The sequence below is a fragment of the Crotalus tigris genome, unplaced genomic scaffold (assembly GCF_016545835.1).
Source record: "Crotalus tigris isolate CLP2741 ecotype Arizona unplaced genomic scaffold, ASM1654583v1 scf7180000018308.1980950, whole genome shotgun sequence".
Taxonomy (NCBI): Eukaryota; Metazoa; Chordata; class Lepidosauria; order Squamata; family Viperidae; genus Crotalus; species Crotalus tigris.
The window spans coordinates 859348-912800 of record NW_024096936.1 but is presented as its reverse complement, the minus strand read 5'-3'; the positions used below and the strand labels follow the sequence as shown (position 1 = coordinate 912800).

The 53453-nt window shown below is 37.8% G+C and overlaps 4 protein-coding genes across 12 annotated transcripts; 3 read left to right on the top strand and 1 right to left on the bottom strand.

The window, feature by feature from the left end:
- Nucleotides 1–1987: 1987 nt before the first annotated feature.
- TMEM9B (TMEM9 domain family member B) lies at nt 1988–18410 on the top strand. The gene is made up of 5 exons (XM_039350220.1): nt 1988–2221; nt 4564–4655; nt 7489–7600; nt 8831–8965; nt 17585–18410. Exons 1-5 carry the CDS (start codon nt 2135–2137, stop codon nt 17738–17740), a joined length of 582 nt encoding a protein of 193 aa, XP_039206154.1. The 5' UTR covers nt 1988–2134; the 3' UTR covers nt 17741–18410.
- A 6566-nt stretch (nt 18411–24976) lies between these two features.
- On the top strand, nt 24977–25462 carry ASCL3 (achaete-scute family bHLH transcription factor 3). Its single transcript, XM_039350191.1, has one exon. It carries the CDS (start codon nt 24977–24979, stop codon nt 25460–25462), a length of 486 nt encoding a protein of 161 aa, XP_039206125.1.
- Nucleotides 25463–26279: 817 nt separating this feature from the next.
- Nucleotides 26280–43243, top strand: CUNH11orf16 (chromosome unknown C11orf16 homolog). 3 transcript variants are annotated; one of them, XM_039350212.1, is made up of 7 exons: nt 26280–26805; nt 27103–27140; nt 31759–31941; nt 32564–32717; nt 35529–35745; nt 39467–40132; nt 42787–43243. In XM_039350212.1, the coding sequence occupies exons 3-7, from the start codon at nt 31775–31777 to the stop codon at nt 42978–42980; spliced, it is 1398 nt and encodes a 465-aa protein (XP_039206146.1). In that variant the 5' UTR covers nt 26280–26805; nt 27103–27140; nt 31759–31774; the 3' UTR covers nt 42981–43243. The 3 variants fall into 3 exon arrangements, with proteins under 3 accessions (XP_039206146.1, XP_039206145.1, XP_039206144.1); XM_039350211.1 differs by lacking the exon at nt 27103–27140 and having other exon boundaries at nt 26283–26805; XM_039350210.1 differs by lacking the exons at nt 26280–26805; nt 27103–27140 and adding an exon at nt 27972–28633.
- Nucleotides 43244–43385: 142 nt separating this feature from the next.
- Nucleotides 43386–52329, bottom strand: LOC120311078. 7 transcript variants are annotated; one of them, XM_039350214.1, is made up of 8 exons: nt 52216–52329; nt 50140–50440; nt 48074–48162; nt 47774–47923; nt 46279–46356; nt 45029–45142; nt 44525–44680; nt 43386–43731 (listed from the first exon to the last, which is right to left on the bottom strand). In XM_039350214.1, the coding sequence occupies exons 4-8, from the start codon at nt 47906–47908 to the stop codon at nt 43582–43584; spliced, it is 633 nt and encodes a 210-aa protein (XP_039206148.1). In that variant the 5' UTR covers nt 47909–47923; nt 48074–48162; nt 50140–50440; nt 52216–52329; the 3' UTR covers nt 43386–43581. The 7 variants fall into 7 exon arrangements, with proteins under 7 accessions (XP_039206148.1, XP_039206147.1, XP_039206150.1 ...); XM_039350213.1 differs by lacking the exon at nt 48074–48162; XM_039350216.1 differs by lacking the exon at nt 48074–48162 and having other exon boundaries at nt 52272–52308.
- Nucleotides 52330–53453: the final 1124 nt, after the last annotated feature.

The window sequence follows — 53453 nt, the reverse complement described above, 5'->3', positions numbered from 1 at the left end:
AACCAGCACTTTGAATTGCTTTTATTCAGTGCTTTTTTTGTTTAAAAAAAAAAAAGGTGCCGGAACTCACACACATCATACAACCCGCCTTGCCTACCCTACAAGGTTCCATCCAAAAAAGGTGCCAGGCGTTCTATGACAAAAAAAGCCCTGCTTTTATTGATGTATTTACTACTTATATTGATACATCTATTGATAAAAACTAAGATTGTGTAAGATGTACAATTGGACAAAGGAGAAATCACATTGTCTAGTGATGGAAAGGTATGTTCCTCACGGAATACAGCCCCTGCAAGCTGGCATGAAAACCATTACAGGCTGGTGGATGGGCCATTTGACTGTTAATGGCAATTCAATTATTTTTCAAATGATGTATGATAATAAAATTAAACAGGAAATATCATTTTCAGAAGAAAACACATCCAAAATGAAATTTACGGTTTTACTATTTTAGGATAGCTAAAAGTTGGAATGTGATATGCAAAGCAGCAAATGCTACTTTTCTTTTTACATGAGATAAATAATACTGGGTTTTTATTTTGTTGGTAATATGCCCCACTATATCCCATTGGCAAATAATGTTTTGGGATCTATGGGTGACTTCAATCAAGAAAGTGATTTCGGGCACTTGATTATGCTGTTTTCATTCATTCCAGGAAGGTGACACTGTGCTTGGTGGATATCCTTGAATCAAACATGTAAGCTATTTTCAGATTTTTATCAAGTTGTCCATGAAGGAAAATACAAAATAAAATCTTCCTGAATAAGTCATCATGAGGTCAGCTGTGATCTATAAAAGCACACACACAGATTGTATGGGGTTAGATAAATCATGGCTTAGATAGCATTGAGTTAGGACTGTTGTACAAACAAAACCATTATTTCTGTAAACAAGTTAATCTTATTTCGACGGACCTTTAGGGCTACCTGAGCTGAAAAATCTGTACTAGTTAAAGAATTATATCCCCCTGCTACTATGCAGGTAATCCTCACTTATCAGAAGTAATTTAAAGTGGTAATTCTATCATTAAGCAATATTAAGCAATACTATGGCAGTTTCACGTGACAGCAGCAGCTTACAATGACAGTTCCAACAGCCTCAGTTACTGTCCTTAAGTGACTCCCACATCATCACAGCGTCCTGTGATTGCCATTTGCGATCTGCTGGCTTTGCTGCGTTGATTTCGCTTAACACAGTGTTTCTCAACCTTGACAATTTTAAGGCATGTGGACTTCAACTCCCAGAATTCCACAGCCAGCAATGCTGGCTGTGGAATTCTGGGAGTTGAAGTCCACATGCCTTAAAATTGTCAAGGTTGAGAAACACTGGAACAGAAGTGGGCAGCAAAGGTTTCAAATACTGATAACGTGACTGTGGGACACTTCGACGTTGTAACTGTGAGCCAACACCCATATCATGATTACTTGACCATGGGGATGAACTCTGAAGACAAAACATACCCCTGTTCAGAGTCGTCATAATTTTGAAGGGTCACTGTATACATTAAGCAGGAATTATGTATACTGTGACTGTCTGGATACGTTCAGCCTTAAGCTAATATCCAAATAAGTAAGCAAGCTTCCCTACAGCCACCTGCATATCGATTTTCAACTTAAGACTTGCAGGCAGATTTTCATTTCTAAGTAAAAGGGAGGCTTTCTCCCAGAAGGAAAGGAGAACAAACTCCGCCCATCTCCCTCTCGGTTGGACGCGCGACAGACAACAGCAGCTTCAACGACCAATTAATTACCGTATCTCGACTGCAGAAACGCACGTGACCGTTAGAGGCCTCCCACCAGCCACCTCTAAGTCTAGGCTCCCATCTAGCGGCGGCGTGGACTATTGCAGGCGCCACGCGGCGGCGCTCCTTCCGCTCCCACGCGGGGGCGGGGGGAACGCGTCCATGCATCCTTTTGCCGAAAGGGGCAGGGCCAGGCAAGTGGGTCTCCGGTTGGGGCAGCTCGAGGCCCCGCCCCCTCCCCGAAACGGAAGGCCCAATGAACCACGTGACGAAAAGACCGGTCCGAGGCGGGCTTTGGAGGCGGAAGTTTCGATGATCGGAGAGCCGAGGCTGCGGGCTCCGGGCCCGCCTGGGCGGCGCTGAGGAAGCCGGAGCTTCGCGCAGAGTCTGCCATGGCGGTCTCGAGAGGCGCCTGGCCGCTGCTGTGGGCGCTGCTAGCTCTGGCGTGGGCGGCGAATCAGGAAACAGACGAAGAAAATGTGAGCGTCCCCACCCCCACCCCGCCGTCCGCCCATCCCCGTCGGCCCCCTTAGTTCAAGGCTGCTTTCCCTGTCGCCCGCCTGCCTTCCTGCTTCCCGGCAGCCAAGAAAAACCTCTCAAGGGCCGGGGGAGGCAGGGCGTCCCACCCCCTGGATAATTTGAGCCAAAGTGGGGTCCACGTCATTTAAGCTGCCATCCCCGTCTCGCTTCCCTCTTTCCTCCCCTCTTCTCCCTTCCTCGTTGGTCTCTTACTTTTAAGAGTATTTCCATATATTTCTAAAGCAAGGCATAGCCTAGCCAGCGAACTGTGAGCAAGATCAGAAATAATAATTCTTCGAAGAGGCCGATGTTTTTATGATTTCAAGTTGCTTTGATTCTCCTCCCTCCCCAAGTGTTTGTCAACTTCTTTTTCTTGTAATAAGATGCTTAAACCTATAATGCTTCTTGCTCAAACATATAATTCAAACACGGTTTGAAAAAGCATCTCATTCCAGCTAATATTTTTTAATTTTGTATTGAGACTGGATATGGCTGTCTAGTCTACATTTGGCTACAATTTCTTGTCACTTTCCACAAATGAGATTTAATGCTTTCGTCAATCTGCAATGGTTTTAAATTGGGATCTCTGGGAAAAATGAAAAAAAAAACATCTGAGAGAAATTTTAAAATAGGAAATATAAATATATATAAATAAATTACTGTTTTTGTTCCTCTTTGTTCAATATATACTCCCAGAGAGCCAAAATAAGGACAAAGCACAATGGGTAACTTTTGCATGTTAATATTTTATCTATGTATCTGTCTTACTGTGTAAGAGTTGATTCAAATGAATTTATTTTTGGCTGAAATAACATCTGAACAGTGCAAGTAGAAATTATATATACATATATTTTATTAATTTATTTTTATTCCATTTATAAGCAGTCATAAAGCAACTAAAAAGACAGACATTTTAAGTATATACTTAAATGTTATACAGTTTGAATTATATGTTTATAATTATATATTTATATTCTAGATGGTTTTTAATATCTCTATAATTCAGTTTCAAATTCAATACAATTATAATGATTAAAACCAGCAGTATGAAATATCTCTAAAATAAAGGAGTGGTTAAAGGGAGATGTTTTCAGTACCTTAATAAATTATATCAAAAATGAAGCCAGATCCACTTCAGTAACAAGTTGTTCTATAACATACCTATTACGGAAACAATATAGTCCATGTTTCAGTTCACTGAGGCATGTCCACACTGGGATATGCAAAAAGTACTGGACATTTAATGCATCAGATGGGCTGTGCAAAGTACATGATCATGTAGATAATTCGGGCCTATGCCACGTATGGCTGTATATACCATAAGCATATCCTGAATTGGGCATAGAAGGTAATGTGGCACTCTGTAAAACACTGTTTACACTGTGCTTTCCGGGCAAGTTGAAATGTCTGGATCGTTTTTCAGGGCTATCCTATGAAGTGTTTTATATTGAAGATGGATTGAGATGTTTCTTCAAACATATAGAACTTTCAGAGTTGCAAGATTCTGTTAAAGTACCTTATACAATAAAGAAGAATTACTTCATTTGGACATGCTTCCTACTTCATTTGGGATACCTCATAAGGCTGACATTGTGCCTCCTACTGCAAAATCGCTTTTGTTAACTCTTTGCTATTTTCCTTGGTTGCCAGGACACAGAGATGTTCCCTCATGTTCTGACCCTTTTCTCTGAAGTTCCAGATTCCTATCATCTTCCTTCTGCTTTTTAATTCTGTGAAATTGCTGTTTGCAAATATGTATCAGCTGGATTTGTATGCCACAACCTATGTTTAAAATAATCATAATTTAGTGTAATGACTAGTCAGGTTATGTGAACTTTTCCTTAGTTAATACTGTCTACTTAGCCATAACTAAAGCTCAATAATGTTAATAGGTAGCATTTTAATCCTGTTTAATATAATTATTAATGGGATAGTAGCACTTAAAACCTTGAATATCTTACTCCTAAATAAGATTTAATTGCCATATTTTCCTCTGAATAAAACAAACTTATGAATAAACTTGAATTGCAGATGACTCTTGCAAATGCATTTCTGAGCTTTTGTCTTTCAAAAGCTTAAAAGATTTTTGAATTATGCTGAAAGCCAATACACATTTATCTGGAAAATAAAATTTTAGTTTAACAGGCATTTTTTTTGAGTAGGTTTCTTGGCTCCATCTAGTCTGCTTTTGTTCCAACACACTGGAAAACCGCCCTTAAGAATTTCTGTTTCCCTGCATTTATAATTTTTATAATTTTTATTATTCTGACAAAATCATTCTTAATTCACTTTACCTTTACAGAACTTTCTGGATATCCGATGTAAATGCATATGTCCACCATACAAAGACCATGGTGGTAAATATTTAAGTAAAAATATTTCACAGAAGGATTGGTAAGTATATGATACTTTATATTTAAGACAATAGAATGTTTTAAATAGTTCATTTATTATTTGTGTTTGAAAAGTATTTTGGATAAAGGAAACTGTTAAATCTGGATGCTTAAATTGAGGTTGTTTGTGGTCATTGCTCGTAAATAAGGTTATATTTGAAATAACATTCAGAATAATTTTTTTACATTTTGGTTTTAAAATCATTTATTTTAAAGTTTTTTTTATATAAGACAATGTAATGATTTTTGATATAACTTGAGATCTTAAAATAAATCGGATACATGTCTGTAGGCTGATTTTTCATGGTTTTAGATCATTGGCTTCCATAATGTCCCTTATACAGTAGGTGTAGATTAATAATAATCAAACAGCATCTGCCTATCACAAGCACTTCGCAAGGACTCAATAGGTGGATAAAAATGCCAAATCTAGCCTAAACTTGGCTAACTATGTGACCAAGATAGTAATAATATACACTACCCAATTTCCAGCATCTTTGGACAGCTTACAAAATGTTAAAAACATTAGAACGAAACAAAAAGAACAAAGATGGCAGAGATAAGCCCAAATGAGAACAAAGAAAAAGTAGAAAAGGGGGCTTCAACCATGCTTGCCAAAGGCCTTGGTGAAAAGCCAGGTCTTTCGGAGCCCTTCAAAACACCAGTAGTGTGAGCCCATTGAAATCCCTCTGGGGGGGGAGAACCTCATTCCTGAGGGTTGGCACTGCTACAGAGAATAGATGACATTGTTTAATCCAAGGAACCCAAAGCATACCAACCCTGCTAGATCAGATTGGCTAGGCCAGTGGTGGCGAACCTATGGCACGCGTGCCAGAGGCAGCATTCAGAGCCCTCTCTGTTGGCACGCGCAGGAGCCCCACCCAGCACAAAAGAGGTGAAGTGGCCGACTAGCAAGCTTGAGTAGAGGTGATAGAGCAGAGGTCACCAACCATTGTTGATTGGTGGACTGGAAGAAAAGAGAGGGGGAAGCATTTTACATGTGTGCATGGGGCCGCGAGCACACACGTGCTGCAAATGGGGTGAGGCCAGTGTCTGCGTGATACCACTAGCCCTGCCCCGTTCTTGCATGGTGCAGCGCCTTGTATCTGCACCCCACGGCACGGCCGTTTTTGCGCCTTGCAGCACAGTGGCCCATTTTTGCGCCCCCGGGTTTTGCGTGCTAGAGGCGGCACTCAGAACTCCCTGCCCCCCATGAGGGCACCACAATGCTGATGCGGCCCTGGCACTTTGCAATAAATAAGTGGGTTTTGGGTTGCGGTTTGGGCACTCGGTCTCTAAAAGGTTCGCCATCACTGGGCTAGGCAGATACAATGAGAGACAAGTTATCCTTCAAGTAACCAGGCCTTATGCTTCAAGTCCCAAAGCACCTTGTTATTGTCTACTTGTTATTGTCTATTGTCTACTTCTGGAGAAGAGCAAATTTCCTGAGGAATGGGAGGCAGATTCTCTCAGTAGATATTAAGAGAGAATGCTAAAGCATTCTTGTCCTTATTGCAATGTTCATATCACGAAGACTGCGTAGCAAAAGACGCCTTTTCTGTGGTGTTATTTATCATGAGGATCCCTTTTGGTGATAGTGTTAGATCATATAATTTATTTTTTTTCCAGTAGGGGATTAAATTAATCCAGGTTATCAAAGGTAGTTGTAATTACAAGCTGGTTCAGTTAAAATTATTTTATTTGTCTGGTAGCATAATGAATAGCTTTAATTTATTCAAAATTGTTATGCAGTTATGAATGGAATGTGCTACTTTGTCTTCTCATCTTGGTACAAAAATAATTATACGCTTATCAGAAGGATTACAAAATAGCTAAAATGAAGAAAATGTGTCCAAGAAGACTTATAAAAACAAACATACTTGGAGGATTCTGAGTATACATGTTCCCTTATTAGTTCTATATCATTGAAAATCCCTTATGAAAATATAATATGACATTTCACAGATCTACTACATCCTCAATCCGTAAGCCTCATATTATGATTCAGTCCAGAAATACTGAATTTTCTGCATAGGATTAAAAGTTCCTGAAATATGGATGAGGAAGAAGGAATTACTATTCTGTAAAACAGGTCTGGAGCATATTATATTTATGATAATTTTTATAAAATAGAAGGAAAAACAGATCATGGCTGAAACAATCAGTCCTATTGTTCTACAATCATTTGTCTAATGAAAATTATTTTCTTTTGAAACCTGTTTCAGTTGTTCCCTAATTTTTGCCACACAAAAAGGATTTTTTTCATAAAGTCCATTTGTCTTAAATTATTGCATGTCCTATGATTTTATGCCAAATGAAACTCCTTGTAATATGCTCTTACTATATTTTAGAATATGGCTTAAGTGGAAAAGTTAGGAGCATGATAGATTTGCAGGGAAGGGTATCGAAGTCTCGTCTTTGAGTGATTAGTAGTCCTTATTGATGCTACCAGTTCCAAATAACAAAAGTGCTGTCTCTCCATTTAGGAGGCATGATAGTTGATGAAAGATGTAAGATTCTGAGGTTAGAAGAAGATGATATTTTGGAGCTTACTTATCTAAAAGTTCTAATGTTGACATTTAAACAGATTTGTTTGCTTCCTGGAAATCACTAATTTTCTAATAGGTTAAATACTAATGAGACAAATTAAAAATTTAAGCTGATACTATGTAGATTAAATGTCAAGTATTTCTAACGTTCATACAAGTTAATAATAGATCGGTTAACTCTTCATTTAGGGTTATATTCAGCATGTGTTCTTATTGGTGAATATTTCTCTCTGATAGCATAAATTTATCTAAATGTCTGTCAAATATTTTTTCCTTTCCATGCAGTGATTGTCTTCATATGGTGGAGCCTACTATGTCAGTTCTAGGACAGGACATTGAAGCCTATTGCTTGCGTTGTGAATGCAAGTATGAGGAAAGAAGTTCAGAAATAATAAAAGTAAATTATAACTAATGTTCAAATGTCTTTTCCCCAAATCCACATGTATTATAACAGTATCTTAGATTATAAAATAGTGAAAGCAGGGCATTTTTGTAAAATTTAATTTCCTTTTTGTGAAAACTGTAAATTACTGATTTACAGATTAATCTGATCATAGCACTTAGGTCCTAAGATATATTACTTTGTTATGTTATCTAAGTCTAAAGATCATATTTCCTAAGATGATATTTCCTGAGATGCTAAGACTTCTAAATTTTTATCCATTTATTTATTTTTATGGTCATGAATTGCTTTTTTTGTTTTCAGTTTTGGAAACATGTTGGATTACATTACATTACATATTATTCTGTCCTTATCTGTCTTAATTCTTACCATTTCAACTGTAGTCCATATGATTCAGTTTCTTAGCATTAATTTTATGGAATTTTGTAAGCTAGTGGATATACATCATTCTAACTAACTTTTTCTTGCCAGTTCAAAGTATGCTTGAAAAATACTATGTATGCTGTTCAGTATGCAGAAAAATTACCTTTGTTTTACAAGTGTACAAGCAGCTTGGGACTGATTGCACTTGTTGAGTATACCCAGGGCTTTTTTTCTCATAGAACGCCCAGAACGGAGTTCCCGCACCTTTTTTGGATGGAACCTTGTAGGGTAGGCAAGGCGGGTTGTATGATGTTTGTGAGTTCCAGCACCTTTTTTTTTTTTAAGAAAAAAAAGCACTGAGTATACCTGATATCAAACACATTTGCCTGTAAGCATGCATATGATGCATCTAAGAAGATTGCCTTTTAATTTGTACAAGAAACTGCTTATACTGTTGGATATTTTCTTTTGCTTATGTTTCCTACCTTATTCGGTTGTTTCTAGAAGAATATCTGAAATTTAATTTAGTGCTCACTTTTATTAGCTGGTATCCAGTAATTTTTAAAGCCACATTAATCTTTAGAATGGAACTGGATGCAATTATAATAATATTACTTGAAAATGTGAGTTTCATCTTCTATGTCTTCTCCTTAGGAAAAAATGTGGTCTTTTGTTATTTTTTCAGTCCATTCTAAATTCATAATTATATTTCTTTGATTGATTTGTATTTTGGGGATAAATGGATGAAAATAAGATGTGTTGTAGTTTGCTAGACATTTCAGTTTTCTTTAACAGCCTATATCATCCAAATAAGTATGATCTTAAGTGGCATAAATTGAAATATTGTTTTGTATTATATAGATTACCATCATAATATATTTGTGCATCTTGGGTCTTCTGCTACTATACATGGTGTATCTCACTATGGTAGAACCAATTCTGAAGAGACGTCTCTTTGGACATTCACAGCTAATACAGAATGATGAAGATGTTGGGGTAAGTTCTGTGTTTAGTCTATTTAAATATATGTAATGAGTTGTCTTATTACAGTACAGGTTTAATTTTGATAGTTTAAATAGGATTTAAAATCTGACAAAGATACTTTCATTAAGACTTTAGAATTGACTGCTGAAGTGAAAACAGTACTGTTATTTTCCAGCAGTACTGTGTTGGAAAACCATCTTTCTAACAATAGATGGTTACTATTGATTGTCATTGTTTCCAAAATAATGTATTTCTCTTTAAATATTGTTAATTTTTAACAAAGCAATATTTAATCTTAAAAAGAAAATTTAAAAAACTAAAAATGCAAAGAAGGAAAAGGAAAACCAGAAAAAAATTTTTTGTATTTATATTTATCAATAATTACCTGTTTGCTAGTGAATTCTCTACTCTAATATGAACAGTACAAGATATTTATGGGGTCTCACAGAATCTCTGTCATAGTAACACATGTTGCTGCATCTTTTGATTGGTAGAAAATAAGTAGATAATTCTTTTAGCCACCTCTTGTTTGATAGAACCCTAACTACTGATAAATAGTCAAATTCCAAAACTTTGGTATATACTGTAGTTTAACATTATATTAACATCTTTAACATTTGATGATCTATTGAATAGGGATGACTTGGTAGTCTTTATGCCGGTCATTTGATATTTCCTATACAAGGTTAGTTACAAACATTTGTAGAAATGTGCCACACTCCATTCACAATCCTTTCTTGGGTACAGATGATGTTTAGATTCATAAATAAAGGTAGTCTTTGGGTTACAACACTAGTTGGGACCAGAATTTCTATTGCTAAGCAAAGTGGTAGTTAAGCAAAACATCACATGACTATATTGCTTAATGACAGCAGCCATGGTTGTGGTCATAGGATGACAGCTATGTGGTTGTTAGATGAGGCCTCATGCTTCTGCCTTATGCATACAGATTCAGCTTGAACTTCCCCTGCCTATCTCCCCCATCTCTGCCCTTAGCAAGGCTGGGATGAAGAGACTACTACAAATCCTGTGGGGCAGCAGATCTATCCACCTTGCTATAGAAGGCTTTTAAGCTGCACATTTAACTGGCAGCACAAGAAAGTGTTTTTCACAAATTTCCCCTTCACTTATAGCAGTGATGGCGAACCTATGGCACGCGTGCCAGAGGTAGCACTCAGAGCCCTCTCTGTGGGCACGCCCGCTGCTGCTGCCAGTATCTCAGTTATTTATTTATGATACTTATATGCCGCTTTAAGTGCAAGCACTCTCTAAGCGGTGTACACCACAGCCCTGCCCAGCACAAAGGAGGAGAAGCGTCCAGCTAGCAAGCTCGAGTAGAGGTGGTAGAGCACGCCCCCATGCGCTCACTGACCTGCGTGCGGGGGCCAATGGTGTCAGGCAGCAGCCGTCCCTGCCTCGCCTCGCCTTGTCCTGCAGCAATGGCACCCCCATCCTACCCCCCTGCCTCACCCTGCAGGAAAAGCTTCCTGCCCACCACTCCACCCATCAGAGATCCCCTGGTTCTCCCCCAATCCTGTCCAACCCCACAGGTGTCCCCCCCATGAGCAAAATCGAGGTAGCCACACCTACCCCAGCCATGCCCACCCAGTCTGCCATGACTACCGTAGCCACACCCACCCAGTGAGCCATGCCCCCCTCCCCAAGGGCACCATAATGCTGATGCGGCCCTGGCACTTTGCAATAAATAAATGGGATTTGGATTGCAGTTTGGGCACTCAGTCTCTAAAAAGTTCGCCATCACTGACTTATAGTCTCTTGTACTCTCATAAAATCTGCCTCAGATGGTTAGAAAAGGGAACCATATGAAGAAGAAGAAAATGTTTCACCTCCCCATGGATACCCTTCTTCCCACCTAGTTCACTGTGAGGAAAATTCCACTCAGCATGCGCTTTTGCTATAAAGTGTAAATGCTGACTAAAACGTATAGTATTGGGGTGTTTTCAGTATTTAGAGTATAATAATTTTGTCACATACTTTAGGGTTCTCTGTCAGCAGAGTGTAAGCATAGGGCCTAATGCAGTGGTGGGATTCAAATATGTGAACAACCGGTTCTCTGTGTGGATGCCGCTTCCGGAAATCCATTCTGGGCCTGGGCAACAAAAAATTAGCTACCGGTTCTGCTGAAGTGGTGCGAACTGGCTAAATTCCACCAGTGACCTAATGTCATGCATGCTTGCTTGTTGTTGTTGTTAATTGCGAAATCGTGTCCGACCCATCGCGACCCCATGGACAATGTTCCTCCAGGTCTTCCTGTCCTCTACCATCTTCTGGAGTCCATTTAAGTTCACACCTACTGCTTCAGTGACTCCATCCAGCCATTTCATTCTCTGTCGTCCCATTTTTCTATTGCCCTCAATCTTTCCCAGCATTAGGCCCTTCTCCAGTGAGTCCTTCCTTCTCATTAGATGGCCAAAGTATTTGAGTTTCAACTTCAGGATCTGTCCTTCTAAAGAGCAGTCGGGGTTGATTTCTTTTAGGACTGACCGGTTTGAACGCCTTGCAGTCCAAGGGACTCGCAGGAGTCTTCTCCAGCACCATAGTTCAAAGGCCTCAATTCTTTTGCGCTCAGCCTTTCTTATGGTCCAACTTTCACAGCCATAAATTGCAACTGGGAAAACCATGGCCTGGACTATATGCACTTTTGTTGGCAGGGTGATGTCTCTGCTTTTTAGAATGCTGTCTAGATTTGCCATAGCTTTCCTCCCCAGGAGCAAGCGTCTTTTAATTTCTTGGCTGCAGTCCCCATCTGAGGTGATCTTTGAGCCCAGAAAAATAAAATCTGTCACTTCCTCCATTTCTTCCCCATCTATTTGCCAGGAATTGAGAGGGCCGGATGCCATGATTTTGGTTTTCTTAATGTTGAGTTTCAAGCCAACTTTTGCACTCTCCTTCTTCACCCGCATCAAGAGGCTCTTTAGTTCCTCTTCACTTTCTCCCTTTAGAGTGGTATCATCTGCATATCTTAGGTTGTTGATATTTCTCCCGGCAATCTTAATTCCAACTAGCCCTGCCTTTCTCATGATGTGCTCTGCATATAAGTTAAATAGGCAGGGCGACAGTATGCAGCCTTGCCGGACTCCTTTTCCAATTTTGAACCAATCAGTGGTTCCGTGTCCAGTTCTCACTGTTGCTTCTTGACCGCATATAGGTTTCTCAAAAGAGACAAGAACTTGCCACAATTTGTTGTGATCCACACAATCAAAGGCTTTTGCATAGTCAATGAAGGAGAAGTACATGTTTTTCTGGAACTCCCTAGCTTTCTCCATGATCCAGTGTATGTTGGCAATTTGATCTCTAGTTCCTCTGCCTCTTCGAAATCCTGCCTGTACTTCTGGTAGTTCTCAATCCACATACTGCTGGAGTCTAGCCTGTAGGATTTTAAGCATAACTTTACTAGCATGTGAAATGAGTGCAATGGTGCGATAGTTTGAACATTCTTTGGCATTGCCTTTCTTTGGAAGTGGACTGTAAACTGACCTTTTCCAATCCTGTGGCCACTGTTGAGTTTTCCAAATTTGCTGGCAAATTGAGTGTAGCACTTTTACTGCATCGTCTTTTAAGATTTTGAATAGCTCAGCTGGAATACTGTCACCTCCACTAGCTTTGTTGTTGCTCAGATTTTCTAAGGCCCATTTCACTTCACATTCTAGGATGTCTGGTTCGAGGTCAGTGACCATCTCATTGTGGTTATCTGGGATGTTAAGCTCATTCTTGTATAGTTCTTCTGTGTAGTTTTGCCATCTCTTCTTAATCTCTTCTGCCTCTGTTAGGTCCCTGCCATTTTGGTCCTTTATCATGCCCATCTTTGCATGAAACGTTCCCTTCATATCTCCAATTTTCTTGAAGAGATCTCTGGTCCTCCCTATTCTGTTGTTTTCTTCTATTTCTTTGCACTGTTCATTTAAGAAGGCATTCTTATCTCTTCTAGCTAGCTCTCTGGAATTCTGCATTCAATTGGGTGTATCTTTCTCTTTCTCCTTTGCCTTTTGCTTCCCTTCTTTCCTCAGCTATTTGCAAAGCTTCCTCAGACAGCCATTTTGCTTTCTTGCATTTCTTTTTCTTTGGGATGGTTTTAGTTGCTACCTCTTGTACAATGTTGCGAACTTCCATCCATAGTTCTTCAGGCACTCTGTCTATCAGATCTAATTCCTTAAATCTATTTGTCACCTCTACTGTATATTCATCAGGAATATGATTTAGTTCATACCTGAGTGGCCTAGTGCTTTTCCCTACTTTTTTCAATTTAAGCCTAAATTTTGCAACGAGAAGCTCATGACCTGAGCCACAGTCAGCTCCTGGTCTTGTTTTTACTGACTGTATAGAGCTTCTCCATCTTTGGCTGCAGAGCACATAGTCAATCTGATTTCTATGTTGACCGTCTGGTGATGTCCATGTGTAGAGCCGTCTCTTGGGTTGTTGGAAAAGAGTGTTTGTTATGACCATCGTATTCTCTTGACAAAATTCTATCAGCCTGTGCCCTGCTTCATTTTGTACTCCAAGGCCAAACTTGCCTGTTATTCCGGTTATCTTTTGGCTTCCTACCTTAGCATTCCAATCCCCCATGATGATAAGGACATCATTTTTTGGTGTTAATTCTATAAGGTGCTGTAGGGCTTCATAGAACCGGTCAATTTCATCCTCTTCAGCACCAGTGGTTGGGGCATAGATTTGGACTACTGTGATATTGAATGGTTTGCCTTGGATTCGAATTGAGATCATTCTGTCATTTTGGGGATTGTATCCCAGTATTGCTTTTCCTATTCTTTTATTGACTATGAAGGCTACTCCATTTCTTCTGAGGGATTCTTGCCCACAGTAGTATACCTGATGGTCATCTGAGTTAAATTCACCCATTCCTGTCCATTTTAGTTCGCTGATTCCTAAGATGTCGATGTTCAGTCTTGTCATCTCTTTTTTTGACTACATCTAGCTTGCCTTGATTCATGGATCTTACATTCCAGGTTCCTATGGAGAAAAAATCTTTACAGCATCGGACTTTCCTTTCACCACCAGATATATCCACAGCTGGGGGTCCTTTCGGCTTTGGCCCAGTCGCTTCATTCTTTCTGGCGCTACTAGTACTAGCCTTCTGCTCTTCCCCAGTAGCATATTGGACACCTTCTGACCTGAGGGGCTCATCTTCCAGCGTCATATCTTTTTACCTTTTAGTACTGTCCATGGGATTTTCATGGCAAAGATACTGGAGTGGTTTGCCATTTCCTTCTCCAGTGGATCACATTTTGTCAGAACTCTCTGCTATGTCCTGTCCGTCTTGGGTGGCCCTGCACCGCATAGCTTATAGCTTCATTGAGTTACGCAAGCCCCTTCGCCACGACAAGAAAGTAACTTAATGTATTACCAGAGGTTCATTATGAAGACAAATATCCAGAAGATTTAACAATGTCTAGCAGAATGTATGGAGATCATTAATACCAGTTTGTCTAAAATTTACAAATATCAGTTAATAAATGTCATCAGCACCCCATATTATGTCGTTGCTATATTTTAATATGAACATTAGTATTATGTATTTGCTTGAATAGTTTTAGGCCAGCATTTTCAAACAGCTGAAGAAAATAAAACATCATAAATTCTGTCAAGTATAAACATCAAAATACATGGCAGACAAAATCAAGTTTGAAAAGCATGTACAGAATCAAATGACTGTATCTTAATAGGGCATTAAGTAATAATTGCAAATCATATACATCTTCATTTGAAAAATAATTAGATATATCATGATCTGAACTAAAAACTTTTATTATAACAATTTCGAAGTCAGTTTTTTTTATTGAAAAGTTAATTTGGAGATATAAATTTAAATGCTTCAGTTCTGAGTTACTCATACTAATAAAGAAGAAGAAATACACAAAAAGAGATTAAATATTTGGTTTTTGACACAAAATAATGCAGAAAATATATAAATATTTTGCATTCTGGAAGTTGTGCTAGTTGATCATTCTCATCATCAAACTACATTTGGAAACAACTAGACATATTTATAATACCTAATCTCTCTGAATTTGAATAATTAGATTTTTGGCATAGCCAAGAGGAAAAGTGTTCCTATTGCCTTTTCCCTGAGTTTATATGATGCAATAATTCCTAGAAAATATATTACTAACCATAGTATTCAACCTTTTTGAATGCCTAACAAAAGTTAGAATTTAATCAAATGTAGTTTAACTATTACAGAATATTGATTGCCTCACATTTTATTATGAAATTCATAAACTTTGAACACAACGCTTAGGTACAGTAAGATCATTTAGTACTATTTCATGACAATTGAACAGCAGAATATTTTGTTTGTATATTCTTAAGAGTATAGATCATAGAATGTTTTTATCAAGGGAATAAATTCTAGCAAAGACAAATTGAAGTATGAAATAAATAAACTGACAAAGAATTATGCTACTTGGTATATAGCTTGGTCATTTGACTTCCTCAAGTTTTTTTAAATATTCGAATTGGTATTGTGGCCTTGTCAAGTTTAGCTATAATAACTTTTATTTTTATATTCACTAGTTTGAACTAACAGATAGTTAAGTAACTGTTAACTAACAGTTAACAGAACTGAAACGTGTGATCTTTGATTTCTTAAATTTTTGCAAGTTATATCACATTCATCAATTACGATCTTTGAATTATAGAATATAGTCCTTTTATATGCAATATTTATTTATATATCTAAATTATATAGCTGTCCATCTTATAAACAAGTGACTCTGAATGGTGTGTTTTTCTCTCATATACAAAAAATTCAATGAAGCCCATGAGAAAAAAATAAAAATCCCTGTTCTAAGTATTCTGTTAATATTGTTGGTGAGCTTTATCCATGAATCATCATGTACTCTTGCCTAGGAGACTGCCATTATTAGCCCACCATGACTCCCCCTACGTCTTTTCCAGAGGGCCCCCAAATTATACAAAAGAGAAAGAGTTATGGGAAAAATCTTCCAGCTATCAGATCCTGTTCTTCTTGCCTAATAATATTGTGACTGGGTGCTGTTGGTATCCTCTGTCCTTACTTTGCTGTGACTTCATTATAAAGCCATGTGATTCCTGGAACTATTTTACCTTAACATTCAAGAAAAAATAAGGAACAAAATTGTTCAATTACTTATTCTATATCTAGCTAATTTTTTTGTGAATTTCAGTAGAAACATAACTGAATCCCTGCCATCCATATGGGGTTTACACAAGAACCATGATTTGAAAATTTTTCAAATATGTTAGATTCATAGTTTGGTGGATTTCTATTTCATTACAGTAATGTGAAGTCTTGAATAATCTGATAAATTAAAACATTAAGCAGTATGAAGTATAAAATTGTTATGTAAATAATTAGCATGACCTTCTCTAAATCATACCTTTAAACATAGTGTTCAAAACATTTTAAAGTCTATTAGCATTTGATAGTAAATGTCCATGTTTATGGATTGCATTTATTCTTTCATATGCTTAACATTTGAATGTTTAATATAAACACATAATTGTCTTGGTATTTTGTCAACTAAGCAGCTGTATTTTTGCTTTTTATTAAGATATTGAATGTAAACTTATGTGTGTTGGTATTCTTTGACATCATGGAGTGAATATTCAAAACAGCTTCACAATAGGTATTGCTGGTAAATAATACAGAAACTTTGTGAAGTCACATAGTACTGGCTATTTAAATTTGAATGCCATCTTACAGAAAGATGAATATAATTCTAAGTGTTATAACAGTACCCAAAGACACATAAATCCATGTCCATAGGTTCATTTTGTAGTGGAATTAGTCCAAAAAAAAAAGAAAGGAAAAAAATAGGGCTCTTCTTCCCTATTGATGGATTTAGATTGTCACCCTTTCTAATAGTTATTCCTTGTTGAGGGGGGGGGGAGTAATCATACATTGTGCAGTTGCTTCCTCCATTCTGATGTATAAGGCTAAATAGTTCTCCCAGTGTCCATTATTTTATATTTGCAGGCAGGTTGCGTAACATCCCTCTAGTGCTTAATCTTAAGATCTAATAACATACCCTCAACGTTATTGTTATATGAATATTTACAATTCTTTTATTGCTTTTTTTGTTCTTTGTCTTGGAAAGTCACATATAGTGCTATTAGTAGTTGACATTATGCAAGAACTGGGTGTTTTCACATACAGGTAGTCCTCAACTAATGAACACAAGTGGGCCTGGAATTCAGTTGATATTGAAACTTTCTATATATTTGTTACTCATGATGTTAAGAAAAGAGAGTCAGTCTCTCTCTCTCTCTCTCTCTCTCTCTCTCTCTCTCTCTCTCTCTCTCTCTCTCTCTGTGTGTATGTATGTTTGTACATATCTATCTGTATCTCTATCTATCTATTTATCTCGGCTTCCTTTGGAGAGGAATTGATTTATATTTTATAAGTAAGAATATAGTTAATTTATATACATCCTTCTATAGAAAGTAATACATTTTAATTTTGTCATCTGTCTCTCTCTCTCTCTCTCTCTCTCTCTCTCTCTGTGTGTGTGTGTGTGTGTGTGTGTAATTAGGATATATCTGTCAATGCATATTTAGTTTGGAAAAGAGGCATACTAAGCAATAATATTTAAAAAAAAAATTTGTTTATTTCAGGATCACCAGCCTTTTGCAAATGCTCATGATGTGTTGGCACGTTCCCGAAGCCGGGCCAACATGTTGAACAAAGTTGAATATGCCCAGCAGCGATGGAAACTCCAAGTCCAAGAACAGCGTAAATCTGTATTTGATCGCCATGTTGTGCTCAGTTAATATGGCCAGTGACATCTCCAAGATATTGGTTGAAATGCGCTAAAATAAATCACTGACCTCTCCCTGAAATGCCACACCAGGAAGTTTGTTTTTGCATCTTACCAACAAAGATAGCACAAAACACAAATGGAAGATCTGAAAATCTTTTAATAAGCCAAAATCTCTGTACATACTCAATTGCTTTTACTAATAAAACATAAGCAATTATTTGCGTGAGCCTTATAAAATGAAGAGAAAATTGCCTATGGTTCTTAAATAAGATTTACATGAATTTGGAGAAGAATGTGCAGCATGTATGTTACAATGATCTACATATGAAATCTTTTGTAAATACATTGTTTTCTTATCACCTGCTATGTATTGTACATATAACTATCACTTCTAAAACTTTGAACTGTTAAATTATATTTCTATCAGCTTGTTAGCTTCTATAAATATAAGGCAGGCCCTACATGTACAGAGATAATTGGTAAGCTAGAGGCTTGACATATTAACTAACTAAAGATGCAGACTTAGTGCAGTGTGCAATTGGAATTGGGACCTTCTACGTTGCTTGCTAAAAATTCCGTGTGATATCTGCAATTCATGTAAATTTCAATAGTTGGTGAATAATTATTTTTAAAAATTAGCTTGATAATGGAATGCAAATAAAGTCTTCAGAATATTGGTATCAGAAGTATTTATTTTTTTGAAAAAAACCCACACCCTTTATAGTATTATTTCATATCTGATCTGAAACCCTATCTGCAATCCATTTTGGCTATTAGGCCACATAGTTGATACCCACAAGAAGTGAAAGGATGAAACTGTTAAACTAGAAGGACTCCACAATATTATTTTTTTTAGTTGTTTGAAATAGATGCTGTAGCATTTTTGTTCTAGTGCTTGGAGGCGGTGAAGATTGGAGTGGAGCAAACAAGAGTTTGATTAAATCCATTTAAAATAGAGCTGTTGTTCATCAATATACAATAGAGCACCCAAATAACATCAATCCCCCTGGTTTCTCTAGACAGGTTCATATTGTCCCTGAAAGAGTTCGTTAGTTCTCTTGCATTTATAGCTCCTGCTTAAATAGCAGGTGAAAGCTTTGATCAGGAGAGCTTTATCCAGCTTCCACTACTGTACCAGTAACAGGTCTTCTTGGACCACAATGCCCTGATGACAATCTCACCTTAATGACCACTTACCTAGATTTTTGCCAAATACTCTGTCAGGATGGCTTTGGAGATAATCTTGAAGTTAACAGCTGGTATAAAAAACTGGCGGGAACATTAGGAGGTCAATCCCACCAATACAGAATAACATCTATTTTAAAGTCACTTCAAATAACATCTATTTTAAAGTTCCAACCAGGTTTCCAAATCTAGTTTGGTTGTTATCTTTTAAATGCAACATTGATTACATCATGCAGCCAAAACTGAATCTACCTCTTTGGTTTGGTTATTGCCTGCGAGAGTATAGATTCCTTGCCTTTTCCCCCCAATAATTTTATTAAGTATTATATTAAACAAATCTAACACAAGGACCTAATTCAAAAATACAAAAAAGTGTGGAAGAAAAAAAAGTGCCCCAAAAAAGCTAGTAAGAAGCTAGTAAGAAGAAACTTTCCCCTTCATCCCCAGAAAGTATATTCAACATTAACAACTTATCACTGTCTTTTAAAATACAACCACATAATCTTCATTTCATCACTCAACCCTTTTTCTATGAACTCATCTCTAAATCTTCAGCTCTTTATTAAGGTCTAATAAAAATTATCCGAAATACCGAACAACAAAAGTATATAATCCCTCTTTCCATTTAGTCTAAAAACCTCTCATCCCTTTCTTTAACAATGAAAATGTAATCCCAATTAACAAATGTTGCAAAAAAATTAAGTAGTAAATATTATCAGAAATAATGGATGAAGTGAATGTCACAAATTAATCCATTATATCAAGTTAAACATTTTGTCAGGCTAAGCCCAAGAATGGCATGGAACAATTCAGCCAGAATTCAGTTCTTTATTTGCTTACACATAACATACAATATCTTGCCATATTAATTCCTTATGGACATACCTAGGAGATTCTAGGGAGTGGCAATGCCAACTTTTTTTCACTATCTCCATCTTGGGTGTGCTGCCTCCTTTCTCATCCCCCTCCTTTCTGGAATGTGCTCCTGTCTTCCTGGGAAACTGCCATCTCACTGTAGTCCTTCACACCAGCTCCCCCTCTGTGGGCATTCTTTCACACATCTCTCTGAGCAAAAGGCCTATCTAATCAAAATAACCATTAAACATAATCAGAGATAGTAAATAAAATTAGCTAATTTTGTACTCCCCCCCCCTTCCCAGCTACTCTTAATACCGGTAGATACAATTCTGACTTCTGTTTTCTTCCACTATCTTTGCCTTTTCCCTCAAAATTCTTATCATTTTTATCCAAGATCTTTCTAATTAACTTCAAAAAAATTTCTTTAAATCAATTTCATCCAAAACCTTACCACTTAAAAACAGCTGTATAACCACCCTTTTGCTGTGTATTGCAAAAACTAATTACAAAATTGGAAAAACATTTTTCTTTTTAAAATAAATGGATTGAAGAGAAAGTCACCTGTGATTGTTAAATTTGCAGATCTGAGGTTTTTCAATTTTAAAAACAATGAAAAAACATTAAGCTCCGAAGTGAAGTTTGGTCAAACCTTATGTCCTCTGCACTTACTACTCAGAGGATGAACCCATAACTCTCAGCTGATCACAAATGGATGCAAAAAAAAAAAAGGTTTTTGCCATCTATTCACCAAAATTGTACACATGAGCAATCTCCAGATCTTTTAGACATTTTCAGCCGTACAGATCTAATATCCAGCTGCCTTTTTTTTTACTATAATACCCTCATGATCCAGGGAGTGGAAAAAATGTGGATGATAGTTTGCCTTGCCTTACCAGAGGTCCCCACCACTTGTTTTTCTGAAATTCATGGCAGATTTCTGTTGCTTCCATTGTATGGAATAATCTCCCAGCAGAGGTCAGGGGATTCCCAACTTCCTAGCTTTTTGCAAGCAGATTATAAATTTATCCCATCAGACTATGCCCCAAGCTGAATGGGGAAGCCACTAAGGTTTTTAGTAGGGGTTGTATTATATGACTTGTAGTTTTGTCCTATTTTTCACTGCCTAGAGTCTGATGACAATGAGAAGTTGAGAAATACCAATAAATAAACCCTAGTTTCCATCCATTCCATTCTGCATACGATTCCATGGATGAAAACCAAATGGGATGCTCCAGCACCTTACCTTGAAACAATGTCATCTGATGGGACCTAGGAGGTGGGGCTTTTGGGTTGTGGCACCTGATCTGTGGAAGAACCTTTCCTTTGAGATTTGATTGGGGCTCACACTGTTAGCCTTCAGGAAGGCTTTGAAGATGTGGCTATCTCATTGAGCACTGGGTAAGGAAGTTAGATGAGTTCGTCCTGTAAGATATAGCATTTGCTCCTTGTGCCCCAACTCTGAGTTTTGTTGTTGATTCCTGGTTGGTTTTAGTATTTAATACATTTTAACTTTGCTTTATTGCTATACACTAGCATGAGTTGGGCGGCTGTATTAATCTCTTACATAAATAGGCAGAGAAAATGAGCATTTGGTATATTAAGCTTAACCAAACCACACGGACACCCACAAAAATTCATATAATTGGGAGGAAAGTATCGAGCCCATCTCTCTGCATAAGAATTTGAATTAAAGCATCCAGGATCTTGAAGTAATCCATCAAAAAGGAACTCCCTATTACCTGTTCCTGCTAGTACAAAATTTCTCTGTAAATCAGCTGCATGTGTGTTAACAGTCTTGCAGGTTCAGAGGCCCATCTTAACATGTTGTTTTTCACTGGCCAACCAGATATCTGTAGCGTGCGTGCAAGCAGGAGATAGAGATGTAATCCTTTCCTGCCATGCTTCCTTGACAGGTACTTCCTGGTACTTGGAGGGATGCATCCTTCGCAAAATCCAATTAGTGCATCTATGGTACTGTGACCTCTCCTTTAATGCATTAAAAAGTCTGCATTTCTTGAGGAACTACAAAATGGAGACAGCTTACGCAGTCACTGAGTGAAACTAAATCCACAAAGGAAGAAGATTATAGTTTTTCTTGTACTCTCCTTGCCAAGCTGCAAGAAAACCTTCGTGTCTGAATGTCCAAAATGATTTTTTTGCACATAAGATTTGAAATTGGTTCAAGGATTGTAGGTATCTATATTCTCATTGCAGTATGAGTTTTCAGAATGAGTTTACTTAAATATTTTTTTCTAGTGCAGCTTTGCTTCAAATATCGGGGGTCTTTGGTGTTCTCTGAGTTTGCTTGTTTTCTGGCAGACGTTTCATTACTCAAACTAGGTAACATCATCAGTGCTGAAGATGTTACTTAGTTTGAGTAATGAAACGTCTGCCAGAAAACAAGCAAGCTCAGAGAGCACCAAGGTCATATCAACCCTGAGCTACAAATACCCTTAGCTTCAAATATCAGTTTCTGCTAGCCATTCATCGTTTTAAGGGATCAGTTAGTTTATTTGTCCTCAAATCATCAGACTGAGGTTTTTCTTCTGTAGTTTGAAACTGTTCAACTGTACTTGGTCCTTTCTTATTTTAAAGTTGGTTTACTGTATATTGTATCTTGGTTTCTAGAAGCATAACCTCCTGAATTTATTATCTCTCTACAAAAGTTTATCTCATTCCACTATCCCATTTGTAAAAGATTTTTGTATAACCTTTCCATTTAACTTCATCTGGGACTATAAGAACGATTTCCTTATTAGTTTTAAGTACAAGACCTTTCCTAGCTGTAAAAAAATTCTGATTTTTCTAAAAAATTTTTTGTTTTGTTTTTGTGGTTATTTTGGCTATTGAAATTTTGACTGAGATGTTATGCCTTGTATTTTCTTGCTTGGAATTAGTATTGCTGTTATCATATATGCTCTAGATCAGCGGTCCCCAACCTTTCCAGTTCCACGAACTGGCAGGGGCAGTAGCACTGCAGGAGGGGGGGGGAGAGGGGATGATTTCGCATGCACACACGCCACTTGCACAAATGGAGCTTTGCCCACTCATCCACCACTTGTGCAGTCTGGTTTCCAATGGACCGTGGACCGATACCAAGCCGCAGACGGGACTGGGGACCCCTAGTCTAGATTGTACTCATATTTTAATTTTCCTATCCTCAGCTCTCTAGCTATTGCCTCTGCTTTTGTCTATTATGTCCATTATAGGAAAACAATGGAGCTAACTGGGATCTACTAAATGGAAAACTAACTGGGATTAGATTAGTATTTAAGATTGACAACATGTGGGATTAATGATGTTTAATGTTTCATTGCTTGCTGTTTTCTGCCCATATGGAATTCCCACAATTCCCATAGAGTTTAAATTATATATTTGGAATTATAAACACAACCAAAACCCCATCACTGGGAAGGCAGCCAGGTTGGGATGGGGGGTGGGGGAATTGCTAAAAGCCTACTCTTCCATTAATTTCTTACATTGTTCACTTCTTTTCAGTTTAAAAGTTGAGTTTATTCCTTTAATGAATTGTAATCAAAGACTTAAAGTCGGTTCTTTACATTACCAGCTCTGTTGATAATTGGATAGCCTTCTGGCATTGAGTCTTACTAATAAGCTGTCAACTTTTTATGACATTTTCAATTAATTTTTTTCAGACAGTAAACATTCAGTGTTAAGCTATTATTTTGATGATAAAAATGATATAAACTTAAGAAACCTACATAAACATAGCAGATCTAGTAAATGCATCTATAATTAGAATGTTGCAACATATCTTGGAAGGATATAAATATGCTACACATTAGATATTAACAGTCGTATAATATGTTATGCATTCAAATCCATCAATATTTGTTGCCTTTATAGCTACAGTGTGGGTGGAAGAAGTTAAACCAGAAATGAGCAGATCTAACTGTAAACTACTTTGCATATTGTCATTTGAGTATAAATTTATAGCTGACTTTGAGTCAATCCACCAAACATAAGACTGTGGAAGTCAGGTAAGGCACCCAGGCTAAAAGCAAATTTGCATGGCTTTTATTAATGTTAACCTCGGATTTTTACATATCTAAATTATATATGTAGTTAAATATTTCAGGGGCTTTTTATCTTCTGTAATGCAAAATATGATTTATTCTAGTGTGATGCTCTAGAGCTCAGCAGTTGTACAATATTTTAGAATTTGCTAAGAGATTTTAGAAGTTCTCCATTTCACCTTATAGGAATTAAGAATTTAGGCTTGTTTTCCAACTCCTAGTACTTGCCTGATATTGAAGCAGTTAATCTGAACCTTCATCTAACATGAAGTATTTTTCTCAAATGTTCTGAAGCAATTAGTGTATCTAAACTCATTAGGTAGATTTCTTGTGTACCACAGAAATTCTAACAATATAGATTGGCTAAGCTGATATGATTTGATTACTTTTACATACTTAAAGTGAAATGTTTGATGGTATGTTGTTATGAAGAAATCTTCCTTGCAAGAAAAGTTTTGATTGCTTATATGATTTCTTATAAATAAACAAATCCATGCTTAAGAAAGGATAAATGTTATTTCTGTACTGTTGATATAGAATGTTGCAGCATAGTAGAATAAGACATACACAAAATACAATGTCCTTTATTATTGGAAGATTGATAAACATTTCATCACATATTATCCAAACAGGATGTATGTGCTAAAAGATAAGACCCAATCCAACCGAAATGAAGCATATTTATGTCTGTTTGATTTTATAGAACAGTTACTAATACTGTAAACTCTGTAGAATATGTCCCCTTTCCCTGGGACTAATTATGATATAAGATGAGCAAAGTTAGGTATAGACTCAAATCATGAGGACTATGTGAAAGAAAGGATAATGGAAATTCTTACATTTCTTGTAAAGCTTAAAATTTGTGAAGCTTGGTCAATCTTAACATTTGTGAATCAAGGTAAAGAGCAAAGATTTACTGGGGTGTAAACACTGATCATGTATATTGGCAATGTAATCACATCCCTTTTTTATAAGAATTTTACAGCTAAGTAGGTCAGGGCTGCATCTGTACATTCTCCCACATATATTCATTACATTTGAAGTGCACTAGAAATACTGTTAATCACACCTAGTCTTGGGCAACCTGTGACTCACTGTGCTGATATGCATTTATACATTTCAGCTTTACCTAAGACACCATAGCCAGGAACATCTCCTGGGATGCCATGGACAAATTGCCAACCATCAGTGACTCGTACATGGGACAGATGTCCAGATTTTGCTATCGAGACCTTTTTGCCACTTTTCATTTGTGCCCAGAGGACCTCGGTCAATTCAGTGGCCCCGAAGAGTTGGCTCTACTTCCATTAACAGCAGATCCTCCAACTCCTGATAATTTCTATAGCAATCCTTGTAGGTTCCCATTTCAAGTCCCATGTGGAAATTTTGGCAGGTGTGACTACTCTTGCAGCCCAGCATTCATCCAAAAAAGAAATGAAAGGGAAAGGCAGAGAGTTAAATGTGTCAACGAAGGCTATGCCAAACTTAGGCACCATTTACCACCAGAATACTTAGACAAACGGCTCAGCAAAGTTGAAACACTTAGAGCTGCAATTAAATACATCAAGTTTCTTCAGTCTCTACTTTGTGATGATTCAGAGGAAGATTGCAGAGGAGTTCACCATTCCCCCCTCAAGAAGTACTCAAAATGATCCATCATCAAGGACTTCATAATTTCTTCTGCATAGGGCAAATGCAATCAGATCTGAAAACTCCCAAAATATCTTGCTTGTATAGATCAAAACTAGAAAATATCAAAATAAGAAATATCTTTTCCGTAGAGATCGAAACTAATTGCAAGATTACCACTGCTAGACAGTATCACATATGCCTGTGTGCAGATTTGTGCAGATTTCAAATAATTACATCATTTAAATTTTGAAATTATTCTTAAAAATGAACAATAATGTGGGAACAATTTTTATTACCAAGGGGCAAGGAAATAATCCCATTGTGTCATTTCAAGCAGTGCATTTTAAGTAAATATATATTTTAATAAAAAGGATTGAAAGATTCTGGTATTTTGTGAAAATCATTAATTTTATTTACAGTTTTCATAAAGATTTTTTTAAATCCACTCAATAATTAAAATTCCCTTGAGGGTGACAAATAAATTACTAAATAAGTTTATAAAGTTGCTGGATATTTGCCTAAAAGGCAAAAACTGTTATTGTAATTACATCTCTCAAAGCAAGCTGATTTGTATAGAAAATATAGTACTTTAAGACATATACTAAGAGGAGAGGCCTATGAGTCTTGGGATACTGTCATTAGATTTTCTATTTTTGAAGTCACCATTTTGATTTTTTTTTTAACCACACCTTATGGACACTTTAGAGGTCTTTTTCAGATTTGACCTTGCTGACGGATGAAGAAACAGACAAACGTACTAGGTTTCAATTTTCTGAGATTCTGCCTCCAGTTGGATCAAACTCATTCATAGCTGAGATATTTTTGAAGCAATTTCTACTGAATATGAATAAGAAAACTATCTTAGCAACTAGGTAATAGGCACAAACTGAAAGTAGTCCGCAAAAAATGCTGGAAGAAGCTGATTCTGCCAGTTTTATTTCTTCCTCATCTTTCCCTCTTGAAAAAAGAGTGCAAAGGATGGATGGATTGAGTAGGATTAATTGTGGATCAAATGCTCTTTCTGCAGTAGCACCATGAAGGAAGGAAGGCTTCATTGCACACACAGATATAGGATGCTGAAGAACATTTTCTGTCAGCTATCAGTGTTCCTTCTCTGATCTTGCTTAGTTTTTGGCTGTCAGTAATCTGAGAAGGAAGATTGAGACCACTTTTTGCTGACAAACTGTGTGTGTGTGTGTGTACATTAGCTTTGCTCTTTTACATTATATTCCTGGTAGCAATGAGTCCATGGCAACCTCCTTAGTAACAGGAAACATTAGCGACCAACTCTGCCCAGCAGCAAAGCAGTTTAATATTGCCAAGAGCAGTCCAGCTCAGTAATTCTTTAGCACAGCAGACTCTGGTGAGTTGTTTTTTAAAATTGCTTTTACATTGATAACCTCTCCAATTTTCCAAATCATTTTACAAAAAGCTAACTGACATACCCAATACTATTTCTGCCAGTACTGTACTTGTTAGCTATTATCACTTAATTTCATTCAATCAAGTGAATTCTGCTGTAAGCTTCTAGGATCTTCCAACATACGAGACTTCTTGAAAGATGCTGGAGTAGCAAAGTATACCTATACTATTCTATAGTTCTTTATTATTTAAGAGTTATGTTTTTTTAAAAAGACTAATGCTATAATATTTTTCTTAGATAATTACCTAAGGGTTAGTCGATGAAATGTAAATAAAGTAAGTGATATTTTTTGTTACTCAACAAAATTAAAAAAAATAATATTATAAATGCAAATTGATTCCCAGATATATTCTTGAGAATTTAAATTTGCCTACAAGGAACATATCAGAGTTTTAAAAACACAGAATGCTGCTCTGCATTGATACAGCGGTGCTATTTGGGCATTGATGGACAAAGAAAACAAGAATACTGAAGATGGCTTTTTAAAGAAAGACTAATTGATAAATAATTGAAAAAGCAACCCTGCTTTATATTATCATTTCATCCTAATATGCAGAGAAGTACAGACATCAGGAAGTGGTCATTCAGAACATGTAATTGATTACCCAACTACAAGGCAGGCAAACAAGTAAATGTTCAGAGAATTAACAAGGGTAGTTAGAAGACCATATTAGAGAGAGGCTGGTAAAAGAGGGCTCCAGACTGCTTGAATAAGCTAGTTAGTCCTAAAAACAGATCCTGTGCTCAGCAACTTGGACGTAAGTTCTAATGACTTTACAGTGACAGCTAAGGATACTTACCTACTGATACTTAGACATACAATTATCCTGTTACATGACAACTCTCTAAATTATCTAAAGCATGTTACATGATGTAATGTACTCTTTGCTGGCTGAACTCCAGATTCTTTTAATCAGAGTATCTCTTGTGGGAGAATATCATCTAAACTCTTTTTTTACATTTGGAAATTGCTTCAAAACTATTTCTGGGAGTTGAATAAAGCCATAAGCCAACCAGCACAGTTATTGGTAAAGCTATCTGCTTTCTTTAATCCTGACAAACTATACTAAGTCAAATTGTATATCTCTTTGAAGTGATGTCAAATATTTTTAGCAGAATATCTGCTAAAGTTTGAGATGCCTGGAGCTGCTATCACTTTGTAAATATTAATTTGACAGTCACAAAAATAATCTCTCACTGGCTGTCACTATGAAGTCTCTTTATTTTGAAAAGTCAGTCAGGATAAATGCGGAGAACACTGAACAAATCAAAACATTTCTTTAAGCACTTACATGAGGTGCTTTCTGTATCATTAGCTATCTGGTGAAGACAGTCCTTGTAGGAGATGTCCATACAGTATTTCTGATAAGAAAGTAATTATAGGAACCTGGGAATCAGCAGTGAAATATTGCAATGACAGAGATGTATTTGCCATGTGATTTTCCTTGTGCTTTTTCTTCTCAAGAGTGCATAAAACATGTTGTCCTGAGTCCTGTCAGCAATAACATTCAATGCCTGCCTGTTTCTGAACTTCATTTAAAATGCTTTGATTTTTATATTTAAATATTCAAGCAACTTGAGACCAGGCTATCTGACAAATGGTTTTCTCCCATGTATATATCTGAGATTCAAAGGTGGTACTCCAAGTATCCCTGCCAAATGAATTCGTGTGACTGGCTACATAGGAAATGCTTTTTTTTTAAAAAATGATAACACACTCATTTGGAAAAGCTTCTTCAGAAAGACTGTCTGGGATTTCCAATGTTAGGTAAAGACTTATTTTGCCCAAGTATCTCAAATTGTGTGTGTTTGTGTGTGTGAATAATGTCTCATCAGTGTGATACAGGCTCAGTCTTGATAACTATGGGTAGGGCTAAAAGCAGATATGTTTGAGTTTCACTTTTCATTATCTTGAACCAGACCATGCACCAATGAGAATTTGGAGAGGTCCCGTCCCATTAAATTTGGAGTGGTGCTAGGCTGAGGATGATGAAAAGACACTGAGGGGAACACTACTGAGCTAGATCAATATTTTGACTTAAAGTAAGGTAATCTTCTATGTCCATTTCTTGAATATATGGTCAACTTGAAAGATAGGGAGCAACATTTTGATCTTCATCTCAGGCCGCGCATGTCCCATATGCTACAAATGAGGACAGAAGTTTGGGGCTACTATTTCATAAACATGGCCAGGAAAAGAATACATGTAAAAAAAAAAGTACATAACATTGTGATACCGTAACTCATCTACAGTATTTATTCATCTTCTTATTGTCATTAATATTATATCCCACTTCTAGAAACTTTGCATTAAGGTGAAGCTCAAAATAAACGTTCAAAGGATGAGATCTGATGCAGTGATTAAAATAAAAATAAAAACATAAAATGCAGTCCCCCCAAAAGAACATTATATGAGAATCTTGATTCTTTTACAACTTTCTGCTTGATTTACACACATGCATAATCTTATTTGAAAATAGAAATTTACTAATTTAAGAGGAACTGAATGAAACTAAAGGATCAGATTGATCCCAATCCAGATGGGCCAACACTAGAAGATTTGAAGGGGCAAGGCTCCTGCTATCATCTAGTCAACCCCTCTTTAGCTTAGAGAGAAACTTTCAACTTACCTTTAATTGGAAGAAAGCTACATTGGTAGCTGTGCTTGCAAGTGAAGGGAAGAGGAACAGGAACTTCCAAGCGTTTGACAGTTTGCAAACTAATGAGAAGATTGGGTATCAGGCACTTGTGAGATACTTGCATTACTATAATAGTCTGACTGAAGAGAACTCACATGCCTGCACTCCACTGCGTCCTAACGAGTTTAGTGGCATATTCCTCTAAGAGAACAGGTGTAACTTGCAGCCTTACTTGCACTAAGAAAAGAATTTTCATATGTTTCATGAATACATTTAATTTACCAGTAAAGCCCCCTCCCCTAGCCATTTTGGAGCTATTTTCAGACATTAGACATAATGCCCAATTATGCAAAATACTTGACCTGCCAACATTTCTGCATCAGAAATAGGGAAATGATTACCCATTTGTGACTCACCATGACCAACATCTCTTTGTTAGTCTCCCAGCATGCTGTGTCTGTCAAACCCCAAAGGGATCATCTTTGGGGTTTGATCCAAATAAAACATCCAAATTGTTTATGTGCATTTCATCATATTAAAGCAGGGAGGAAAAAAGGCACTCCTAAATTAAGTAAAGTCACCAGTTGGGATTCCCTGCAGAGCAGTTGCATCTCTCTCTCTCTCTCTCTCTCTCTCTCTCTCTCTCTCTCTCTCTCTCTCTCTCCCTCCTCCCTCCCTCCCTCCCTCCCTCCCTCCCTCCCTCTCTCTCTCTCTCTCTCTCTCTTTCTCTTTCTCTTCCCCCCTCCCTCAACGTGAACAAGATAACCTGTTAATATATGCTGTATGGCTAATTCCCTTCGCTGTATAAACATCACAAAGAATTTGGCCTTCTTTAAAAAAAAGGAATAAACTCAAACATCAGATCTTCCCAGTCTCTCCCCCTCTTTTCCTTTCTGACTAGTATAGAACCTATTACAGAAGTGCTTCATTTATAAAGAAAGTTTGGTTACGTTGCTATTTGTAGAGCACAATCCTATCATACCAGTTCAGAGGTGAGTCCAACTGATTTCAGCAAGGAAAGGAGGATTATAATTTTAGTAAGCATAAACAAATAAGCAAAACCAGATGGCCCCAAGGGCAACTGGAGTAGCTTCTTAAGAAACAAGAAACACATTATTTTACTTCTCTCCTGACCACTGATTATTATATAGAAACCAACTATTAATAGAAGAAAACCTGCATAAATTTGCCTTATGTCATATTCACCAAAGCTCTAAAATATGATGGTAGCACATTCTTTAATCACTTAGCTATGCTCAGCAAATCCTAAGGCCCTGGATACAAAATGAATAGCCAGCCCAAAGTCCACTTAGGTAGCAACGGCTAAGGTTGGTTTCTCAAACTTTGCAGCCCTCTAAAATAAATGGATGTGTGCAAGTCTTCTCCAATCTTAGGAAATAATACATAAATAAAACTGCAGTGGTAAGTGGTTGATTTTCATAGAGACCCATAAGTTTATCTCCAAACGTGCCCTGGGTTTTGCTCTCTACCGTGCCTGAGCAAGCCCCATCATTTTAAAAACTTTTGTGACTTTCCCATTGAAATACTTAGGGGGTCATGGCCTATAGTTTGAGAATCCCAATATGTTCCTAACATATTATTACAGGTAAATGTCTATGGGGATTCTCTATGATCCAGGTCATAGTTGTCCCAAAGGTGCTTTTTTCAAAAGGCAACTGGACTTTTTTGGGTTTTTCACTTCGCATCCAAGAAGCTTCTTTAGTTCTAGCTCTATTTGAACTGAAGAAGCTTCTTGGATGAGAAACAAAACACTTTCAAAGGAAAAAACAAACAAACAAGAAAGTCCAGTTGCCTTTTGGAAAAAGCACTTCTGGGATTATTATGGGTAATTTTTATCTTAATTGGCTGCAAAAAGATCGTGCTTCCAGCAACAGGAGAAAAAGATTGAAGACAATGAATAAGCTAATTCAAAAGACAGTTTGGAGATTTAGCAAGAAGAACAGACTGATCTGGGAGGGATGATGTGAAGCAATTCAAAATTAAGTTCATTGATTTGAAGTATTTGGCTCTCACGGTCTTTCTATGACATTTGCAGCAGTCTCCAGAACTTTGTTAACAGTTAGGTTAAGTATGGATTAGCTTGCAATTGCACCAAATATTGCCTATATTTCTGAAAAACAAGTGGCTCATCTAGATCAGTTATTTGTGGAGAAGAGCCTGATTTAAATATATTTTCAAGCAAAGGATGCACATCTCTCCATTTGTATAATAGGCTATGCTCTTTTTATTGTAGAGAGAGTCCTGAAAGAATGAGTGAATGTACATTGTCCTCTTGGCCATGCCACAGATGCTGCTGCACAGTGCCCCTGCAAGCTGAATCTAGTCACAGAAATGTCATAGTTAATCCCAGTTCCATCTGCAGTGGCTGCTTGCTAGTGCATCCTTCATATGGTATTAGCTCACTTCTAACCACAAGGTAATAAAATATTTATTTGTTTAAAATAAGAAGAGATGAGGACACTAATCTCTGTCTTTCTATATCACAGAATTCCACAAATATAGTCTTCTACGTTCTTGCTTGGTTATTTTTTCTCCCAAGCAATTGGGAACAACACTTAGAAGAATTTGCTGGACAGAAATATGAAGTGTGACCTTTCCCTCCTGGGATCAGGGATGTCCATTTTTGTTGTTAATTGCGAAGTCGTGTCCGACCCATTGCGACCCCATGGACAACGTTCCTCCAGGTCTTCCTGTCCTCTACCATCTTCTGGAGTCCATTTAAGTTCACGCCTACTGCTTCAGTGACTCCATCCAGCCTCCTCATTCTCTGTCATCCCCTTCTATTGCCCTCAATGTATGGTTAAAAGAAAATCAAGATGGCAGCCATGATACCCATATGACACATGTATAAAAATAGAACATTTATTGCCCTGGCATGGCGAGCAAGTTGATATTTTTTAACCATATTTGCAGACAAACTGGGATTCAAACTGGACTTTAAAAATGTGTAGCTTAAAAATATAGATAACATTTATTGTTATATGTGATTAGATTTTGCTGTGTGGTTCTCAGCTAACATTGTTTCATTTTATTCCAAGGTGTTTGTGTCACAGCTACTGTCCCTTTCTCCTTGATGCAAAACATAGGGCAGGACAGAATTTGGAGAGGTCACTTGTTGCTGGTAGTCCTGTGTTGGCAAAAAAAGGAACTGACTGTTATTATTACCAAGGAACAATCATAAAAGATTTAGAGGCAAGTTGCAAAATTATTTTCTACATGGTTATAAAGGTTATTAAATGTACACCAGGTAATATAAAGAAACTACGGAAATGGAACTGAACATATTTACTCACAATAACCATTTCCCTCAATTTAGTGCAATGAGGGATTAGTTCATAGGGTTACATTTAATGCACTTAATTCATACTGAATCAATTCAAGGACAGAGATAAGAGGGCAAAAGAATCACACCAAGACAAATGTAATCTAAAAATGTAAGTGGTTGAGGACAATAAGCTGCTCAGAATTGCCTAATAGTGAGATGGGTAGCATATACAATTAATAAGTAAATAAGTAAGTAAAATAAAATAAAATTCAGGTGATGTCATTGTGGAATGAATGCCTTTGCTATCCGTATAGTAAATAACACCATTGCTTTTCTTGTAAAAAATTGAAGAATGAACTAAAAAATAATGAATACTGTTAAAATCATCAGATGTTATGCTACAAAAATAAGAACAATAAACATCAATTGTATTCATTTCCCAGATATCACAAACTCTTTCTTCTACCCACCACCCTCCACCTTCCACCCCAATCTTTCTTATGTTATTTTAGGGCAGATGCTGTCAAGGTTTAGAGCCTGTTAATCAGTGACATCCAGCCCCTCTTCCTTATCTAACAATCTAGGAAATGCCTTCTAGCCAGTTACAATGTAACCCTAACAACATTAGAAGACTTCATGACAGTTGCCTTATAATTTCTCCAATATACACCTTTCTCCACATTTCTAGGTTTCATTTATTTGCTTGGTCCCACCTTGCACTATCTTACGAACATGCAATTTATGCCAAGAGTACGCAAGCCTAAACCCTCCAAATATTTTGTACATCAACATCCAACAGTCCCAACAGCAGTGGGGGCAATGGAAAGAGAAACTGGCAATTATCCAATTATTCCAAAATGCCAATTTCCTTATCCATGGCTTATATTAATAACTAACTTCGTAGTATAAATTATCCTACTCCAACTCTCCTCAACCTAGTATCCTTAGATACACTCAACTCCTTTATTCCCAGCCAAACAGAAATATGCCAACTGGGAATACTGTAGCAAGAACAGCAATCTGAAGGGCACATGATTGACAGAGATAGTTGTAATTAGAGGTATAAGATTACCCTATTAGACCTTTTCATCTAGCTAAAACTGGTTCTTTTATTTCTTCAGTAGCACCAGAATTCTAGAAGGGTTTGTGCTATTCTGAGGATCTCAGCACCTAGAGATATTTGATAAAGAGCATTATAGCTGGCATGTTGATATATAAACTTGACAGTGGAAAAGAAAGCCTGCCTTCAATTCATTAGTTGTTAGCACCTGAAACAAATATGGTATGTTCCTTCTGAAAAGCAAGGGGCAAGTTTGTTTGCTCACCACAATCACTCAACATCCGATAATTCTGAAGAACCAGCTATTCAGAAGGCAGTGACTTTGGAGTGAATCCAGCATTTGTGTGATCAACTCAGTGCTCGATTCTCATTCTACATACAAAGACAGAGTGTAATTAGGAAAATAAACATTCTCATTTTTAAACAGCCCTAGAGCAGACAGAAAAACCCAAGGGGATGATGGGGTGAGAGGAAGAGAATCTTTTGATTTTATACTAAGTTAGCTCAATTTGCTTTTACTGCAGAATCAGCTATTTAAATAGTATGGATATGCTGAGTTACTTTTCATAATATAATTCTAACTGGGAAGGTTTTGTTGAATAGCATTCAATTCAATAGCAAAGATTTTCAGGGATTGTGATCTCTGGTTATGTTGAACTTATCAATTCTTCCTTTAGATCAAACAGCAATGAACTTTGGGGCCAAATTCTGGAAATTTTTATCTCAGAGGGTACTCCAGATAGCCACCTGGAGTAGAACAGACTATAACAAACACATCTGGTGTTATTTCTTTTGGCTAAGATTGGTCCACAGAGGGAGGCTAATCATTTCAAAACAGTTTGTCTTATTTTTTTTAAAAGAATCAGTTTATAGTTAGAGGATGGTTGATTGGTAATAGATTCTCCATTTAACATTTTCAGCTTAAAATATATTATTGCTTGTGTTATGCACAAAATGCCAGCCCTTCCAGATAGGCCAGATAGGAAACATGACCAGATAAGCCAATTCAACTTTATTGTAAGGCAAATTAAAAGAATCATACAAGTCTGAAAATACAAATCTCCCACAGTCACTTTTAACACCCTGATCAATTAGGGATAGTCTTTCCTAAGTTTCTTTCTCTAACCATTAAACTACTGGGGGTTCTTCCCTCTCTTGTCTGATCACTCCTTAGTTAGCATCTCTGCCCCTTGCCCCTCAATGTCATTCCCACATATCGTTACACAAAATGACACTTAGACTCAAATACATTATTTAATACCAAAGTGACAGGAACAAACTCATTTGTTCATATTGGATCCCTCTAGCTATGTCATCTTTTAACTTTGTTCAAAATGTGTCTTTTATCTATTTTTGGTATTTATTTTTTGAAATCATTTGAAAAGACTACCTCTGTTTGCTTTTTCCTCCAAATAACTCAGGAAAGTAAAAGCAGTTGTAAAAAATGGAAGAAAACTGCATGCCAAAGAAACTATGAATGAGTTTCACATATGAAGTAAAATTTAATGGTTACTAAAAGGAAAACAGAGACCTATATTAGCTTTGCCTGATATATAGGTCAAACACTCAAAGAGAAATCCAACTAAGAATGAAGTTGGGGTGGTTCTAAGTAATGAATAGGAACAATTTCCAATTATTTGTGCTATTTTAAAAAAAATATTTTTTTTCTTTCTGATAGGAAGCTGAGCAAAGATCATTTCTGGTACAGTTTGCAGTGGGGCAAGACACACCTTCTTTGCAAAAAGCAGCCAGCAGTGATATCCTTGAATGTGTGAATGGAATGAGACATTCTATTCTGCCTGGTGATAAAGTGATGGCCCCCTGGGAACCAGAGCAGAAGAGGTATGGGCCAGGAACTGTCCTCCAGGGCATGGAGACCAGAGATCCTCTGCGAGGTAAAATTGAAATTATCTTGCCATATACTTGGGGAGTAGCTTTCTGAGTGGCATGGTGGCCTAGAGGTGGAGCTCTTGCCTCACAATCAGAAGGCTGTGAGTTCAATCCTAGGTAGTTCCCTTTCTGGGTGCAAAGAGACAATATTTGCTCTGAGCTCCATGTAGCCATCAGGAAGGGCATCCAGCCAGTAAATGCCAGTAAATGCTCAGCTCCATTCAGTCGCCCTAACTTCATCGTGATAAAAGGGATTATAGGGTCATTAAAAGAAATATATATATACACATACATACTTGGGAAGTAGCTTTATGCTATGTTTGCCAAGGGAAATAAACATAGGCTGGTGCTTCTCTTTTAAAAAGAAGGAAATCTTTATTAGAATTTGCATTGAGATAGAAAGTTAAAAACCTGATCTAGCTTCCTTTGGATCCAGCCAAAGAATGAAAGATCATATGCTGTAGTTCACTAGGCCACATGGGACATGGAACAATACCTACCACAGAAGGAAGAAAAGATTTGGGGGGGGGGGAGAACAGGAACTGGAACTGAGCCAGCCATGAGTGTCTAACTGAACAAGACATGTCAAAGAAAAGAATCTACACTCACTTTCACTACAACTATTGCATCTACTGAAACTAAGACAGTGCAATGAGATTGATCTTCCAACCCCCTTCTCACAGGTGTGTGTATCTGTTCACGACTACTATCACATCATAAAAGTTTTTTCTCTTATGGCTAGTAGCTATGTTTGTGCTTTGGGAGCTGGCATTTTCTCATGTCTTACTGTGAGGAGGGTTTGGGGGTCCTCCCTCCTTGGCTTGAAGGGAAAGTCTTTTGAGTGGCATCTCTTTGGACCTTCTGAAAATCTTACCCCTGACTCAACATCTATATTCCTTCTGATGCAGGTACCCTTTTCCTGTCACGGATCACAGTTTCCTCTTGTTGAGGCTGCTGCACGGTCTCTTCTCCTGCTGGGAAATCTAAATTTATTTCCGACATCCTAATAACACTTGGTTTTTATCTCTCATTAAGCTACATCACACTAGGTAATTTACCTGTTTCTGTAGCAGAATCAATTCTTCTATGCATATTTACAAGAAATAGCTCACAAAGTCCTGTGGAGGTTGCCTAGTGGGTGGGTTTTTTTCATGGATAATAAATGAGAGGGTTTAATTGCATTTGCTTTATTGAAGTCAATACATTTGAATTCAGAGTAGCAAGTGTGAACATTCACACTTTTTGCTAAATTGTCCATCAGCTTTGAAATTTAGTTAGCATTTATGGTCAAATCTGTACTATCACAGCCCTTTATAGTTTTACTGAAAATATTCCTTTGCAGTATATTTTCTGTCATTCTATGGTGCTACATTGATGTTCCCTTCTGAACATAAAGAATGTTACATCTTACATTGACTCTGTTTTCATATTCATAATATTATTTTCAGACTGGGAACAGAGTAAACTTTTGGCATGCAAATCATAACAGTCCCTGTTGGGTAGCTTATACTGTACAAGTTAAATGAATTGTTCCTTCACAATCCCGAATGTGCTCCATCTTTGGCAAGTTGCAACTTTACAATATTTATCTATGAAAAACAACGAAGGCTTGTAAAAAACAAGAAGAGTCCCACTGTCCCACTATGTACATCTTGTTTTAATTTTGAATTGAGCCTGCAAATTATTTACCTTGCAATACTTTGTTTAATGTTGGCTTGCAGAATTTATTCTTTATAAATCCCTTCCTTGTGACTTCCTCTAATCTTGTGGCAGCATACTTCCTCATGACTCAGTGCTGTAATATTTGTTTTTAATAATGTTTTGCTGCTGAGAATTTCTTATCTTTCTCTGGGCACTCATTCTGAGATATAAATTGCTCCTGCAAGTGCCTCCCTCTTTTTCCTAGGAGCCTGGAGGTCCGATTTGGAAACCTTTCCTCAATTTGCTTTCTGAGATTTTGGACAAGATCAGCCTTGGCTTTTCTGTAATCTGAAGAAAAAAAAATACTTCATATTTCTCAGGCAGATAATAGACCAGAAGGCCAATCTTAGCCACTATAGGCAATTATACCTCTCCTTATTTCAGCTGTTCTGGTTATAAGAAAAAACTATATACGCTGATAAATCACCTACACATCTTTAAATCTTTTATTAGAAATTTGTAATACAAGAGAAATTTGAGAGTTCAGGGCTTTTTGTTGAAATAGATTCCTCAGTTTTTCCTATATTTCCATGCAATGTTTTTATCATCCACAGAAATAAGCAGATTAATGCAGCTAGGGATCCATGTCCATAGCATTCTTGTTTGCAATATCCCATATTTCCTGCTCTTTTCCAACTTCATCTGGTGTTGGATCTAAGGCCCTGGACCAGCTGTGGTGCAATCATCAGTGTTTCGTTACTGTCTACTGTGTATCACAGCTAGCTGTCTTGTTTTAAGTAATCTGCTTCTCTTGAAGACTTGTCAGCAACACACATACCCTTATACACACCAATCCTTTCCCTTTCCCTATTCTCAACTCTTACACTTTTACATTTTCTTTTGAGTTGGGTGCACAGGAGAACAACTTTGTATTGTAGACTACACAGTATGTGGGAGCAGCTTTCTGCAACCAAAGGCATGGGCAGAAGAAGTAAAAATAAGAGAACTATGCATATTGTTTAGCATTTTAAATAGTTCTGAATCTCTGCTCTAGAAGGAAGAAGATAGCTTTTTGGTTCTATCTAGGCATTATTTGCTAAAAATGGGAAAACATGAAAAATGTTATATCTGAACAAAAAACCAAAAATTAAAAAAATGAACTGATCCAAATATGTACAACAATATAACACCCCTTGGAAGTTTTTTTTCTTGGTATGTTTTGTTAAGACAGCATCTGGTGGAAAGTTGTGTTGTAGTACATGCTCTTCACAAAATATCACCTAAAGAGAATATGGAATATGAGTGGGCACAAAGTGTAATTAAAGATGGTGACTCAGCCAAAAAGCTCTGGTACTGAGCATATGCGTTCTCATTTCTCTCCCCCCACACTACATATTGCATTTTAACCAAGGTATGAGGCTCACTGTGTCTGCTGAAATTGAAATAGCTGCCAGTTTTGGATTGCAGTATTTGCAGAAATCAGATTTTGTAACTGACAGATTAATGTTCTTAATAGGGCCTTTTGCCCTAGCATATTGTGCAAGTACAATTTAAGTGAATTGGGTTCAGATCTTTCTTTTGATTTTCCAGGTTTTTTTTCTATTTGAAAAAAATGTGTATGTTCTATGTTTTTTTGGCATATTTTAACATATTTTGAGATGGGGATTTAGATTTAATTTTATTTTTATGAAATAATGGACAGTGCTGGAGTTTGGGGTATTTTTCATCATTCTGCAGTCCACAAGGCAGCCTATCCCTGATGTGAAAAACCCATGAAAGACTTTGTTGATTCCTTACCATGTGATATGAAGCCAATGAAGCTGCAGATGGAGAAGTTCTTGTTCTGTGAAAATAGGATACACATCCTTTAACTACCTTGTGACGTACCTTGTGACTGCCAACACATGAGCATTGTATTAAATGAGACGGTCCCCCCCCCCCTTAAAAAAAAACCTGCTCAAATCCTGTCTCACAAATGAGATGGAATAGTCAAGAATGAAAAAAATCTTGGTAAGGCAATAAGGTCAATTGTTAAGAATACAGGCCTGGCATTTTTAAACAAACATTCTATATTCTTTTCAACAGAAAAAGAAGATGAAGAAATTACAGTCAGCTTTTGGAATGGCAAGAAAGCCAAAGTTCCATTAGGTCTCGCTTTGTGGATTTCTCCAGCGCAGTGGAAGATAATTGTAGAGAGGATCCATTTGCCCTATACAAGCAGGAAGCAGTTGGAGGGGCAGGTTCACAGGCCTGGCTATTACAACTGGTCACATGAAACTATTCCAACTTGTGCTTTGGGTGATTTCCAGAGATGTTGGTGCAGATGTTGCTGTTTTATCCATCCTTGCTTTAGTGGTTTCCATCACACATGCTCATTGCTTGGACACAGGCAATGTGTCTCCTGCTGTAGCCGCTGCTGCTTTAAATACAGTGGCTGTTGGACACAGCCCTCTTTAGCAGAATTAACCTCTGGAGATTTAAGAAAAAAATTCACTAGTAAGCCTACAACACCATTCTTAGCAATAGAAGCCTCTCCCAAAGTAGAACATGCTGCTGTGCTATCCAACTCTTCCTCATCCTCCTCAGAGTCTCATTGTGAAAGGGAAAAAAATAGCACCAAGAGTACAATGATAGATCAAGCAGTGAACACAGATTCTAGTCTTTTTAAAAACTCCACCTTACAGGAAACCAGAAGACCAGAGTGGAAGTACTGGAAGAGAAGTCAACCCACCTTTGTTTATAAAAGTCAAGGTACACAAGATCTCCCTTGATTGATCTCCAATAGATATCTAGAACCTGTTGGTTTCACAAACAGGGTGACAATCAGGCCACAATGGGTTATTCAAATATTTCTGGCTTAGTGTGTTGCTTAAATCAAACTATTGTGACTTAGCCATGATTTATTAGCATTATGTGTAAAACCCAGTCCTTATCTCAAGTGAGTGTATATTAACTAATGATGGCTCACTCTGCAATTTAGTATGTCAAATTTGTTCTTTGTCTTTATACATATACCATATGGGGCAAAAAAAAAAAAGACATTGCTCACACCTACAGATGTTGCTTGCTGCAACTAACTGTAGATCATGCTAGCTGGGGATACTTGGAAGTGCCATAAAGTAACATCTCAAAGATTGAAGATTCTCCAGACTTGGCCTGCAAAGCAGAGCCATTTATGAATATTATGGTATTAATGGAAGCAAAGTATTCCATTGTAGACACTTTCATATCTAATTTCGTATTTGAGGAAAGGGCAATAACCACTTATAGTAGCTTGGCTAGTTTTAAGGAATAACTTATTTGAATGATAAAGAGTAATCAACCATGCATAACATCTAATTTATGAGTCTATTTCAACAGGAAAAAGACAAAGATTTTTTTATGATGACGGAGGGCTACGTGGCAGCTGTAAAGTGGTGACATTTTGTGTAGAAGCTGGCAGAATTCATGCCATCCTAAGAAGTGTGCTGATTGCACTTTCAACTTCTACTCAATAAAGCAGAATAGGAATTTCATCTGAGCCATAAGTGGAGAGAAGAGAGAATTGGGAGGGGGAACTTTACCTCTGGTGCTAGCTACTACAAGAAGATCCATGGGGCTTCTGCTGCCAGTTCTCCAATCCCATGGAGTCCTTCTCCCTCACCCCCCACTGCAGATTTCTTCTGCCAATAATGGTTAATAAGAGGAGGACAGGCAGCAAAGTGAGTCTTCTTTGCACTAGTTCTCCTGGCATTAAAAAGAGCCACATGTCCCATTTCTCTTTTCACTGGAAGGGAGAGGGTGAAAACAGTTCTTCAGGCAGCATCCCAGTAATAAACCTGTATAAAGCTTTACTGTGAGGCGACTGGCTATAGAAACCCATGGTAAAGCCATTCCCCAGTGAATTTGGTTCCCATAGTTCTCCCACAGCTTAGGCACTGGAGTGGGGGAAGAAAGGGAAAGCAGACACCTGTTTTGTGGGGAGGAAAGCTTAAAGTTACTGCAGGGCCCCTGGCTAAAAAGCCATTCTCGTCCCTCTTCCTTTGCTCTCTGAGAGAAACCAGAATTAAGATGACCTTCTTTTTCCGCCACTCTTGATTTGAAAAGAGAAGAAGGAAAGCCTGAAATCTTCTACTGATAAAACTGGATGGCCCTGAAAAAACAAGAGGCAGGGCCTGGGGCAGAGGTAGGCAACCTTGGCTCTTTTATGATTCGTAGACTTCAATTCCCAGAATTCCTGAGCCAGCCATGCTGGCTCAGGAATTCTGGGAGTTGAAGTCCATGAGTCATAAAAGACCCAAGGTTGCCTACCCCTGGCCTGGGGCAAGGGGTGCAGCCTCAAGTGGCCAATACCAGTAATGTCGCCACCACGTCAATTTACCTTGGTAGGATGCACTTGAGACAGACCAGATAGCATGGCTTGCATTGGGGAAAGCTACAAAATGGCCTCTTAAAAGTCAAGTGCATACTGCCTTCTGGGTGGATCAGAGGTGAGTGGAACACAATGTCATCCATACATATCCTTTAAATCTCTATGCTAAGGGTTTGCCAACTTTCTGTCACAATTGGAAGATAGCATTCCAGCCATGGCATATTTGATTTATCTTTGCAAAAGCTGCTTCTGCTCCCTTGGCTAAGTTTGGAAGGAGCTCCATAGAACCCACTTCAAATCAAAGTTGATTTTCATTGCAGTAGGAAAAGGATCTCAAAACCAAACCATAGGTAAGGTTTGCAACAGTGCAAACTGGCCAATGTGATAATAGAGAGGTCAGTTTTCCCCTTACCTGTAATATATACAAAATACACGAAGTGAACAAATGCCAACAAATTTCCTACGGACATCCAGAGGCATATTAAAGCAGGTCAGTACTAGGTTGTTATATATTATCATGCTGTCAGTCAGTCCATGCTCCTATATATTCTGGGATGCATTCAGTATGTTAACTTTTTTGTGTTGTACGCGATAAACAGTTCTTTGGTATAGGCAGTTCACTCTTGCAGTTCTGCCAAAGTTGCTTCTAAGTGCGTGATATTAAACCAACTTTTCATTTTCCATGATTTCATTGAAAATAGACATTGAAGTCAACTAACAAGCAAAAGCCAAGTATTTCTAAGAGAATGCTGTCAAGAAAACAATGTTACTGACAGTCTAATTTTATTTCATGTTAATAACCAATCCAGCTAAAGCAGATTCATGGGGGTGGATAACTACCCTTTCTAGTCATTATAATACTCATAACAGAACTAGTAATTTGACTGGGTTCACGCATTATGCTAAGTGACAAATCACATTATGATTTGCAGGGCTCATCTGTCGAGTCCTCTTCATGGATCTTGGGTGCTCTGCTGTGGATTTCTGACGTTTTGTAGACTCAAGTTTCTATTTCAACCCTTCCGTCTATAATTGTTATAATATCAATCTATAGGAGCCAACATTGTCAGTAGCAGCTGCAGAAAAGAAAGAGCTGACAACAAAGCCATTTCATCCACAGATGGATTTCCACCAATTCTGTACAACCACAGTGCTATATTTGAAACCATTGAAGAGTCTCATCAAAGGCATCTTTCGATGAAGAAAATCTTGAGCCATGGAATTACTAGCTCATCATGGGGAGGTTAATTATGTATAGAATTGCTATCCTCCCTCCTTTCTTTCAGGGGTTCAAGATGTCACTAAACAATAGCACTATTTACAAGATTCTCTTAGCTATTTCGTAAGTTCTCGTTGCCATATTACTAAACTCCTGAACAGCACCAGAGTTAAGTAATTTTGAAGAAACTGTTTTTTTAAGTTTGAGACTAGTCATGCCACAAAAAAAGAATGAAAGGGAATCAGATCGATATGCTCCTAGCCAAAAGGCTTTGTACTAAACATTAGATGCTGATGAGTATAATGGATTTAGTCATTCCCCTTTAGCCAGAATGTACTCTTTGTTCCGACTACAAAGAAGCAGAATAAAATTACTTTTCCAGAATTTTAGGCGAACAAAACCCAGTGCAGAATCAAGTGTTCATAAGAATGTAATATCTTTCTCACAATTTATTAGGTAAAAAGAATCACATAGTGCAAAAGTAAAAAAATACATTCATGATTCAAACTGCAGTAAATGTTAATCAAGTTCAAGCTATAACAGTTAAAAAGGAAGGTAGAGCAGAATACTCAACAAAAGGATAAATATCTTAGGTATGAAAAGATGACACTTCAGACACTGAAATTGATTTTAATTGTCATCGTTAGGAGAAGATAAATGAAAAACCAGATTTACACTTTCCCCTGGCTGAACATTTACTAGGTGTGCTTCTTTGATTGTGTCATCGTATGAAGATGTGTTGATTATGTATGAGCCAGGTGACACTTCGATGAGGATTTCCTGCAATGAACAAAAAAACCCCTTCGATTTTAAAATACAAGAACAAACTTCTGCATCAGGAGGATATTATTCCTAACAAAGAAATGAATTAAGTTTAGTAGCATTGCGTGAAAAAGAATTTAGTATATTGATCAATCTATCTAAGCTGAAATATATTTTGTAACAGTTCATCAGAGTTTAAGGCAGTAATTTTCCTGGCATTGTTGAGTTTTCAGTCCCAAATCTAGTATGTTATATCCTAATCCATTGGGTCACTGGGGTACCCATAAAGATTACATGTTTTTTTCAATAAATCTTTCAATCTGAATGCTTTATAGCATATGTAGACCTTTGTTCAAGCAACACAAGATTTGTTCCGTCTCTGCTCTTGATTTTGAAAGTTTGTCTCAATGAATTTATATGTGTGCGTGTCTTTGTGTGTGTGCAAATGAAAACTAATGTATTTGCAACTTTGTCAAAAAATATAAACTGGTAATGAACTATACAGAACCTGCAAAATGCAACTAGACTTAACAATCTAGTTCTCATGATTCTAGTCACTGGGATGAGTGGGTGCTTCATCAGTGGAGGTTTTCAAAAAAAAAGACTGGACAATCATTTGTCTGGGGTGGTATAAGGACTCCTACCTTGGGCAGAGGGTTGACCTCCAGAGTCCCTTCTATAGCCCTATGATTCTATGACTCTAGTCCACATGCCTATGTGCAAGGAACATTAGGAAATATGATTCCGCAATATCCAGATGGCCACAGATTCCCCACCTCTGTCACACAATCTAATGCAACTCGATACTTGCTTCTGATACAGATGGCTGAGCTGGAATTAAAGCAGTTGGTTCTGTTAAAGCAGTTGGTTCAGTTTTGTGACATTCAGGCTTTTCCACAACTGGAACATTTTGTTTTTCCACTACTGGAGCATTTTGCTTTTCCATTATTGGAGCATTTTTCTTTTCCTAGAGAGAACACATTATAGCTTTCAAGTCTGGAAGTGACTAAGTTCAGGCTATATAATCAGCCATCATCTTGCCCAAATCACAAACAACACTTTGCAGGAGTAAATGCTTGAAGGTATCAAGGACACCCATCAAAAACTTTACAAAAACAATGCGCACAGCAATATTTCCCCAACCTCCTTCATAATTTCTAGAAAGAAAAATGTGGCATCATATGAGGAAAGGCCCAATGGCTCATTCACCCAATTCTAGTTTTTAAAATCCTGGCTAAAGAGAATGCATGGAAGGTTTCATTGCCCTTGAAAACAAAATTGTGCCTTTAAAGAAAGCAACATTCAGGACACTTACCTCATTTTCAAATGCTCTTAGCAAGTTTTTAGATGCTTCCCTGCTGTGATAGCGAAAAATATGTTCAATTTCATTCTCCTCAAACTGAAATGGTGGTACTGAACAGTAGTAATTCTGGAGGAAAGTTGTTGATGAAAAAGGGATTACTAAACCCACTTTATGTACATGAAACAATTTAAAGTACGTGTGGCATTCAAAGCAACCCTCCACATTCACCCCTCCATTTAAATCCATGTTGTTGTTTTAATGCTCAAAGCCAGACTTGTCCTATTGGGACATGATGAGCAAAAGTCTCCTTGCAAAATGCTCTCCTTCCACATTCTGCTTTCAGAAGAGCAGATGAAAAAGAAGCTTGTTTGTTTATTTACCAAACTTATATGCCACCCATCTTGCCAAAGTGACTCTAAGCCGAAAGCTACATTCATTCCTGTAACATTCCTGCAAGCATTCTACTCTTTGGAACTGGATTATTCTTCTTGAAATGGGAACAATGGTCTACTGTCTCTGGACTGAATATATACTAGTACTGAATACACATATATGCACTTCAAAAGGCTGGAATGACGCAACTGGTAGGAAATGCAACTAAAACCAGCTACTGTACATTGAGGGCCTTAAAAACACAGAGACTGAAACTGTACGGGTAACATTTGCTAAACTTTTCTGAAGGCGAAGTGAACAGGATACCAAAATTAAACAGGAGTTCTTGGCTCTTGTGTTTAACATGAAATAATATATGATGTAAAATAAAATATATTTATATCCTGCACTTTCTTCCAAGCAATGGATTTGCTAATACAGCTACTAGAAGCGTACACAAATGAAACAGAAGTTTGGCATCAAGAAAAAAGGGATTGTGTTATTTCACAAGTGATAGTTTTAACATGATATTCTGATTTTCCCAGAAATTAAGTAATTGTAAATGTTACTGGGTTGCTCATATCAGATTCTCAAAGGGATCAGTCAAATCATCAGTCTTTTCAGCATACAGTAAGTCAGAGATCTGCTCTGAAGAGCTGAAGAATGTTTGGGACAAGATGGAAAATGCTGCAGAAGCTAGAGGTGAAATAATTAAAAACAACATTTGCCTTTCCTATTTCAAGGGCCTCTCCTGGGTCTCAGCCTTTTCTGTGAATGGCAGGAGACTAACCTTTCACCGAGAAAAGGCCAAGCCTAAATGCAGCCCACAGAAAGATCATAGAACTCCTTTATGTCAGAGTTGCATTTTGCCTCTTTATAGAACTGGTTACCTCACATACTGCGGAGATACAAGCCAGGTGTTCAGCAACTGCAGCAAAAGCAGCTTCAAGAGAAACATCAGCCTCTCCCTGTTGTCAAAAACAAAATGTTACTATAAAATGTACATGCAGAGCACATGATGAAAAGAAAAAGTAACATATGATGATATAGAAACAGGCTTCCAAAATACGAGAACAATTACATATGGCTTTATACTCTGGCACATCATTAATATACAGTCTCCTTTGAAATGGTACTCCATGTTGCAGCTTGTTGCTTTATCAGGTTTATATACAGATAATTGATATGCTAAGCATATGTCTGTTTTATTCAAGTTTTCTGCCTCATCTAAACCCCGCCCTTAGCTATATAGCCAGAATGATGTGATTATTTATTGAGAAGAGGGACTACATGGAAAGTAGCAGATAGCAGAAAATTCAGAGGGTCCATGAGAACGTCTCCTGTATGGACGAATCTCTGAGATATTTGGGATAGGAACAACACTTAGAAAGAAAATAGCCCAAATCCTTTTGCAATGAATCTAAGGGTAGTCTTGAATGGTAGACCTACTGATAACCTTTAATTTAATGAGTACATCTGGGAGTCAGGAACAGTCTGTAGTTTGATGCATCAGGCATCTATCAGTTCCAAATATGGCCTAACTCAATTCTTACGGTGTCCCCCAAACTTAGTTAAAAAGGAAAAGGTATCCTATGCACCCACAGTACATCCCTAGCTCTTGAGGCAAATGTAAACATTCAAACAAAATATTTTAAGTCAGAAATAGTATTCATTTCTATCATTGAAATGTTTTAGCTGCTTTTTGTGATACTTTAAAAAAAAACAAATTACTAACATTGCTCACTATGAGACATACCATTTTCTTTCTTTATATAAGAAAAGATCCAATTTGGTCTAGTGCAGGGGTAGGCAACCTTGGCTCTTTTATGACTCGTGGACTTCAACTCCCAGAATTCCTGAGCCAGCCAGGAATTCTGGGAGTTGAAGTCCACAAGTCATAAAAGAGCCAAGGTTGCCTACCCCTGAGCTAGTGGTTAAGGCACCAGACTAGAAACCAGGAGACTGTGAGTTCTAGTCCTGCTTTAGGCATTCAAACCAGCTGGGTGATTTTGAGTTAGTCACTTTCTCCAAGCCCAACCCACCTCACAGGACTGCTGCTGTGGGGAAAACAGGAGGAGGATGGAGTATTAGATACATTTGCTGCTTTGAGTTGTTTATAAAAATAATAAAGGTGGGATGTCAAACAAGCAAACATAAACCTTGCCTGCAGGGCAAAGAACTGGAATCCTGGTACAGGCTCTAAGGCAGTGTTTCTCAACCTTGACAATTTTAAGGCATGTGGACTTCAACTCCCAGAATTCCACAGCCAGTACACAGCCATTGCTGGCTGTGGAATTCTGGGAGTTGAAGTCCACATGCCTTAAAATTGTCAAGGTTGAGAAACCCTGCTCTAAGGCTTATTGGTTAAAACTAACCAACTCTTACCTGAAAGGTCCTGCTTTGGTGATGAGAAGGCAGGTACCAGTACAATTTCCGTTTTTTTGCTCGCTCCAGAACTTGCCGAGAAAGCGCTGCTGTACGCTGCATGCGATGGTTCACATTTAGTTCCTGGAATGCCATTCCTTGAATTCAAGCCTTAAAAAGCCAGCAAAGTTGCTCAGTCAGTCAAGAACAGCAGTGCTGGAGAAAAGACTAGGAGACAAGGGAGAACTGCATTGCCTAGCTAGCCAACTCTTTGACTCCTTCTCTCCCTCCACCAGTTTTCCAGTATAAATGTTATTTTACCTCACTTGCAAGGATATATCTCCCACTCCTTCATTTCCCATCTTCAAACTCTCTGCTCAAGCCAGCCTTCTCTCAATACAAGTACTTTCCTTTACAAAAGATCACAAAGTTATCAAGGCAAGGAGAAAAGCTCACTTTTCTTATACTTCAGACACACAAACTTCATTATGATTCTAAAAATGTTGGTGCAAAAATGACCTGGTTTGGCACTTGCCGAGGCTTGCTGGTTTATACAACTTCTCTTCACCATTCCTGTTTGCTCACCATTTCCCCCCCCCCCCTGCATATGAAGGGAGAACCACACCAGCAAGAAAGAAAAGTTGAATCTGCCACTTGGCCTCCACCCACTGCTAAGCAAATCAGCCAAAGTGACAAGGAGAAGGAGAGCTATTAATCATAGCCAGTTTAAGGCTACTGTGTACTTTTGCTACTTGATATAAACCAGCTGTGATTCAAAGACACAGCCCCATAGGAGTCCATTTTCAATTAACCACAGTTTAATATTATTTCTGATTTCTAAACTGAGCCCTAATTAATTAGGTGTAATTAATACACCATCTAGACAGGATTAGAATACCAAGCTGCTGTTTTTATTGTCTTTGTCCTTTTTTGATGATGAAAATATAATACAGTTTGCATTTTATCACTGCATCATGTATGATACAATACTGCCAGCCAACAGTAGTTGGTAAACTGTGATTTATACTTTAGTATTGCATAAGTCAACCATGATTTATTCAGTAAGCCATAGCTGAAATAATCTATGGCTTAGTTGGTACATCTGAATCAGGCCTACCTAAAAAGGGATAGAATTAACTATTAATCAAACTTGAAATACACTCTAGTATAAACATTTGCTTTAGGTTTTCACCCTAATTACATTTTGCTTGGAAGCATTCCCATTAAAATCAGAAGAATACTTTTCTCAGATATGTAACATGTTACATTTTTTTTCCACATTATATCTTCTGGAGGAGATTCCTTTGCTACCAGTTTTGACCTTTGGAATACTAGTTTGTGTAACCAACGCATTACACTGTTAGAATTGAAACAGTTACAGAGCATCTCTGTTATGAGTACAGCTAAATTTTATCAAAAGAATACACTGAAACTGTCCCTTATTTCAGACATCCAAGGCTTGCACCTGTTATTTTGAAAAGTAATGTAGGACAGGGTAGGAGCTTATATGTTTAGACAGTTACATGCAGACATTATAATGCAACTGTTGGAACTTTACAAGAATGCCGATTAACCAGAAAAAGAATGCAGCTAGTTCTTACCATTATAAAAAATTGACAACATGTAAACCTATCCTAAGAGTCAACCTCTCCAGGAAACCCAGCAAACAAAATGTTTGATTGGCAAACTTCTCCTAAAGGAAGAACTGCTTTCTTCATTGTAGAGGGTCCAGATAAGCAATTTCCGACCCCCAAAAGTAATTACTGTTGGCTAATTGTAATCTACCCAAAGGACACTAAATGGGCGAAGGAGGATTAGACCTTATTAAACGACCTTCGCTCAAAAGGCACACATATGGCATCTGCTGGCAGCCCGAGGAACTTACCGCCTATAAGGTCTCCTGAGTCAGCACCGCTAGGCAGAAGCTGTGAAGTACAGCAAAAGCAAAGGAACGGAAACGAGGGATAGAACGCTTTATCTCCTCCACAAAGCCACTTTTCACAGGAAATGCTTGCTTGGCCATGCAAATGACAGCCATTGAATAAGAACCACATGACGTCACCAGGGTCGGCTAGAAGAAACGGCTAATTTTCTCAAAAATTCCAAGGAAAGCCATTGCTTCTTGTAGCCTGGCCCGGGGAGGATGGGAGGGAGGGGCAGTCACTTCGCGGAACAGCCATTCATTGCATCACAGTCCGCCTTCTTCCTTTCGGAAGCCGGGCTGCTCTACACTGTGTCGGGGAGGAATTCTCCTTTCTTTGAATTTAGGGGATTGGTCCGCATGATTGACATGGCAAGAGAAAGCGCGATCGAAGCCCCTCTGACATAAACAGTGCTATTGTTTATGTCAGAGGGGCTTCGGGCTGAAATGTAGAGACGGGACTTACCTGTTGTATATGGAAGATACTTAGGAAGCCACGTGTTTAGGATTGATTTCTTGAATTGGTTTGGCCAGGCCGAGCGGAGTAATGGCCCAGCCGGATGCACTTTGCAATTCTCTGGTTAAACTAATACGGTATCCTCGCATTTACGGTGCATATTCTGCTATTCTTGTGCATATTTAGGCGGAAGTCATGCGGCCTTGCTCGTTCACTTCGTTGTGAGCACGTGTTCCTGCGGCTTCGTTGCCATCCTCCAAAAGGCAGGGAGGGAGCGGAGAAACGTCCCTCCAGGAACAAACAGAAAAGCCTTATGGTTTCATTCGAGGAAGCCCAAAGAAAAGTAGGACAATAATTAGAAGCCTTTCCTATTGGTTCTTGAGATAAGTTAGTGTCAAAAAATAGCTACTGCACATCTGGATGTGCTTTCCAAAGAGCAAATGCCCCGTTTTAAGATTGCATTGTGAGTCTCAACACTAAGCACATCTAAGCAAGTATATTGTAAAATGGGTGCTTAACAGAATTGCTGTCTGCCCCCTTTAATTATTAAATGGTTTAATAAGTGAGGGAGCCGGGCTGCAAAATCCGCTCGACCAGTAGGTGGCAGAAAGATTAAAAAAAATCTTTTTCTGCCATCTGGTCGTCTGGAGTTTTTTTTTTTTTTTTTTTTTTTGAACGAGAGTACCGTATTGTAAAGTGGCTCTAAAAACGTCATCTGCAAATGGTGACATTTAGCACAGTATAGTAATTTGCTGGTAGATTTAGCAATGTGGAGCTGTTATTGTAATTTCTGTTAAATCACCCTTTCTACTAACACAAACATGTTAAGTCATCATCTACAAACCACAATTGTTCGGTCCACACAATTTGTCCTGCCAGAAACGAAATGCATTTGAACTTAGCCTGATGAATTTATATTATCTTATATTATTTGCATTAACCTCTCCAGTTTTTTTTTTTAAATTGGCTTTGGGATGAGAGCTAATTTAAAATCCATTTCCCCACGGACTCTGGCTCAGTTCACATATCATCATTCTTGGCTTTTAGCCTAGTGTGTCGTAACCAGTTGTTATTTATTTAGTAAACTAAGAGGCATGAGAAAGCCAATGTGGTGTAAGAGTTAAGATGTTAGACTGGCACTGGGGACTTTTGATTCACCCATAGTTACATTTAAGTTCATTGGGTGACTTTGAGCAAGTCATTCTCTTTGTCTCTGCTCAGTCTACCTCACAGGGTGGTGTTGGAAGAAAAATGGAACAGGGAGTGTTAATGTATTTCCCTGGAACAAAAAGGTTGGATACAAATCTAACAAGCCAAAGGTTAGGTCAGGCATGTTCAACCTTGGCAACTTTAAGACCATGCTGGCTGAGTAATTCTGGGAGTTGAAGTTCACAGGTCTAAACATTGCCAAAGTTGGATACTCTTGACCAGGGGTAGGCAACCTTGGCTCTTTTATGACTCGTGGACTTCAACTCCCAGAATTCCTGAGCCTACCCCTGACTTAAGATGATGTTTCAAGCAAATATTTTATTCTCCCTTTTACTATCTGTTCAGCTGTTGTGTTGAGGTTTTCTTGGCCAAAAGCCAAAGCAATTATCTGTTTGCATCTGGGTAGAAAGGAAAGAAATAGATGAAAATAATTAAGCAACACTTTTGGCAAAAAGAAAATTGGCGAGAATCACTTTTGAATATGACATTGTCATCCCTATTCTGAAAAGGTGGTGGTAGCCCTCCGCTTATACTCTTTTCCTTACTGATTCTGGATCTTTTAAAAAATTTTTTATTTATTTACATCCCACCTTTATTATTTTTATAAATAACTCAAGACGGTGAACATATTTCCTTTCTGTGGATGAGTCAGGTGTCAAGTGTAAACTTCCCTTTGGGTTTTAGGACCTAAGAATTGAACTATACTTGAAGTTGAAAGGCTATGCTAACATAAAGCATTTAAGGGGATGGAAGATCCATTTGTTAACTGTTCCAATGTTTATACCATAAGGATTTTAAAGATTTGTTTAGATACAACCAGGGTCAAACCCAATTAATCTCTTTGCTTAATCCCAAATTGACACACACACACCTCACCTGAGACGAAGTCCCCTTATAGGCCCAACTAAACCAAAGAAGAAAAGCCTCCTCACCAACTCACAGCATAGCTCAAGGGCAGCCCTAACAAAGGAGTTGCAACTTAGAGAAACCCCAACATTCCATCTTCTTACCAGTTGATGACCTCAACATTCCATCTCCTTAACAACTATATTCCTCAGTTTTGCTGTTCTCCTGAAAGGCCCATTATGCCCAACTATAGAACTTACTTCAGGTACACTGTCAATGACCTGCTCGCTTCCCCAAACTGGCCAGCAAATCATATCCCTAGGACAGTGGTGGCGAACCTATGGCACGGGTGCCAGAGGTGGCACTCAGAGCCCTCTCTGTGGGCATGCGCGCCGTCACCCCAGTCCTAGGCCTTCAGCTGGGTTTTATAAAACCTTTTCACTTTAGGTCTCTGCCGCCATGTGCAAAAAAAAAAAAAAAGGTTCAATCAGTAAATTTCAATTTCTTGTGGGGAAAAAAAAAGATCTTGCAAAGTTGGAATTGATTGATTGAACTTTTTAGTCCACCCAGTCTGTCGTTACCACCGCAGACACGCCCATCCAATGGGCCATATCCACCCAATTGGCCACACCCAGCCAATGGGCCACACTCACATGGCACTCGACAATGCATAAGTGGGTTTTGGGTTGCAGTTTGGGCACTCAGTCTCTAAAAGGTTCGCCATCACTGCCCTAGGATTTCCCACCTTGTAGCTCTTGACCTTCTATAATAATCTTTGCTTTCCCTTTATTTTTTTCTGTCTTGTAAAACAGGCACCAAAGGATCCTTGCAATAAACATGGTTCTTTTCAGTGTTGTGCTCCTTCTTCAAACTAAATCCATGGCAAAACTGAGCTCCAGAAAGAGGACAGTAACTGAGTTTACTCTTGGTTCATATCCACTTTGTTTTAATTTTCTGCACATTGCCAATAAACACCTCAACCTTTGCCTAACAAAAGGGACTAACATTTGTTTCACTAATTGTTTGAAGTCGTAATGTGGTTTATTTGGTTTAACATAATGCATATAAATCAACCAATTGTGGTTTGTAAAGCATGTTTATAAGATAGTACAATGTGTGAACATAGTATTAACATAGAAGCATTTCAAACAATGTTGGTTCATTATAAAAATTATGGTATGTAAACTATACTGAGAGTAGAGTAGCGAACTATAAGGCAAGGAAACTTTAATCATTTTTTTATTTTAGAAAGTTGTTTAAACTTCTTG

Bases quoted from the DNA above. Each gene is read 5' to 3' on its own strand.
- TMEM9B (XM_039350220.1), top strand. From the start codon at position 2,135: ATGGCGGTCTCGAGAGGCGCCTGGCCGCTGCTGTGGGCGCTGCTAGCT. The intron at 2,222-4,563 runs GTGAGCGTCCCC...TTACCTTTACAG, and splicing joins AGGAAACAGACGAAGAAAAT to AACTTTCTGGATATCCGATG. The intron at 8,966-17,584 runs GTAAGTTCTGTG...TGTTTATTTCAG, and splicing joins AGAATGATGAAGATGTTGGG to GATCACCAGCCTTTTGCAAA.
- ASCL3 (XM_039350191.1), top strand. From the start codon at position 24,977: ATGGACAAATTGCCAACCATCAGTGACTCGTACATGGGACAGATGTCC.
- CUNH11orf16 (XM_039350210.1), top strand. From the start codon at position 28,572: ATGATAACACACTCATTTGGAAAAGCTTCTTCAGAAAGACTGTCTGGG. The intron at 31,942-32,563 runs GTAATAAAATAT...TTTTATTCCAAG, and splicing joins AGCTCACTTCTAACCACAAG to GTGTTTGTGTCACAGCTACT. The intron at 35,746-39,466 runs GTAAAATTGAAA...TCTTTTCAACAG, and splicing joins GACCAGAGATCCTCTGCGAG to AAAAAGAAGATGAAGAAATT.
- LOC120311078 (XM_039350214.1), bottom strand. From the start codon at position 47,908: ATGGCATTCCAGGAACTAAATGTGAACCATCGCATGCAGCGTACAGCA. The intron at 44,681-45,028 runs GTAAGTGTCCTG...TGTTCTCTCTAG, and splicing joins TAAGAGCATTTGAAAATGAG to GAAAAGAAAAATGCTCCAAT. The intron at 43,732-44,524 runs GCAAGTATCGAG...TGTTCATTGCAG, and splicing joins CTCAGCCATCTGTATCAGAA to GAAATCCTCATCGAAGTGTC.